The sequence below is a fragment of the Petromyzon marinus genome, chromosome 3, assembly GCF_048934315.1.
Source record: "Petromyzon marinus isolate PM22_M1 ecotype Great Lakes invasive population chromosome 3, UKy_Petmar_22M1.pri1.0, whole genome shotgun sequence".
Lineage (NCBI taxonomy): Eukaryota > Metazoa > Chordata > Hyperoartia > Petromyzontiformes > Petromyzontidae > Petromyzon > Petromyzon marinus.
This window is the reverse complement of record NC_133669.1, coordinates 2,139,829-2,211,917: the sequence shown is the minus strand read 5'-3', so window position 1 is coordinate 2,211,917 and position 72,089 is coordinate 2,139,829. Positions and strand designations below refer to the sequence as shown.

General features: G+C 47.1%; 2 protein-coding genes across 6 annotated transcripts; one reads left to right on the top strand and one right to left on the bottom strand.

Moving 5' to 3' along the window:
- The first annotated feature begins 20,392 nt into the window (after nt 1–20,392).
- Nucleotides 20,393–34,123, top strand: LOC116951344 (digestive cysteine proteinase 2-like). The gene is made up of 11 exons (XM_032969876.2): nt 20,393–20,534; nt 26,028–26,102; nt 26,593–26,685; nt 26,955–27,127; nt 27,553–27,796; nt 28,263–28,470; nt 28,832–29,025; nt 29,539–29,630; nt 31,258–31,419; nt 31,781–31,970; nt 32,789–34,123. The coding sequence occupies exons 1-11, from the start codon at nt 20,492–20,494 to the stop codon at nt 32,974–32,976; spliced, it is 1,662 nt and encodes a 553-aa protein (XP_032825767.1). The 5' UTR covers nt 20,393–20,491; the 3' UTR covers nt 32,977–34,123.
- A 2,093-nt stretch (nt 34,124–36,216) lies between these two features.
- Nucleotides 36,217–63,733, bottom strand: LOC116951311 (organic cation transporter protein-like). Of its 5 annotated transcripts, XM_032969858.2 has the most exons (10): nt 63,050–63,733; nt 60,681–60,784; nt 55,310–55,464; nt 51,760–51,928; nt 47,032–47,155; nt 46,472–46,578; nt 44,863–45,074; nt 43,864–43,972; nt 38,845–39,084; nt 36,217–37,539 (listed from the first exon to the last, which is right to left on the bottom strand). In XM_032969858.2, exons 1-10 carry the CDS (start codon nt 63,386–63,388, stop codon nt 37,521–37,523), a joined length of 1,578 nt encoding a protein of 525 aa, XP_032825749.2. In that variant the 5' UTR covers nt 63,389–63,733; the 3' UTR covers nt 36,217–37,520. The 5 variants fall into 5 exon arrangements, with proteins under 5 accessions (XP_032825749.2, XP_075928471.1, XP_032825763.2 ...); XM_076072356.1 differs by lacking the exon at nt 63,050–63,733 and having other exon boundaries at nt 60,681–62,993; XM_032969872.2 differs by lacking the exon at nt 63,050–63,733 and having other exon boundaries at nt 36,217–37,503; nt 60,681–62,993.
- Nucleotides 63,734–72,089: the final 8,356 nt, after the last annotated feature.

Below are 72,089 nucleotides of genomic sequence, written 5' to 3'. Positions count from 1 at the left end.
AACCTGTTTCAATTAATAAATGTCCCCACAAGACCCAACCTAAAAAATCCGGGATAGTCAACTCTGCTTGACGTCCTATTGACAAATGCCCCTCACAATTTCGCACTGACTGGTGTTCTAGGTAATAATCGTAGTGATCACTCCTTCATTTTTGGGGTGAGATCATCAGCCAGACCCAAAGCCCCCCCTAAAATTGTTGAGGAGCACTCTTTGAGGCACTTCAGCACTCAGGCATTTACAAATGATGTGCTTCACTCGGATATTGATAAGGTCTGTGATATCCCCAACCTGACTACGGCTTGGGAGACTTTCAGATACACGTTTCTCCAAATTCTTAACAAACATGCTCCGTTGGTTAGATTTAAAATAAAAGGCAACCGCCCACCATGGTATGATCCTTTGATTACAAAGCTCATGAAAACTAGGGACAAGGCTTGGGCATGTGCTCAGAAAAGTAATTTGGTAAATGACTGGCTAGAATACAGGATTTTAAGGAATAGATGCGTAAAAAAATACGGCATGCAAAAAATGCCTACTTTTCCTCCACTCTCCTGGAATCACATGGAAATGCCAGGATTTTTTGGAAAACAATCAAATCTATTGAAATTCATCCAAAACAAACAATCTGCCCGTTGAGTTTAACCGAAATGGGGAATATTTTTCAGATCCCCAAAAAACACTTGACAATTTTAACCTTCATTTTTCTGAAGCTGGTAATCTTTTTGATAATGTATTGGGAATCACCCCTGCTCCTGCAAATTCCTACACCCCTGTCCAAACATTAAACGAATTTAGTTTCCAACCAATCCACGAAAGTAATGTTCTGAAACAACTGTCCTATCTCAAAGGGTCCTCCTCTACCGGAGCAGATAGTTTTCCTGTCTTTGCTCTACTAACTGTTGGTCACCTAATATACAAAGCTATAGCCCATATTTTCAACCTGTCCATCAAAGAAGCATCAGTTCCATTAGAATGGAAACATTCCTATGTCCGTCCACTTCACAAAGGGGGCCCTAAAGATGATCCCAATAACTACCAACCTATCTCAATTTTGTCCCCATTGATGAAAATGTTTGCAAAATTATTGAACTACCAAATTAGCAGTTTCCTGTCCACCTACAATCTACTACATCTAAAACAATCTGCGTTCCGAAATAATACAGCACCACATCTGCTGCATTAGACTCTTTGAATCAAATTTACAATAGCCTTGATAATAAGCAGTACTGTGCCTGTCTTTTTCTTGACCTGTCCAAAGCTTTTGATACAGTAGACCACAACACCCTGCTTAGTAAACTAAGTTGCCTCGGTTTTTCTGAGAACACAGTACAATGGTTAAAAAATTACCTCTTTTCTCGCACCCAAACTGTATTCACAGATGGTTGGAGGTCAAACGGTGTTAAGATAACAAAAGGGGTTCCACAGGGTTCCATCCTCGACCCCCTCTTGTTCTCTCTTTATGTCAATGACTTGGGCACTGACCTGAATCATTCCAGGGTAAATCTTTTTGCAGATGACATGATACTGATTACTGCTGGCCGCTCTCCGGATGACGTGATTGCTAAGCTCCAGGGTGATTTCAACAAACTACAACATCAGCTAGTTTCTCTTAAACGAGTCTTGAATACCTCCAAAACCAAGGTGCTATGCTTCTCACCGGGACTAAAGCAGGAAGTTATTTTTCCCCAATTACATTCCTTGAATAATTATCAAATAGAGCAAGTTAAGATCTATAAGTGTCTTGGGGTCATCCTGGATTCAAAACTTAATTTTGAAGATCACATTGATTATATTGGTAAAAAGACAAAAATAAAAATTGGTTTTCTGTATCGACACAAGCATTGCTTCCCCCCAATGTTCCGTTTGTAATTGATGAAAGCAAACCATACTGCCTCTACTTGACTACTGTGACATCGTGTATAAATCAGCCCCAAGTACTGTACTGAAAAAGCTTGATTCCATCTATCACTCGGCCTTAAGATTTGCATTGAACTGCCCATATAGGACTCACCACTGTGATCTCTACATTGGGTCAAACTTAACATCTCTTAATGTTCGACGGCTTGTGCACCAGATCTTATTTATTCACGATGTACTTACAAAAAAATCCGCAGACTACCTGCTGGATCTCCTCTCTGTTTCAAAGAACAAATTTCACCTCAGGTCTTCGCTCATCTACCAGCTTCACATTCCCTATTGCCGTACAAAAACCGGAGGAAGGGCCTTTGCTATTGATGCCCCCAGGGTCTGGAATGCTATTGCCAATAAATTGCAACTTGAATCACTACCTATAAGATCTTCACTCAAAACCGCTCTAGAGGAGTTGTACACCCCTAGCTGCCACTGCTATTCAGTGGCCTAAAATATGGCTCTAGATTTTGGTATTATAATTTATTAATGTAGTTTATTGTTAAAAATTCGGTCACAGTTCCTATGATCACTGTTACATTGCATTTATGGCTTTTATTTTGGTGATTTCGAAAAGTTTTTTTGTTTTTGGCCATGTTTTTGTTTATTAGTTTAGCTTTTATTGGGCATTGTGGGTGGGAATACTGCCACCTCTTCTTCTTCTTCCAAGATGCCTCCTCCTGATGCTCCTGCTGTTGTGGAGTGACTCATGCAGCCAGCTATGGCTAACAGGGTTTGGTGGTACATGTTGTTTATTGTTAAATTTCGGTCACATTCCTATGATCGCTGTTGCGTTGCTTTTATGACTTTATTTTGGTGATTTCGAAAACGTTTTTTTTGTTTGGCCATGTTTGCTTGTTGTAGTACGGAGTTAGACTGATGGCCTTAATCTAAGTTGTCTTGTGGTTGTTGTTGTTATTTTGACTTGCATCCCACTGGGATTTTTTGCACACAGCGTTGGTGTACGGTGCTATTTCAGGAATATTTTTGATGTTTTTTTTCCTGGATTTTCTGTTTGCACAGTCACATAGTCACTTTAAGATGTTTTCTTGTTCATGTTTTTTTGTTTGTTGCGGTTGCACCCGATTCAAGAGCCGAATGGCTCACAGGGCAATACCAAATAAATGAACTATGAACTATGACAGATGTGACGTCACAGCTCACTTGCCGTGCAAAAAATAAATGCATTATTGCGCCCCCCCCCCTAAAAAAAATATACAAAAGTCTTTTAAAAATGTTTGCATGGTGTACAGTCTGGAAAGTACCCACATGGCAAATTTCAAGTTTGTTGCATGTCGGGAAGTACGCTAAACATTTTGAACAGACACACATTCACAAATTTCCCTTTTATATATAGATAACCGATCTTTGGGAAGAGCTTACTAAAGTAAGACCAAGCATCCATAACGACCTTGAAATCCGCCAGCATCTTTTTCTTCTCTACAAACATACCATTATTCTTCAGAGTTGGGGGTACATTGTAGTTTTCCATCATTCTAGTATGCTTCATGTCGCTCTCCTGCATTATTGTCGCCATTAACAGAAGCAAAAGTGGTAACAGCAACATTGTTCATACTGACATCCTCATCCATCAACAATACAAATAATCAACTTCATTATTTTACAAATAATCAACTTAATTATTTTACAAATAATAATATAAACATCATCATCATCATCATCGTATTCATTTTCATCACCACCGTTGTCTTCATGTGCGCTGACTCCCACCGTTTCGCGCAAAACGCCTCATTTACATTTTGTGCAGATATTCCACGAAATGGGAGCAATAATCACACGTGGGAATTAGGGCGGAATGGGTCGCCATGCCCTCTCGGCGCACAATGTGTGGCTAAGATGGTCTGCGGCGATAGTTGAATACCGTCGGTGGGTTCTTTCAAAGGGGTGGGTCTCGAGTGGCCGTCGGCTGTGTCCGGCACACCAGCCGTGGGTTCCCTGCCCTCACCTCATCAACCATGCACATCGCTTCTTCTCGTTTGACGGAGGCCCTCCTCCCCCTCCATTCCACGCTCACAACTAACCCATTGCGTGACGGAAGATCGTTAATAAACGCAATAAAGGGCGGGGGGTAAAAGAGGATCCTGACATACATCATTGTTCGTATGAAATGGGTCAAAGCACTATCAACACACAAATAATAATGTCGTTGTAAAATGTTGGTAATTCTGTCGATTTCTATCATGGCTCAATGGAGGTGCTTCCAAGCGCTCACTTTGGCATGGCGAAAATGTCTTTTGCCACCAACGGCAATTACATGGTAGTTGCATATGGTAAAAATGTAAGCAGATATCCAGAAGTGAAAATATTCAAAACCAAATTGAAACATTTCACCAGCATCGTATTGTGTGAGTCACATGTTCACGAAAATCCATGTAAAAATTGTCGGAGAGTGCTGTTTGGGCACAACTAAGCCAAAAACAAGCTTAGCAGAATAAATTGGGCTTTCATCCGCGAGACAATTGTAAGACCAATTCACGTATTGACATCCACTGGTGGAGGTCGACAGAGCCGCCGTTTTTGTGGTCTGCCAGTCATAGTGTGGCTAAGGGCGTGTCCACGTGAAAACCTGATTTAAATCGTGCAGATGCTTAAACATGTATTTCAGAAGTCGCCTTCCATTGGCAAAGAGATACAACTAAGTTTGGTCAAAACTCACTTCATGGTACAACTCGTGGTACAACAAGGTACAACTCTTGTATTGTGTAACAGTGATGGATTTAGAAGACTGAGAGAGAAGAGAGCACAACGATTAAAGGAGAAATGCAAATATATTGAGCGAACACGTGCAGAGTAGCATCAACGACAACAGTTCAACAGACTGACTCTGACCTCCATAGTTAAGTCCTTCAGAGACTTAGACACCGTTCATATTCATCCCTGTCTGTTTACATATTGGTACAATAGCTGTTTAATGTTTCTCTAACTGAATTTTGTAATTTTACTATGATTAGTTAAAAAATAATCTGCCCGAGCTGCCTGGCACTGGAGGGAATTTATTCTTTATAATTGAATTATGTTCATATTCTTGGTTCTTTCGGTAAAGTCACGTTGAAGGGAAACAATAAAATAATAAAATATATATAAAACAATTAAATTTTCACGACGTTTCGACTGCAACACAAGCAGTCATCATCAGGTGTGAAAACCAACGGCAAGAACACCTCGACCGTGGCAGATCACTGTTATAATTCAGTAGGCTCACATGACATTGGCTTCTCCAAGACAGAGGTTCTTTGCAAGCCATCTGGCTACCATGAGAGATTCGTTCATGAGGCTATCCACATATACAAACACAGAGACAATTTCAACCGAGAAGATGGATTCTGGCTTAGCAATCATTGGAAGGATTTGATAAACCATTTCGGGTCTTAATTGATTGTTCACACTTACGGTGGCTTTCAGACAGCATACATTAATTTTTCGTCTCCCCCCTCCTGTTTTCCGAACATAGATGGACTCCTCTTTCTAAACAAACTGTGAAATCGCTATCCGTGGTGCTAACGTTTAAAAATAAATAAATACAAACCGCCACTTCTTTCAAATGTTCTTGCCGTTGGTTTTCACACCTGATGATGACTGCTTGTGTTGCAGTCGAAACGTCGTGAGAATTTTATTGTTTTATATATTTTATTATTTTATTTTTTCCCTTCAACGTGACTTTACCGAAAGAACCAAGAATATGAATCACTGCAGTCACGAAAGCTTTAAATCAAAATTGAATTATGTTCGTGCAATATTTAGATTTCTCATGGCGCAATTGTTTGTGTCCTAATTTCTCTTTGCTTCATTGGCTGTACAGTTCTTTATTTGTTTTGCTTTTTTGTAATGTTGGTGACTCAGGTCACTCTTGCAAATGAGACTGCTATCCTGGTCTCTTGAGTTCTCATCAGAAAACACAACATAAACTTTGTTACAATAACTATTGAACGAGGCTGTGGTGGTTGGGCATTATAATGCCTTGTTTGACATATGCACCGCTGATGTCACGATCACATTGCTGTCCAGCCCATGGACCCTGATTGGTTGTAATCACTCTCCCGGATCTCCGACAGATACGCGAAATTGAGTTTAATACCGAGATGTGACTCAGATGTGAAAATTCCCGGGTTTGTGGTGCTTTCCAAATTAGGTGGGGGGGGGGGCGTGGTAACTCTCATAAAGGTTAGGGGCCGTCCATAAATGACGTCACGAGATTTTGAACGATTTTTTTACCCCCCTTCGTCACGGCGTCACAAAAAGTCAGACCCCCCCTCTCAAATATGACGTCACAAAGCTCTGCACCCCCCCCCCCCCCCAAAAAATATATGAAACATGCTTCAAATCGCTTTAAACTATTGTCATTGTAGTGCGTATTTAATGTGGCGCTGCACTCTCATGTTGTAGGAGAAAACATTTATTAAAAAGTATATTTAAATAAGTAGAACGTGTTGTCTATATTTATTTAAAGTTGCGCATTTTGATGTGACGTCACATTTCTCAAACCGCCCCCCCTCTCGTCACACAGCGTCACAAATGTCTGACCCCCCCCCAGGTGCGTGACGTCATTTATGGACGGCCCCTGACCAAATATAAAGGATACTTTTAAGTATAAATTTTGATTACAATTGGAGACTTATCCGAAAGAAAAGCAGCCACATTGGCCAAAGATCCATCTTCTTTGGTTCTTTCGGTAAAGTCACGTAGAATGAGAATAAATTAATAAATTAATAAAATAACACGATTAAATTCTCAATAAAATTGGCCAAAGAGTTAGCTATAACCTGGAGACGAAAAACCGGCGCTAAAAGTATCCGCCTTGGTGGTTGCACCCCTACTCTCCCTGACGCCATTACGTGCGGCATCTTCTCGTGACATCACACGTCTCGTGCAGTGTGACGCAATGTCGTCAGTATTGTGTTTGTCGTCACGAAGACTCCTTGCTACAGTATTCATAATTCCCTATAACACCAGCATCATCGGCCATGATCTAGGCACTGCTGGGTGAGGCCCTCCCCATTTCAATGCTATCCCTCACAGTATTGCTCTACCACTGGTGAGTCTGGCTATGACACAACTGGTGAGTCTGGCTATGACACCACAGGTGAGTCTGGCTATGCCACAACTGGTGAATCTGGCTATGACACAGCTAGTGAGTCTGGCTATGACACCACTGATGAGTCTGGCTATGACACCACTGGTGAATCTGGCTATGACACAGCTAGTGAGTCTGGCTATGACACAGCTAGTGAGTCTGGCTATGACACAACTGGTGAGTCTGGCTATGCCACGACGGTGAGTCTGGCTATGCCACCACTGGTGAGTCTGGCTATGACACAACTGGTGAGTCTGGCTATGACACAACTAGTGAGTCTGGCTCTGACACAGCTAGTGAGTCTGGCTATGACACAGCTAGTGAGTCTGGCTATGACACAGCTAGTGAGTCTAGCTATGCCACCACTGGTGAGTCTGGCTATGACACAACTGGTGAGTCTGGCTATGCCACCACTGGTGAGTCTGGCTATGCCACCACTGATGAGTCTGGCTATGACACAGCTAGTGAGTCTGGCTATGACACAACTGGTGAGTCTGGCTATGACACCACTGGTGAGTCTGGCTATGCCACAACTGGTGAGTCTGGCTATGACACCACTGGTGAGTCTGGCTATGACACCACTGGTGAGTCTGGCTATGACACAGCTAGTGAGTCTGGCTATGACACCACTGGTGAGTCTGGCTATGCCACAACTGGTGAGTCTGGCTATGACACCACTGGTGAGTCTGGCTATGCCACAACTGGTGAGTCTGGCTATGACACAGCTAGTGAGTCTGGCTATGTCACCACTGGTGAGTCAGGCTATGACACCACTGGTGAGTCTGGCTATGTCACCACTGGTGAGTCTGGCTATGACACTACTGGTGAGTCTGGCTATGACACTACTGGTGAGTCTGGCTATGACACAGCTGGTGAGTCTGGCTATGACACGACTGGTGAGTCTGGCTATGACACAACTGGTGAGTCTGGCTATGACACTACTGGTGAGTCTGGTTATGACACAGCTGGTGAGTCTGGCTATGACACAACTGGTGAGTCTGGCTATGCCACAACTGGTGAGTCTGGTTATGACACAGCTAGTGAGTATGGCTATGACACAACTGGTGAGTCTGGCTATGACACGACTGGTGAGTCTGGCTATGACACAGCTAGTGAGTCTGGCTATGACACAACTGGTGAGTCTGGCTATGACACAGCTAGTGATTCTGGCTATGACACAGCTAGTGAGTCTGGCTATGACACCACTGGTGAGTCTGGCTATGACACCACTGGTGAGTCTGGCTATGTCACCACTGGTGAGTCTGGCTATGACACAGCTAGTGAGTCTGGCTATGACACAGCTAGTGAGTCTGGCTATGACACAGCTAGTGAGTCTGGCTATGACACAGCTAGTGAGTCTGGCTATGACACCACTGGTGAGTCTGGCTATGACACCCCTGGTGAGTCTGGCTATGACACCACTGGTGAGTCTGGCTATGACACAGCTGGTGAGTCTGGCTATGACACAGCTGGTGAGTCTGGCTATGACACAACTGGTGAGTCTGGCTATGACACAACTAGTGAGTCTGGCTATGACACAGCTAGTGAGTCTGGCTATGACACAACTGGTGAGTCTGGCTATGCCACGACTGAATACTCTCGGCAACTGCTGTTCCCAGGTAAAGTATCGAGTCAATACCCTCCCGCCCTCCCACCCCTCAACTACGCAGCGCTGCCGTTCGAAGCGACCCTTGCCCGGCAGAGCCGCTATCCGAGCCCCGTTGCCTCACTGCGGCCTACTGGTCGTGACTGCCTCCTGGGAGCCTGGCGCGAAAGCTTCAATTGTTATCGCTAATTGAATACAATACCTGTAACAGTACCGCACTCACGTGGACCACCGCATGCGGGAAAGCAATACAGGCCATGCATATGCACGATTTGTCGTTATCGTCTTAATTACGAATTCTATTTTCAAATGCTGAGGCGTCCGAGGATATTGGAAGAAACTGCAAATGCAAGTAAATCACATCGAGTGTAATAGAGTTTGTGGGTGAGAGTGTAAGTAATATTTTACTGCACATATACAGCTGAGGCAGTTTGAAATCAATCACCATTCACGTGGTTAACTGGGTACTTATTCGTAAAAAAATACAAGAATACAGCATCAGCTTTGAAGAGGATGTTGAAATCATGTTTTGATTCACAACAGAAGTCTGTTATGTGGCAGTCATACAACCCAAACCTGACACTTAAACAGACAGCAGTTCACCTCGCATAAGCAAGCACTAGATGTAACTTTTACAAATATATGAATGCCACACTCATACAACTGCATTGATTTGGAATAGTGATACATTCAAATTTACAAGCACACTTTTTTTACATTTCACGCTTTAATTTCCTTCAGCTTAAATGTGCTTGTCGTTTTATTAGTTTCTTTAACACTTTTCAATGTCCATGAACGACCCTCCCCCCCCCAGTAACTTGATAGCCAATGCTTTCATCTGTACGTGCGTGCAAGTGTTACACACACACACAAACAGTGGTACACTCTCTATCCCGCACCGCATGCTAGGGGGTTTCTTAATGTATCTGACTGCGAACAGGTGCAGCTCTGCCCACGCAAATGCTGGCGCCTCTTCTGTCTGTCTGTGGATCATCCAAAGTCACGCACAGCCCCGTAAAGATTCAATGTGACGAATCCCAAAACCTCATCTGTAGGCCGTGTCTGCCCTGTGTGGCTGGCGGACGTCATGCCCTAGAGCACGGTGCCAGAAGGCATCTCTCAACAGAGAAGGGCAATGTCCATAAGTGAGCTCATTCAAATGATTCTTCGTTTAAATTGACTTTGTCTTTTTTTTTAACAAGCAACTCTTGCTCCCCACCCCACCCTCCCCTCGCCCGCCTGGCTCTCAAAGTAATCCATATTTACCTGCAAGATCCTTCGCACCGTGGACTTGCGATGCTGCGTCTATTAAAACGTATCTTCGTTGTTCATATATAACGTTCGCATAAATAACATTTTAGTTTTATGCTGAATTCCAAATTGGAAACGTTGTGCAATACGCCTCCAGATAACCACGTAATTTTACAATTAAGTATCTTGTTTTATTGGAACTGTGATATGACTATTGGGATATAGCAATGCCAAATATTAATTCGTTGATAGATTACATTTATAATTTCATTTGGATAACCACATAATAAATTAGTTTGTATGGACTACATAGCTACATACTGTAAATCATCTGGAATTGTATCAACTTGCTTGACATTTCTGATAAAAGGGAAATAACTCAGTAAGATCGTCGAGAAATTGGAACTAAATGGATAACAAAGTCCTCTTTATTTGGAAAAAAAAGTCAGCAGTTAATGTCCAAACATGTTACTCCTTTTCTAGAACATCTGAAACCTTGGGTGTCCTTGATTATGAACTCTCTTTACCCCTCATATTTTTCGGTGGCGAGATGTTAACTACCTCACCTGGTATACAGGAGGTCGTGGGTTCAATCCCGACGCTTGTATATTTGGATTTTGCATGTCTCTCTCTCCGTGGTCGCGTCGATTTTTCTCCGGGTCCTCCGGTTTTCCCCTCCACATTGAGAAACACGCCTTTAGAGTATTTGCCTGATAGAAATGCCCACATGGTAAGCCACTTGGTTGAGCTATCATTTGTGGCAGCTCGATTCTGAAAGAAAGCTATATAGCTCAGTGGGCCTTACCTGGTAAAATAATAAAGTTTAGTTTCAACACTGCAAGACCTCCTGCCTCCAACTGCGCAACGTCTCCCACATCCACGACTTCCCATAAATTGCCTTTGTCACCTATTGCCTTCACTGTCCCGTTCACCTTTCTACGACTTACCCAAATCACTAAGCCTTCAAACTCCAGATCATCCAATTTTACACCACTGTATTTCTCACCGTGCCTGTAATCAAGATCTCAATCCTACAGCACCATCAATGACTCTCAAATGCTGGGCAACTGCGAGTTGACTTTTACAATCGTAATTATTGTCCATACACTTACCTTCCTATCTCGTTTCCTCTCCTCCCAGCAGCCAAGGTATTTTGTCAATATTTCCAACCAATCAAAAAAAAATAACCATTCGCGTCATGGTGGAGAATGTTAGTCACAAAATATATAAGGAGACAGTGTCTCCATAATAATGAAAAGTATGTTTCTTCAAAACCCATCGGCCCCATGGCCTTCTGGGAATACAGGAGACCCTTTCAACAGCATTGATTCAGTACAAAGTAAATCTACACTGGCTTCGATAAACATTGTCTCATCAGCAGATACAGCCTTGTTTGAATCAATGCTGGTGAACTGTCAGATATAATCGGCAAGGATACTATCTTTAAAATATGGATCCAAATAATATGCTCTACTTACGCATTGACTCACTTATAGCCAACGCAACGACACACATTATTATTTAGCGTGACGTATATTACATATTTATTTATACTTATCGAATTAGGGAAATATTCCATTACAATAAAGCCCTGGCGAAGACCACCACAAACCTCACCGACTTTGTAGTCTGAACTTCCAAGTTGCTTACCATATTCAAAGCGGCAAGCTGAATTTGTGCGTCGGCTCAACTCCACCTCGGCCCTGCCCATGTTTGATGTTTCTGCGGAGAGGGTCTGAGACAGACTCCGCTGCCTTTCCGCCTGGCGGAACCCATTTAGTTGCACAGTGGGACATCAACCCGCCGACATCTTCTGTAGAATTGGCCATTGTAGCTCAAAAAACAAAAAATCAGCGGACAGAGGCAGCGTTGGCAATCGCGAGGATTGAACTTCACGTCGTCTTCCAGGGACACGAAACGCACGCTCCACACACGCACGCCTGTTAGTGCTGCCCAACAATTCTGGTCCGTAAATGCAATGCTGAGATGTGATGATGGTTTAGTCGGGATTGGTGATAGGTTAAAGGAGAGCTCCTGAAATGTGTGCAAATGTTCATATTTGATGTCCTAAATAAATAAATATCTAACCAAACCTGTCTTTTTGCTACATGTGCGGTGGTTACCACAGCCCATGGCATCACAAACGAGTAATATACATAATACATGGGGCACAGATAAACATTTTTTTACAACACTACAAAAATGGAGATTTTAAAAAATCATGCAACGATGAACGTACGACATCAAAATCCACATTAAAGCATTAACGCCTTCCAGTCGGTGCGGTTCCACAGGGGTACTTTTTTTTGCGATGCAATTAACGTAATTTTGCACATTTTCTTCTTCCTTCCTTCCTTGCGATTCTGCAAAGAATTCGACTGCAAATAACGCGGGTGGGGTGGTGGTGTTGGTGGTGGGGAGGGGAAGCCGCGCGCGCCTTTGCAGGGCGAGGAATTGGATCTTTCCGGAGCCCCTCTGATTGACAGTCAATGCCGATTTCTGGCGAGCATTATGTATGCGTATCGCACACAGCCTGCAGTCCCGCCCCGCTGAGTCCATCCTCCTCTATCCCCCCCCACCTTCGCACATGAGGTGTAATCAGCCACACGCAGGAAGCCAGTGATCTGTTTACCCGGGGGTAGAATTTTTTTTTTTACCAGGCTGTACTGCCCAAGGTAATATACGTGGGGTGCATTTTTAAGTTTCTTTATTCTCAGACAGTGTCTCATTAAATGTCTATCAAACTCCGGAATATCATACTTGTTTTTTCGTTTGACATCTCTTACGCGTGGATATATGGCACGCGTAAATCGCGTACCGCATATCCATGTGTGTTATATGTAAAGTGTTCGAACATGGAAATTGCTACTGCACATTAAGCTGTTTTTTTTTTAAATACATGCTCTGTATGCAGTCGTTAGACTTCACGGTGTTTGAGCAATTATAGTTTTTTTTTAAATATGATAATCACATTTTAAAAATCCGAAATATTTTCTAAATTATCCAGTAAAAATGCAAAAAAATATGAATATAACACCGCTGATGCAATACATTTTCCCAATGAACAACAAATGGACTCATGACATAAAATGTTCGTTTTGCTATGGTGAAATGTGAAACTTCGCTTCAGCAATGCTCATAATGAGCGACACTCTCATTGCGCATATTAATAATACTCCTCATTCAGTCACCATAGTGATGGTGGCAGAGACATTTTATCTTTCCCTGTCTTTCCCCCCCTTGTCATCATTATCTGCTGTGCCATCTGTTGGAGGGAATGAATTAGACCTAATTTGCATCAGTGATAAGTTAACCCCATAAGGAACAGCAAAGACATGCCATTAGAAGTGGCATTTTTACAGCAGTTTCGTCACGACATCTTCTTTGTACTGAACAACCAGACTTGTAATTTCCTAAATACTTTCCACAATATCGTCCTGCAAGGAAGAGTATGCTTTGTCATTATTTGTTAAGGTAGAGACCAGAAATAATGAATCTGCTGAAGTGGTAAACCACAAAACTAGAGTAAAATGGGCACAAAATGGCAGTCACGACTCAGGCATTTGCACCACTCAGAGTGTTTGAAGGATATCCCCCCATTAATTCTACAACAATGGTAATGTGGAGGGAGTTGGGGTGGTGGAATATGAATGTCCATACAAATAGATTTGGAAAATGAGTTTTGAATATTTATTAATTGATTGTGAGGCCATTTTGTGCTGCCCGTGATTTCCCCTCAACAATTCGTATACAGCCAGTATTGTGGGAGTTGCCATAACGTGCAGACGTTTTTGAAAATTACGGCACAGATTCATAACATTGGCAGAAAAAACAGAAATGTTTCTCCTAAGCGGTTCATATATGGTGGGTTTCCTCACTGACGCCTCCACCAACAATTTTTCAGAGACGTCTGTGATCGTCGCATATTTGGTGAGGCATGGCCAAATGCAACGACGTGGTTGGAACACCCATGGGCTTACTCGGCATTTACCCTGGATCTGTTGGCCTCAGAAGAGGTGAGCTACCTTTGATTACCGGGGTAAATTGAGGCAGACTGGTCTGAAAAAGAGACCTGGACGCTGGGTTCGATGTTTGCAAGACATTAACTGGACACTATCTTAGGTGCCCTCTTGTGGGTGGAACTCATAATTACACTTGCATTGCTTAACTTCCGTTTTGGCTTACATTGTATTGTGTAACCGAGTTTCAACATTCCTCACCAAAGGCTGATGTTTCTGGCAGTCGCCGTTCTTCAGAGACCGTTGCCTGAAATGTCAGCTTAATATATATATTTCCCATGTTCTCCAGATATTAATGCCCCAGAAAGTAATAAGCACCCCAACATTTGGGGTAATTTGAAAAAACAAAAGTTTTTTTGAGAAAAAACATCCCGGAAAAGCGGAAAACAAGGACATACAGTTATGAAATGTAGAATGGATGCTTGGAATTAAATAACATATAATCCGGAGAATACAGTATATGTTTTATATTGGAATAGATTTAATGATGAATGTGGTGAGGTGTTTTTGTGGGCATGTGTATTTCTGCCAATGTATTCTATTGGTATATTTGGACCCAGAAATTCTCATTAATTATTTTCTTTTCAGCAGTTAATGTAGCTTATTTTACTTATGAATGTGTGGAGTAATACAAGGTGAGATATGGATACCAGACATTGGATTATTGTTGAATTTTGTTCGGACTCAACATTGCACGCAGGTGCATTGTGTTTTTTTGTTTACCTAAAAGGTTAAATCATTCTGCTGCCCTTTTCCTGTGCAGATCAGAAGTCACTTGAAGCTACCTCAGAAGTACTTCTCTGGTATACACTTCCATGGACCCTTCTCTGCCCTGCGAGAGATCCGAATTGAAAATGCGTATCAAGACATGACACTGATTGCACATATGGGATAGAAAAAATTAAAATAGGTTAAAAAATTGCACATTGTGTCTGCACTGCACATCCATGTTCACCTCGTAAATGGACTCAATGCACAGTTGCACAAATGTCATGTGACGAGTCAACCCACACGGGTGATACAGCAGCAGACACAACTATGCCCCACCCATTAAAAGGATCAATAACTGTCCACTGTCATCGGTTGGCGAAGTGGGATTTATGTTCTTGGGTTAAAGTGTAGAATTTTTTTTACCAATTAATTGGGGGCATAAAAGGAGGCCAACACAGACACTTTTATGCATTATTTAACGTGTTCGCTGTATGCGCTTTGTCAAGGGTGCGGTCAGTGACAGGCGGCGCAGAGTGCTCGCGCGCGTGCAGAAGAGAGGGGCTGTGCAACCGTGCAAGGACTGGCTCAAGCAGCGGCAAGCCATCAGGCCACAGTGTAGAATAAAAACGGGACGCAAAGTTTGGAGCGTGAAATGTCCACCACTGCAATTGGTTGTGGCCACGAGAACAATGCAAGGGCAGAAAAAAGGTGTGCTTAAACACGTTAGGTTTGCTGGAGACGCCAGTTGAAAAGCATCCTTTGGCTCCTGCAAAAGCACTGTTCTACCCCAACCTGCAATATACGCCACGAATCGCAGAGCTTTACTGCCCTGTGATTACCAAAGGGAAGATATAAAAAAAAAGACTTGCATACAAGTGTAATGACAGGGTTACACCTGCTGACATGACAAAGTGACACCTGCTGGCCTGGGAAGGGTTTCACGGGTACAGCCAATCAGAGAAGGAGGCGTATCTGGGGCGAAGGTAACAGGTGGAGTTAGCCGAGATGCTCCGGGAACCTGCTAGAAGGTTCCACGAGAGGGCGTGGCTGGAGGCGGGGCTTAGCCACGCCTGGGGGGATATAAGGGGGAGCGGACCCGGAGCTCGTGTGGGGTCCTGGGTCCTGGCTGTGTCGCTGTTCACCGACACATCTCTCTCCGTCGTCCGGCCACGTGGAAGATCTCCTGCGTGGGTTCCATCGCTGTCATCGTCACGCCGCTAGCCAGCGGCGGAGACGAGTGAGGGCGAGGGGACCATGCCGAGTGATCGGCTGTGCATGTAGCCAGTAGAGGTGTTATTGCCTAGAGTTTTAGTCAGTGAGAGGAAGAACAAGTGTTGGCCTGTCTTGTGCCCAGTGTGAGAAATAAAGAAGTACCCTCTATACGACGTGTCGTGGAAGTCGCTCATTACACAAGTGCACGCACTGTGCACAATTGTGCAAAGCGATGACAGGCACTTGAGGTGGTCAGAGATTGGTCCTGAAGAGAGTAATTAGTCCAGGTTAGCTGGAAAATTAGGAAATGTTACTTCATGGGGCAATACAATAATATCCACAGTTCTTGTATGTGCTTTCCACGGCAGTGTGGCCCAGGCTGCTCAATAAAAGTCAAATGTCATCATTGCACTTTCACGATGTCACCCTCGTCAGTATTAATACATGCATGAAGTGATGTGACTAGAGCACTATTACAAAGTGCATCACCTTTACTTTAAAAAGGTGTTATTCTCATTGTAGGATAACAGCATGTCAGACAGCACTGGGTGCAATCATTATGTGTGTATCTACAAAACGCACGCATTTCAAGATGCTATTCGTGTTTTTGAATTGCATCCTCCTTCAAGTGGTATTGTAGTTTGACCATGAACTAGACGATTATGTGTTGAGTTGATTCAACAAGGGTTGACTTGCTTTGATAAAATGCGTGGATAGGATTTATTTTGAACTTATTGATGTCTAGAGAATGTCAGAGCAACGACATAAATGCAGGAAAGTCTCTCGGTAAGATGACCGTTGTTGACTTCCCACAAAGCGGGACTTATTTTATCTACCCAAAAATGATAGGCTGAGTTGACACCTGACCGTAACCTTTAGCTTGTGGATCTCTAGCGCTCTTCCACAATGCCATCCAGCCTGATCATTTGTAAAGCTAAAGGTACAGCCCCGCAATATCTTGCTCACGTCACTGCTGGCAGAGGGGTTTTCCGCTAGAATGAGCCCCTATAGAGAACATGTGACCTACTCTTCTACAATGAACATACGTCTTGAAAGATGTGGGAGTACACCAGCCGCCGCCATTCGCCACTAAGTGGCGGTGAGGTCACCACAGCACGCGTGCCAGGATGGGTGCACATTCAGGCCACGTGAAATGTCGAAGGCTTGCTGCTGGCATTACTTCACGGGACAGACCCAGGTACCATGCGTCGACTGACTGAGATGACTGGCAGATGCACCACCTGTGATCCCCACTGTGCAAACTTGCTGCATTTTATCCGCCGGCGCTCGCTTCGCTCGTTGTTGTGAGCGTCGCTCCTTCGCTGTTGTTGGAATGCGACTCCCTCCAACTGCCCAGTAGCAGCGTCCTTAACGAGCCTCCTCCACAGAGGCTGATTTTGACACCGCTGGTCCACTCAGCCCCCACATCCTCCTGTATCGCATCAGCTTCCATCTCTTCTCTAGCTCGTGCCACGCCGATTCTAACCCCCTCTATCCGGCCAAACAGAAGCTGCTTGGGCATGCGGGCTACGTGACCCAGCCAGCACAAAGACACCCCGTAAAATAACAGACTTTTGGGCTAAGTGCTGTTAGCCGGCACGGCACACAAGAGGGGTGGATGGCCAGCACCACGGCCGACCGTCTTTGTCATCCTCGTGGCAATGTCTGCACACCGCACCAGGAACTCATTTGAGGCTGAATCGACCTAGGGGAGGAGGCCCAGGACCGGTTCAGATAATCGTCACTGGTGTTGGCCGTGAACGCGAATCGAACTCGGGTCGCCGGGTATCGTAGCGTAGCGTTCACGACACCGCACTTGACCACATACAACCTTAAAATTTAGATTTAAAGCTTTCGTGACTGCAGGGATTCATATTCTTGGTTCTTTCGGTAAAGTCACGTAGAAGGGAAACAATAAAATAATAAAAATATAAAACAATAAAATTCTCACGACGTTTCGACTGCAACACAAGCAATCATCATCATGTGTGAAAAACCGCCACTTTTTCCAATTTTCTTGCTGTGAGTTTCACACCTGATGATGATTGCTTGTGTTGCAATCGAAACGTCGTGAGAATTGTATTGTTTTATATTTTTATTATTTTATTATTTCCCTTCTACGTGACTTTACCGAAAGAACCAAGAATACACATACAACCTGTCAATTGCCGTGTCTTGGTATATGCAATAGATTATATTTCAACAACAAAAAAATCAATGTGTGCATACATTATTTTAGTCAATCCTTTGCTGGATGAGCCATCGCCCATGGCTCTTGGGGATTAATATCCGGGCCCTTGCTTCACGGCGATGATGGTCAGCGGGGTGGTGGAGGTGGCGGGGGGGGTCGGTGGCACGGAGCACACACGTGGGAACCGGGCGATGTATTTTGCTACACTGCCCCCTGCTGACCGCAGAGCCCCACAAGGAAAAAAAGGCTTCAACAACAACAACCCGCCATTCGCTTACGAAGTGGCGGTGACATCTCCACGGCGCGCTTGTGCCAGGCTATGTGCACTTTAAGGCCGAGTGTTGAACGCCCGCTGGCAGGAGGTTACGGGACAGATCCTGTAGGTGCCGTGGGTCGACTGACTGAGATGACTGACCGATGCACCAACTGTACCCCCTACTGTGCCAACTTTGCTGTGTTTTATCTGCCCGACGCTCCGCTCGTTGTTGTGAGCGTCGCTCCTTTGCCTTCCGTTGTTGCTGGAGGGCGACTGCCTCCAACTGCCCAGCAGCAGCGTCCTTCACGAGCCTACTCCACAGAGGCCGATCTTGACACCGCTGGTACCAGTCATCGGCAAGTCCACTCAGCTCCACATTCTCCTGTACACAGGGCCGGATTAATATTTTGTAGACCCCTGGGCTACAGGTACTGAGGCCCCCAGTAATATTTTCAAAAGGAAAACAGAGTTAAAGAAAATTAAATTGTATTTTTTACAAGGCTGACAACAAATAAAGTTCAGCATTCACAAATGAAAAAACTTTCACTTAATCTTTGGAGGCCCTCCAGCAGGCGGAGGCCCCTGGGCTGCAGCTCCTAAAGTCCATGCGTTAATCCGGCTCTGCCTGTACCACATCACTCCAGCTCATCTCTAGCCCGTGCCGTGCCCGTTTAGCCCCCTCGATCCGACCTAACAAAAGCTATATTCTTGGTTCTTTCGGTAAAGTCACGTAGAAGGGAAACAATAAAATAATTAAAATATAAAACAATAAAATTCTCACGACGTTTCGACTGCAACACAAGCAATCATCATCAGGTGTGAAACCCACAGCAAAAAAATGGAAAAAAGTGGCGGTTTTTCACACCTGATGATGATTGCTTGTGTTGCAGTCGAAATGTCGTGAGAATTTTATTGTTTTATATTTTTATTATTTTATTGTTTCCCTTCTGCGTGACTTTACCGAAAGAACCAAGAATATGAATCCCTGCAGTCACGAAAGCTTTAAATCAAAATCGAACAAAAGCTGTTTAGGCATTCGGTGGCTGGGCATGCGGGCTACATGACCCAGCCAACGCAGCCTTGCCTGCCGGAGGAGCTCACCGATGGGACTTTGTCCACACACGCGCGTGAGTCGTTCACGAACACGTGGCATGAGTGGCACGGTGCCGTAATTTTATAAAACGCGCGTTGTGATGAAATATTTTGATGCCATACATGTCCACGTGATAAGCCACTTTGCTGAGCTGTCATTTGTGGCCATGGTCGCTTTTGAAAAATAAGGCAATTAGCTCAGTGGGGCTTTGCCTGGTAGGATGCGGATGGTTTAACAATATTTATATTTACGGGAACCTAAAAAAAACCTGTATTATGGATGAGATTGGTCGCGAAAGCCTACGTGTTAAACTGGATGGTTCAGTGTTGAATGTCTGTGTTTGGGTGATTTATTTGCCCCTTCCACGTGGCCACACGAAGTGGCTTGTCGTTGTTTCTGGAGGAGCCCCGAGGGTAGAGATTCAATCTCCTGGCTCCGCCAATTGGGGTTTGGCCAGGAGACGTCATAGACGCCTGTCCCCCCGGGGCCTCCGGCACAAGCTTATTAGTTACATATTTTATTCGTGGTTTCGTGGTAACATTATTGAAGGTGGAGGGGTTACCAGCCCCTCGCACCCGTCCAGAGCCCCCGTTTAGCCCCTGTGGTGGTCACAGACGCCATGAGAGGAGGGGGCAATCGGAATTGGCCCTCCCCACATAGCACTGTCCACGACAGAGTTGCCCGTCCGGCACCGCGAGGAGGTAGGGGGCGTTCGACACTTCACGTGGCCTCAAGGTGCACATGGCCTGGCACAAGCGTCGTGGTGACGTCACCGCCACTTAGTGGCGAATAGCGGTTGTTGTTATTTGCCCCTTTATTGTACTTTGCACTCCGTTCTGACCCCGTGCCCTCCTGGACATCTGTGCTAAAGGGCTTTGCAGCTCATCGGATTCCCCCTCCAGTTGCGGACAAACATTCCTGATTCTAAAGTAACACGTTGACGACAAGCGGCAGCTCCAGCGCGTGCGGCCCGTCACGTGGAGACCCAAACTCGCGAGTCACGTGACCACCCTCCTCCCCGGAGCGCGCGCCCGCGAGTCACGTGATAATCCGGGGTCGCGCGCGCCCGCGAGTCACGTGATAATCCGGGGTCGCTCGCGCCCACGAGTCACGTGACAGCCAGGATCACGTGGTTGTCGTCACACGCTCAGCATGGCTGGCTTGAGGATGGTGTCGCTGCTGCTCTTACTTCTGGGTGAGGACGGGTCCCGGGGGTCCGAGACTCCCCGTGTCCTCCAGTGTCTCCCCGTGTCCCTCAGTGTCTCCCCGTGTCCCCCAGTGTCTCCCCGTGTCCCCCAGTGACTCCCCGTATCCCCCAGTGTCTCCCCGTGTCCCCCAGTGTCTCCCCGTGTCCCTCAGTGTCTCCCCGTGTCCCCCAGTGTCTCCCCGTGTCCCCCAGTGACTCCCCGTATCCCCCAGTGTCTCCCCGTGTCCCCCAGTGTCTCCCCGTGTCCCTCAGTGTCTCCCCGTGTCCCCCAGTGTCTCCCCGTGTCCCCCAGTGACTCCCCGTATCCCCCAGTGTCTCCCCGTGTCCCCCAGTGTCTCCCCGTGTCCCTCAGTGTCTCCCCGTGTCCCCCAATGTCTCCCCGTGTCCCCCAGTGACTCCCCGTATCCCCCAGTGTCTCCCCGTGTCCCCCAGTGTCTCCCCGTGTCCCCCAGTGTCTCCCCGTGTCCCCCAGTGTCTCTCCGTGTCCCCCAGTGTCTCCCCGTGTCCCTCACCGTCTCCCCGTGTCCCCCAGTGTCTCCCCGTGTCCCTCAGTGTCTCCCCGTGTCCCTCACCGTCTCCCCGTGTCCCTCAGTGTCTCCCCGTGTCCCCCAGTGACTCCCCGTGTCCCCCAGTGTCTCCCCGTGTCCCCCAGTGTCTCCCCGTGTCCCTCACCGTCTCCCCGTGTCCCCCAGTGTCTCCCCGTGTCCCTCAGTGTCTCCCCGTGTCCCCCAGTGTCCCCCAGTGTCTCCCCGTGTCCCTCACCGTCTCCCCGTGTCCCCCAGTGTCCCCCAGTGTCTCCCCGTGTCCCTCAGTGTCTCCCCGTGTCCCCCAGTGTCCCCCAGTGTCTCCCCGTGTCCCTCAGTGTCTCCCCGTGTCCCCCAGTGTCTCCCCGTGTCCCCCAGTGTCTCCCCGTGTCCCCCAGTGTCTCCCCGTGTCCCTCAGTGTCTCCCCGTGTCCCCCAGTGTCTCCCCGTGTCCCCCAGTGTCTCCCCGTGTCCCTCAGTGTCTCCCCGTGTCCCTCAGTGTCTCCCCGTGTCCCCAGTGTCCCCCAGTGACTCCCCGTGTCCCCCAGTGTCTCCCCGTGTCCCCCAGTGTCTCCCCGTGTCCCCCAGTGTCTCCCCGTGTCCCTCACCGTGTCCCCCAGTGTATCCCCGTGTCCCCCAGTGACTCCCCGTGTCCCCCAGTGTCTCCCCGTGTCCCCCAGTGTCTCCCCGTGTCCCTCACCGTGTCCCCCAGTGACTCCCCGTGTCCCCCAGTGTCTCCCCGTGTCCCCCACCGTCTCCCCCAGTGTCTCCCCGTGTCCCCCAGTGTCTCCCCGTGTCTCCCCGTGTCTCATATCCCCCCCCCCCCAGCGTCTCCCCGTGTTTGCGTCTCCTTTGCCCGCGGTCTCCATCTGCCTCTGGTGTCTCCCTGTGGGGGCTGTGACCTGGGTCCAGCCCAGCGAGAACGCCTTTCGCCGCCCCTTGCAATCGGTTCACGATGCGAATCGAGTGGCCGCCCTGAATATTACTGTGAATGTAATAACCTTTGTGACCTAAAACTTTCGTGACTGCAGGAATTCATATTCTCGGTCTTCATTAGTCTCCACCTGATGAAGACCGAGAATATGAAGATGAAGACCGCTTGTGTTGCGATCGAAACGTCGTGGGTTTTTTGCTTTTATTTTAATTTTTATTTCATTTTATTTAAAAAAAAATTAACGTGACTTTACCGAAAGAACCAAGTATATAATGTACTAACCATTATACACTGCCTCGCAGTGGGCGTTAAATCTACGTAATTCGCAAGAGTTAGCCATTGTGTGCTGGCGTCGTGGTCGACTTTTGCCAGCATTCGGAAATTGGCCCGCAAATGACTCACTTTGGATGACACGTGGGAAGTAATGGTCACCTTGCTTGCAGGCCCGTGCCCGAATCGCGGGACAAGCGCGGAGTTCGCCCCCCAGCTGATACCGGGGGTGCCATTTCAAACGTTTGAGATGTGTGATGTGAAGCCCTGCGTTTTAAAACTAAACATCTCTCTCTCCCTGCGTCTCCCTGTGGTTCTCCATAGTCTTTTGTCTCCCTGTGGTTCTCCATAGTCTCTTGTCTCCATGTGGTTCTCCATAGTCTCTTGTCTCCCTGTGGTTCTCCATAGTCTCTTGTCTCCCTGTGGTTCTCCATAGTCTCTTGTCTCCCTGTGGTTCTCCATAGTCTCTTGTCTCCCTGTGGTTCTCGATAGTCTCTTGTCTCCCTGTGGTTCTCCATAGTCTCTTGTCTCCCTGTGGTTCTCCATAGTCTCTTGTCTCCCTGTGGTTCTCCATAGTCTCTTGTCTCCCTGTGGTTCTCCATAGTCTCTTGTCTCCCTGTGCTTCGTCATAGTCTCTTGTCTCCCTGTGGTTCTCCATAGTCTCTTGTCTCCCTGTAGTTCTCCATAGTCTCTTGTCTCCCTGTGGTTCTCCATAGTCTCTTGTCTCACTGTGGTTCTCCATAGTCTCTTGTCTCCCTGTGGTTCTCCATAGTCTCTTGTCTCCCTGTGGTTCTCCATAGTCTCTTGTCTCCCTGTGGTTCTCCATAGTCTCTTGTCTCCCTGTGGTTCTCCATAGTCTCTTGTCTCCCTGTGGTTCTCCATAGTCTCTTACCTCCCTGTGGTTCTCCATAGTCTCTTGTCTCCCTGTGGTTCTCCATAGTCTCTTGTCTCCCTGTGTCCCGTGGTCTCTGGAACTACATTCGGCTCTCGGTTCGTCTTGGCCGTCTGCTTTTGTGTGTGTCCCGTTTGTCTCTTATGTTCCAGTTATTGTGTTCCTCCTGTGTCTCTAATAACATTTTCCCTCGTGTTTTGTCGCCGGTCTATTGTGTTATACCTCAAATGTCGTGCCTCGTGTTCTCTCTCGAGTCGCGCGATTCTCGTCCTGTGTGTTGAAGTTCGGTTGTCGGTAAATGTTTATAACAGAGTGGTTATGAAAAAAACAAGAATAGGTTTTACACTTTCTGGCAATAAAACAGTTGCGTTAAGATGTTTAAACACCACATATAAACCTTTTGCAAGGCATCAAGTTCGCATTTAACCACACGTACTTGTGGTGAACCTGCAAACAAACATGCCCTGATGATTTAAAGCTTTCGTGACTGCAGGGATTCATATTCTTGGTTATTTCGGTAAAGTCACCATGTAGAAGGGAAACAATAAAATAATAAAAAAAATATATAAATTTTTATTGGTTTATATTTTTATAATGTTGTTTCCCTTCTACGTGACTTTACCGAAAGGACCAAGAACATGCTCTGATGATCTATGCATTGTTTTTAACCTGATTGTGTCTGTACCAGAGAGAGACAGCCTTCTTTAGGGCCTCGTCTCACCAGTGTCAGACCAGAGAACGATGAAACGCGAACAGTACAAAGACAATGCACCTATCAAGAGCGTTTATAGCTCGGGGTGAGCAGCCGTAAAATGGGACCTACTTTTAATAGTGGCAAGAATGTCCCAGAGAGTGGTTATTCACACGTTTGCCACAAGTTGGGACAAGTTAGGTGACGCAACTGCCCTCGGCGTTGGTGACAAGGTGGTGTCCTGCACTATGCCACTATATACAGTTTACGGTTTTTGTGATGTGAAGTCCATTTCCCCAAACTCGTATGCTCTACTGCACAGTAACCATTCGATCGACAGGCCGAGTGTGGTGGGCGTAAATTGTGGGTACAGTATTCCCAATTCTGTCGACGTATTTCCTTTTAGGGTGGAGACCGCTGCACCAGCGGTGGCGTGATTGCAAATTACAGCCTTTTAAAGATCCAAGCAAAAACGCCAAATTGTAACTGCAGGCAGTGGGTGTGTGGATGCCGTGTTTACTTGTGATAGTCGATGTGAAACTAGTCACTTCCCACTTGACTTTTCCTTGTCATTCCTCGCGAGTGGCAGGTACTGTACTGAACCGGACCGCTTGGAATCTACAAACATGAATCTGTCCGATCTGCGTTTCAGATGGGCACAAGTGTGTCTTTGAAAGCTGGTATAACACTCGTATTTGATTTAATCTCCATATATCATACTTTCCTAAGCTGTGCTGGTTAAACAGGTAAAATTGTATTTCATGACAACTGTATACATTGAATATATCTTAATGGGGGTTTTATTTTTCTATGAAAGCCTCAGGACTCTTTTTCAGGACTCTTGCTTTGGGATGTTTTGCCAATTCCATGAATGAGTGGCTTCATGGGGGAGACAACCGAGTTGCATAAGGCACTGAGCCCCACACGGATGGATTCAGTCCGTTCATGTTTTTCCAATCGTATGCTTTGTGATTGGGAAGGAAACTAAAAAAAAACCCCAGAGAAGAGACCCACACACATGGGAGGTTCGTAATATAGATGGGTTCGGAGTTTACTTTGCAGTTTTACCTCTTGGTCACTCTGAGCCCTTGCAGGTGGCTGTTCCAAATGCACGAATCTCTCTGATTCCCCAGCTCTGTCTCCCTGTGCAGCATTGCAGGCATGTGTCACTTCACAAGGAATACAAAATAAAATTGTACAGAGATTGTTTACCCTTCGATATGATCTATCCGCACGTGATGCCACGACATCGTTCGTCAGTCGCACGTTACCCAAGAACATGGGGACGTGAAAGGGAGATGTGGGCACAGTGATAGGAGTACAGTGAAAAAGAATGTTACATTGAAGTTGTTGCTCTGCATATATTTCGGCAATACGAAAAGTGCAAAAGAAATGTGAAGACAATGTGTGGATGGACCAATATCAAAGTTTCAACATAACTCGACTGAAAAGCAGCTGCTAACACCCCCATCCAAAAGCTCCCCGCTTTAGACTTTGGATACTTTCCCTTCGGTTTAACTTAGATTTGACTTGAACTGGTAACTGCAGTTGTGTGGCAGTTACTTTTCTGCAAATATTCTGAAATGTCCCATGTTAAACACTGCAACTCCCTTGTGTCTGCTTTACAGTTCGGTTGCAAATCACTGAACCTTTGTGGTGAGTCATATCCGATTGTGTTAATACTGGAAATCAGTATACATTTGGCAGTCTTGTACAATGGCACATTTTATTTGTTATTGTGTTTGTGTATCACTGCCACCACAGTATGACTAGATAATTTGTGTTTAATGCCTGCTTTACTGGAGGACCTGAGACCTGACCTTTCCACCCTATCCCTTACAGCCCAAGGAGCTTACTCAAAACGGACAGCGGATCTTGGCAAGGAAATGCGTATTCTTGGCCTATTTATAAAATAATAATAAGAGCATTTATCGACTCAGTAAAGTATCACAGAGTTTGAATACGGTTTCAGGAGTATCTCGCTAATTGTCGCAGTCGAGGGGTGTTTTACTGCGTGCGTTTCCGTCAGACTGTTGTAACATGCCAAATTAACCCTAGCCCCTCAGTTTTTAGCACACGTTCGCAGACGATTGTGTAATTCTCTCATGGCCCAGTCTGCATATACGCATCACCTTCCAGAAACGGATGTTCCTACTGTGTGCTGTCTGCAGCTTCGGCAGAGGCGAGGCCCTCGGTGGACTCGGTGGTGGATCCACCGAAGTTTGGAGATGTCTACCACATCTCGGGTAAGTGCCGCCCGTGAGTGGCTGTACATATGTTAAACTTTTTTTCGCACAGTACCCAGCCAACCGCGCTAATCGGAGCTGACATGAGGTGTCCTCACAAATGGCTGTGTGTGGCGTGGGACTCATGAGGGCGGCATGTGTTGTCTGTCTGTGTGCGCTCGACCTTCTGGTAGGGAGCAGTGGCACTCATTAGCGTATTGTGCTACACACTCGGTGACCCGAGGTATTGCCGCATCGGTGGTGATTGGCTGAACCGGCTCTGAGTCTCTAGGTCGAATTAGCCTTAAATAAGTACCTGGTGCAGTGTGTAAACATCAGCACTGGAGCGTCAAAGCTGGCTGGACTTTATGGTCGCCTTACCAACCCCTCGTGCGTGTGCCAGCCGTTATATGTGCTCGCTAACAGCACTTTCCCCCAAAAGTTTATACAGGCTACATAGGGGAATCCTTGTCCTTTGTGCTTATGCATGTGTGTGCAATTGTCCTCACAGGAGTGCTGCTGCTGCCCTACGCTGAGATCGAGGAGCCGTTCAAAGCCTGGTTCAACTTGACTGGCAAAGTCAGCAGGATCGATTACTATGGTGGTACGGAGCACTTTGGCAGTACAGGGCAGGGTCGAATACATCCACTGTATGGAGCAGGCTTGAAAATTAAAACCGTATGGAGCTGGGTTGCTTATTAACATCACAAAGAGCAGAGTTGGATATCGTGATGGTACAGACCTGGTTTGAATACTTTGGTATGGAGCAAGATCACAAACTACAGGCAGAACCTCACCTGTTTCATCATCTCATCTCAAGTCTTCTCTTGCCGAGGTTTCTCTATATCCGTCGGTGTGACCTTGGTTCTGTAGGTCAGGTGCTCACGTACCAGCACGCCTCGGAGAAGGAGTTTGGCATCGCATACAAGATCAGTCCTGAGACCACGGAGGATGTAGTGAATGTGAAGAAATGCTTCCATATCAATGGCACCAGCGCCAGTCCTGTAGCCACCCAGGCCGTCATTCCAGATCTCACTGGCTTCCAGGTGCGTCTTCCAACTTGTTGATATCATTAGCGTCACCATTATCGCCATCATCATCAGCCATGATCAATCCACTGCTGGGTTGAACGCCTCCTTAAACCATCGTCATCCTTCATGGTCTTGCAGTGCAGGATTTCATCCAGCGTTTCTGCACGAGGCGATTTCATCGCTACATCTGCCTGGTGGATGCACTCTCGAGCGTATACTCTCCCTTGAGTGTCACCTGTTGACATAATAACTCTTTATTTACACACAGATGATTCAAGTATCAATTTAACTGTCTTGACATCTTTTAGCCACCGCTCAGTCCAGCGTGTGCTTGGGAGTTCCGCGCCGCTTCGAACTCCGCGTGATCCACAAAATCCTTGCCTCCTAAATCACGGCACCCATGTGTGGGACGCGGCTCTGTTGTGTCTCGTCGCAAACAGCCGGCCGGCTCGGAGTTGCTCCGCGGCCGGCACTGCACGGTGTGGAGAAACGTGACGTACCAGGGGAAGAAGAAGGCGACGTACACGCTGTGGGTGGGCACCACCGCCTCCGGGGAGCCCGAGCCCGTGCGGTACGAGATGCGCGGCTTCAACACCCTGCTGGGCTCCCACGTTGACAAGTACAACGTGGACTACCACACCATCAGTCACAAGGTGGACCCTGCCGTCTTCCAGCTTCCCAAAGGTGACGGCCACTGCTGGCCCATTAAACGTCCCGGTGTTCCGTACGTCAGATGTGGCAATGCTGCTGTAATATCACTAATCCCACAGTCTTCACCCAAACCCAAGATACAACTTTTATATTAAAAAAATCATGATTTTCTTTTTTTATTTAGGCAACCTCATTCATGCATTGATGATGTTATCTGAGCTGAGGCGCACCGTTGGTCAGACTCGGTGGAGCAGCCGGGTAACATTTTGCCATCAGAAGTGAGATTGTTAAGTATCGCAGAGACCAAATGCACGATGTATATTCCACAACTCGATGAGCTTTGATTTCACCATCAAATGTGGTGGTGCCAGGTATTTTTGACTTCTTGCTCTTCAACCCATGAAGACCACACTTGGGAACAAGCGCTCGCTGACAGCGCAGCGTGAGCGATCAGCTGATGTAGCTCCGTCCTCTCTCCTCCTCGTCCCCGTGGACGCAGGCACCAAGTGCGTCGGGTTCCCAGGCCCTGGGGCCGAGCACTCGCTGCTCGCAAATCCCATGGCGCAGTACGTGCCCAGCGAACCGAGCGCCGTGGACGACACCCACCAGCGTCTCTTCGAACACTTCACGAGCAAGCACGGGCGGGAGTACCCGCCGGGCAGCCACGAGCACGAGCGCAGGAAGACCAACTTTGTCCACAATCTCCGGTTTGGCTACCCTGCTGTAACTTGCTGACCCACCCCTACTGGACTTGTGTGAAAAAGAGCTTCATCGGATTCCTCCAGTCTAAATAAATTTTCGTGATTTTGTCTCTGCACAGGCAAGTGCTGTGGTGGTGGACGCAAGATGTACTTGTGTTGTTACATTACTTGTGTTGTTACATATAATGCATTTGATTGAAGTAAATGCCTAAAGTCGTCTATTCGCGACCTCGTAACCCAGCAGATCGCTGGGTCGCAGGTGTGTGCCACTATGCCCCGCTCACAATGTTCCGACCGTGAGTCGAGCTTTCTGAATCAGCGGCACTTTGTTAGACGCCTTCGGCTCACGCTCGCGGTTACGCTTCAGGTTCGTCCACTCGGCGAATCGTGCCAACCGCACGTACACGCTGGCGCTGAACCACCTGGCTGACCGCTCGGTAGAGGAACTGGCGCTGATGCGGGGTCGCCAGAAACCCACGACCCCCAACAACGGCCGCCCCTTCCCGGCGCAGAACTACGTGAATGTGACACCGCCGGACACCATGGACTGGAGGCTCTACGGTGCGCGCGCCGCTTACACGCCGAGCGTTCGCGCCCTCGTCGCAACTCTGCGTCTTGCTCGGCGCCCACGTGCACTGCCTGCTGATGCGTGATTTGCATTCTCTATGCACACCTCCGATTAGCACGGTTGGCTACATACGGTGCGAAAGAAATTCAATAAACATGTGTGCTCTGTGTCTGTGCGCTGCGTGTGCGATGCACGTGCTGTGTGCGATGCACGTGCTGTGTTGCCTGCGCAGTGCACCTGTGCATGAGCTGTGTTCTCTGTGCTTGATGTTTCCTCTGTGTGTGCCAAATACGTGTTCTATATATATATAAATATCGGTGTGTGTGCGACGCATGCTGTGTGCCTGCGCTTGATTCATGTTCTCTGTGTGGCATGTGTTCTCTATGTTCTGCGCGTGCTGTGTGCCTGCGTGTTGCTATGCATGTGATGTCTTGGTTTCAAGCTTTCCAGTCCACGATATGTGTTCTCTATCCATACTTGTTTTGCATTTGTTCTCTGTCCCGCAGGGGCCGTGACCCCCGTGAAGGATCAGGCTTGCTGTGGCTCGTGCTGGAGTTTCGCCACCACTGGGACACTGGAGGGGTCCCTCTTCCTCAAGGCAAACCCTCCCATCCCCTAGTGCCTGAGCTGGGAGCAACGAGCACCGAGACCCCGTAGTCCATGGGCCGGAGCAAGAATCGTACCGATTTATTTATGCGGCTGATAAGAGTGAATTACTTGCTAACCCCCACTCATTTCAAATTGTTGTTACATAATACACTTATTTTTGGCCACGTGAAAAAATTGTAACCACTAAAGTTATGCCACCTCAGGTGGCCACCACCAAGGTAAAGTGTCTGGGTTCACGACCTATTAGCTCAGCCTAGAGGAAGAAGAGGGCATTGGGGTGTCTCGTGGGGTCACCAGTGCCACCCTAATTCCGCCGGCACCTTCCACCCAAACTCCCGCTTCTAAAAACGGATTCTTGTGTTCGCAATCTACGCATGGAACAACTGAGCATGAGAATAGATGATTCACAACGTATCCAAATGATACACTTGAGTGACACTTGGGCTAATTGACTGGATACATTGTTACACATGGAACAGAAAGAAACGAGAACACAGGAGAAGGCAACAATGATGAGAAATAAAACATCGAAGCGTGACCCTAAATTACTGGGGGTGGGGGGCTGAGGAATTGCCGAACAAAAGCCAAAGATTATCGACGACGGCAGGAAAACCAGCGCGGCAGCTCGATTCGCTACCTACGTAAAGTGCGCGTGTTCTGACCTCGTTGTTGGGTGAATGCAGCGGGACTGGTCAGCGAGTCTGGGAGGCCAAGCGTCTGTTCGTTTCGGGAGAGTGGCCATTCAGTCCCCTTAGCACCTGCGTGGGGAAACTGTCCGTGTGTGGCCAGCGGCCGCCTGAGGCCTACCACTTTTGAAACGGCCCCGCAAACGATATTTATCCATCGCTGCAAACATCTTCATTCGTCGCTGTTCCTAGAGGGTGGAATGTTTTCAACCTGGCACCAACACTGTGTTGATAATTTTAGCGCACCTGCTCACGTCTGTCAATGCATAGGCCTATTCCAGTGGCAGAAGTGACTGACGTGCGTGCGTGCGCGTTTTTGGTATTTGGCAGTGCTATTGGCCCACCTTTAGCAAAAACAGCAGGACACAGCGATGGACACAACCAGAACTTGGGTCAGTTCTAATTATACCTGCAGCAGTATTGTTAGTTGAAATTACAGTGATACACCAATTGCAAATCATTACGAATGACACAATTACATTTGTAATTGATCCCAGGTCTGCATAGTGTGCGTTTGGAGCTGTAACCTCATGCTGTAATGGAAGTGAAATAATACAATTCACGAACAGTGTGTTAAGTAAATATTTATCAATCCAGCCCACAGATGAAGGCCCCCCCTATGCCCGTGTCATTTACAATGAACTTTGTTATTTTGCGGTACTATTCATAATGGAAATTTTACATTAAAACAGCCGAATTACATGCATACGGCGTGTTTCCTACTGACTTTAAATGCGTATCTAGGTCTGCTTTTGTGCGTGCGCGTGTATAGGTACACCAGTGAACCTGGGTGTATGTCTCCATACCTCCCGCATGCATGCATCCGTATACTTGAGTGTGTGCGTGCACTTATATTTGCACGCGTGTGCGTGTGTTTACTTGTCTGTGCATGCGTGAGCTCGTGTGTGTGTGTGTGTGCGCGTGTGGCAGACAGGGCAGCTGATCCGCCTGTCGCAGCAGATGCTCGTCGACTGCACGTGGGGGTTCGGAAACAATGCGTGCGACGGTGGGGAGGAGTGGCGCGCCTTCGAGTGGATCATGAAGCACGGCGGCATCTCCACCGCGGACACCTATGGACCCTACAAGGGACAGGTGCGTGCGCCGTTTTGCTCTGCCGCTCGACCCAGCCAGGTTCATCATTGTCATCTGCCATTGTCCATCCACCGCTGGTTGAAGTTCCCCTCAGGCTGTCTCCATCCCATGTGGAACTGCGATGTTTCAATCCACCTAGAAACTGCATACCAGCCGATTTCATCGCTCCCATCTGGACAGTGAGATCAGTGTGGTTGTTTTCATCGTCCTTCTACTGCCTAAACTAACATGGTGCTCAGTTTTGACTCGTTTGAGTTGGTGGCATCTCAGATGTCTTACGAGTTGCCGTGTATCCACTGTCACAGTGGTGGCATTGAGAGTCTTGCTGCTGCTGCCGCTGCTGCCTTGTCACCCCACGCAGAACGGCTTCTGCCACTACAATGAGACGGAGCGCGTGGCGCGCATAGACCACTACGTGAACGTGACGTCGGGCGACGAACAGGCGCTCCGCTTGGCCATTTTCAAGAACGGCCCTGTGTCCGTGAGCATCGACGCCGGCCACCTCTCCTTCGCCTTCTACAGCAACGGCGTCTACTACGAGCCAAAGTGCCGTGAGTGACCCCCGCAAAATGTTCCGTGAGCTCCAACTCAAGCGTCGCGCTGCGTGGGGTGACCAGGTGACCAGGGTGAAGAAATTAATCCATTCATCGACTGCTGGCGATTCCTTAGCCTGCACGATACGTGCATAGGTTTGTGTGTTTTAAGAAATTATATTATTTGGGGGTAGCCAGGCGGCTCAAAGGTCAGAACTCTCAGCTGGCACTGCACAGATGTTGTGATTTTAACATGGGTTTCAACTACCTGTAATTAAATCGGGTTCTCTATTGCAGTGAGGTTCAGGTCTGAACCCCAATCACCAAATGTTTTATTAACTTAACTTGAATACATTCCAGCTCCTTAGAATTAAAATCGTCAGTTTGACTGTCATGCATTCAATATTAGTGTGTAGCAGGGTGGGTGCGAAAGGTGCCGGTGCCTACCACTGAAGGGTTCTCAGAGGTAGCTCTATGGTGCCTCCTTCTGTGGAACATTATTCTTTGCTTGGTGTAACGTTATTTCACCCAAGCATACCTTCAACCTTCTTAAAAGTTTCCAAAATGTTTCCGATCGCTTTCCTCTGGCCATAGAGGGAACGGAGGCAGAGAGGAGGTGGGCGGGGGGAGTGAGTCGGGGAGGGGAATGACGTGAGAGAGTATCCGGGCCCACGTTTCCTGCACGGCTCGCGACGAGCCGAGCTAAGAAAGGAGCCGCGCCGGGTCGTAATAAACAGCTGCCCGGTGGCCGTGGAAGCCGTAGCGCGTGTGTGTGTGTCCGTGTCCTCTGCCCCCGCTTGCACCTCCCCCCCCCCACCCCCTTCCCGCGCCTGCAGATAGCAAGGTGGACGACCTCAATCACGCGGTGCTGGGGGTGGGCTACGGCACGCTGGACGGGGAGCCCTATTGGCTCGTCAAGAACTCGTGGTCCACGTACTGGGGCAACGACGGCTACGTGCTCATGTCCACGCGCGACAACAACTGCGGCGTCACCACGGACGCCTCCTATGCCGTGCTCGCCTGAGTGCGCCGGCTTCGCCCCGATCGTGAGCAGAGCCACTCGCAGGAGATTTCAGGGTCTTGCCCCCAGCACGCCGGCCGCTCACCCCCCCCCCCCCCCGAGCCATTGGAATCGGCTTGAGAAGATGCGATTAATCTCGACGCCATTTTGCCGATCGCAGCTGCGCTACAGTTGCCGTTGAGTTTTTGGTCTGCCAAAGTATCGTTCAAAATACATTTCACTGATTTCGTGTGGTTTAGACTTGATTCGAAGCTTTCGTGACTGCAGGAATTACTCTTTGGTTTTTTTCGGTGAAGTCACGTATAAATGAGAAATAATAACGTCGTACGCTATTATGTTATTTTATTATTTCTTATTTATACATGACTTTACCGAAAAAAAAAGTAATTCGTGTGGTTTGTTTAATTTTCATGATCTTGGATGATTGTGATAGTTTTGTATTCTGAATTGGGTGTGGTTCTGGTGTAAAGGGGTTTGTTGTCTTTGGAATATTTTTTTATTAATTTGTGGGACATTTTCATGAAAATATGAAGTGCTGTTCTAATGAACGTGCATGATTTCGAAGGTATATTTGTTGTTAGCCTTTTACAATCTTGCACATGTTTTATTAACCTCATCAAATGTCCGAATATTAAAAAAATGAAAAGCGCAATGTCAAATCCGTTGAAAATACACAATCTTGTTTGCAAATCAAAGCATATTACATTTTAAAAGATTGCACATACAGCCATATGCTATATGCAGCATTGACACATTAAAGAGCATGGATAGTGATAATTGTAAAAGTATGAAACATATTGCCTGTGCTTCCATGGAAATATTCTCAGAAGTCTCATACAAGTGCTTCGGGGTTATTTAGTCGTAAATACATCCCAGCACTTGTCTGTAAAAAAGTAAGGATAGATCTATGCCGTTGTTCCCAAAAATGGAAAGTGGAATTTGTGCTCCTTGCGCACCGGTCAGTAGGTGGTGTTCATGCATTGAGAGAATGAGGTTACGTGTGCTAGATCATCGTATTTGGTGATTGGCCTCATTTCATATTCTCAAAAGTTTCTCAAAGTGTCGGAATATCCCGAGTTATCTTGAAATCAATGGCGAGGTGTGAATAATTTTTAAGATTTCAAAGCGAATAAAGGATTTTTGAAATATGTCGCGCTTGTAACCTAAATCTTCACCGGTGACTCTTGATGCGAGGGTGGATTCAAACTGGGTTTCTGGCTTGCGTTGCGTGAACGTCGCATGCTTTACTACGTTAAGCGAAACACCTTCACACGACTGCTGCTGTGCTTGACAAGACACAATGGGTCATCGTGCTTTTCTTGATGCCTCTGCAGCAGAGTTGGCCCTGTGTTTGTCTTTTGATGTGGCGTGGCCAGGTGCAGTGCAACTCGGGAGTTACGAGGCCGGCCTGCTCGGTGCTTCTCGTTGCCTTCGCAACGGCAAAACACGATGTTTGGCGTGCGTGGTGTGTCGTGCGTGTGTGACCACTGTGTCGGAGACCTTGCCTGCCAATTAATTTAACGTTCTTTAGTTGAACCTGGTTTTCCCAGGATCATCCTCTGGGGTTGTTGTCCCGGGAAATCTTTAAAGTTTTCCCAGGGCATCAAATGTTAGGTTTTTTTTGTCAGTCTCACAACAAGACACTGAAGACGATGCATTTACATGGAGTTCCCTCTTCTGGTATTGAGATTGAAAACTAATTGATTTAGAACTGCTTTTTGTTTTAAGTTGTCCCTCCCCCGCACTTCCGATGAGCACGGTTGGCTACGTATGGTGCGAAAGAAGTTCAACATTCTCTCCCCCTATGATGTCCCAGTTATTTTGTGCAACCCTTCTTACACCCCTGTTAACGTCAAAGTTTAAATGGCAAAACGGCTGTGCTTTCCACCCACCTCGATAAATTGTCACAATCCTCGGTCACGATTTGGTATCATCATCATGTGCATGCCCCTCGGGGCGTAGCAGTCCCCACGATCCGCCACCAGGCAATCCTCTCCCGCGCTAGCAGCCACGCTGAATGCGAGCCAAGGCCGTGGTGTCGAAGATCCAACCTCGGTCGTGCGTGTCCACGTCGGCCGTGGTGGTCTCCCCCGAGGGCGCCTCCAATCCCGACAATCACGCGCAGGCGTCTGTTGTGATCTGTTGATGCGTCCGCCCGGACGTGTCCCGAAAGCCCGAGTCTTCTGGCTCTGGCCGTTGCATGCACCGTCGGGCATCCCGTGCGAAGACGGACCTCGGTATTGGCGACGTTCACCGAAGTGGATGCGAAGTTTCCGTCGCTCGCGGGCACCACCGGTCGAAGGCATCCAGCATCTTGCTCAGGGACGCCGTCATTGACCACGTCTACTCTTGTACGGCTCAGTAGTACGGGGAGGATTGTATGCGTTGTATTGCCGAATCTTTATTGCTGTTGTAAAATTGGAGCGCCAGGTGTCTTGTCGAGCTGTCTCGCGTGCGATTGAGATTCGCCTTTCTGCCTCGATGCTTCCAGTGTGTCGCATAGTGCAGTCGCGATGTGAAAGCTTTTACCAATTCAATCAACATCGTCCGCTATTTCCACTTCAGGAAAGTTGTGCGGCTGCTCAGCAGTGGTCTGTGTTTTTTGTTTAGCCCAGTTTATTTCCAGACCAAATGGGAGGGCTTCACTATGCATGATCTCCAGGGCCAGGAGTAAAAAAAAAACTTCAAGCATTTCAGCTTAGCAAGGCAACATCATCTGCATAGTCCAGGATGGTGAGCGCCTCTTTGCTCAGGGTTACTCCTGGCAGGCCTTTGTGGACCGTGCCCTGCAGTATTCAGTCCAGAGGGGCAAGGGACATGATCGGGGCAACGGTGCAGCGTTGCCTTGCCGCCGCTTTGGATACTGCACCACCCGGAACAACTCTCCGTCTCCACGAACGCAACCGGGTTGTGTCTGTGTAGAGCTTCTTCAACAGATTCACGATCTTTTGCTGGCACTCCAATGCTTGTGAGAGGGGCAACCCAAAGAGCTTTAACGGGTCGACCGAGTCGCAAGGTAACCCTGAGATCTACATGGGCTACCGAGAACGGATGCCGAAACTCTCATTGTATGGGAGGTCAGTGTGGTGATGCGGGGTGTGTTCCATGCGGCGCACTTCTAAAAGTTTAATTTTTGACTTGCCAGCAAAATTCGGGCAAACAACTTGCTATTATTGGCACTGCAAGAGTCGGAGAGTATTTTTGTACGCCTGTGTAAATGAACACAAGCTTGTAGCTGCAAAGTCTGCAGATGTTGCGTTTTATTAGAAGAGACAAGATCCCAACCCTCATCCAGCAGTGGATTGACAAAAGCGCTGTCCATGTACAAGATTGCTGGAAAAGACATCATGGGTAAACGCTGATTTGGGGAAGAGTGAAAACGGGAAGTGTTTTGAAGTGACGGCACGATCCGGCTTGCAAACAGTAATCTTTGGGCGTTTGTAAGCTGGACGTTGTGTATGGGGAGTGGTGGTTGTGGTTAGCACGCCGCGCTACAAATCCGGCCACTCGAGTTCGATCCCCCCCCCCCCCCCACATTCGTAACAATCATCTGAACCGGTCCTGAGCCTCCCCTGGGTCGACTCGGCCTCAAATGAGTAACTGGTGCAACATGTAAACATCGCCAGTATGCAAACAAAAGGCGACCGGGCGTGGTGCTGGCCAACAACCCCCACGTGTGGCGTGTGGGGCCTTCATAGGTGCCCGCTAATGGAACTTACCGCAGAACAGAGGCGCTCACTTAACGGAATTTACCGCAGCACAGAGGTGGATTTGTAATAATTCATCCCTCCCTGCGAGTCCATGAATTGTCACAAATCAGAACCACAGATTGCATTGCTGCGTCTCTGTATTGCTGTGGCCCAGCGAGGTTCGTGAGGCTGATGTTGCATGAAAACGAACCGCTCCCTATCCCTGAACTTGTGGCAATTCGAAGAACCGTCGTGATTCAGGGTCACCATTAAACTGTGGTGAATATAGCGTCCTCTAGCGGCTACAGGGGTCACATTAACCCACGAATAATAAAAACAACGTTAATGGTTATACTGTACACGAAATTAGATAGGAATAGGTTTGACCCTTTCTGGCGATAAAACAGATGTACATTGTGTGTTCAGATGTACATTGTGTGTTCAGATGTACATTGACACTGGCGAAAAAGGTCCCATGATACGAAATTAGATGCATGCATCGTGAGCCGAGACGTAGACATAACTACATTGATGCATCTTTACACCCCCAGTGAAACCCACGTGGCATGGCAGTGACGAAACATCGATTCGAACTAATTGGTTTTTTTTGGGGGGGGGGGGGAAATATGGCGCCTCTGAAATCTTCTCAATGCCACGTGCACAAGTTACACTTCATATTGTTCAACTTCACGATCGTTTACATTTAAGGCCGGTCTTGGACACAACGCATCTTCCACGAGTGGCCAGACAGCAGACAGAACGTCTTGTCCCTGAAGGTCACTGAGCGGCCGTCAGGAGACACGTCTTGGGTGTCCTCTCTGTACAGGTCACGTGCTCTCACCTGCTCACACACACATATCACACTCTTCTTCCCCTACTGGGACACACACACACCCATTCTCTAGGCCATGTGCACGCGTATTAACAATACATAGTCTTATCCTTTTTTTATTCAACCAGGTGCCGCCGGCCCATTGATGAATAAATGTAAACATTTTCTAGGGGATCCATGCTCTTTGGTTCTATTCGGTAAAGTCACGTAAAAGTATAAAACAAAAAAAAATTCACGACGTTTCGGCCACAACACAAGTGGCCTTCATCAGGTGAAGGGACCAGACTGTCTCGAGGACAGCGCTGGAGTGAACACAGCCAAGCTCAGACCGTGACCTTTAAGCTGTGTGAGAGGAATTAAGGTGCCTTGACACGTAAAAGTTTTAAACCTTTACGTGACTTTAACGAACAGAACCAAAGAGTATGGATCCTTGCTGTCACGAAAGCTTGAAATCTAGAATTTTCTAGGGGAACCTGTGATTCAGAAGAGGCACAGAAACGTCCCTCTGTCTCTCGGTGTAATTCCAAGCGTGCGTCTCTCCCTGATGATTTACACACAATGCTGATTTCTGATTGTCCGTGTCAGTGTCCGTATTTATTATCCATGCAATGTACACCGATTTAATCTTTCTCAGGCGCAGTGCTTTTCGTTGTCAAACCACTGCAATTATTTTCCAAAAACCTCCACTCGCCCTCCTCTGCGTTGCGTTATTCTGATCCCGCTCCATCTTCAGGGGTTGCCCCAAGAGGTACTTGATGTGCCATATCCCTCCAATATAAACCCAAACCTTCAGTTGTGTCGCGGACCTGCTGTCCACGACGTTACGTTTACTCATTCCCGTGTCAAAGTATAACTGCCCCGTGTCCTGTCCCCTCGGCTACAAGCGCCACGGTGGCTATGAGATGTTAACGACCTCGCCCTGTATACAGGAGGTCGTGGGTTCGAGCCCGATCCCGACCCTGACGCGTGCTGCTGTATATTTGGAGTTTGTCTCTCTCCCCGTGGTCCCGTGGATTTTCCTCCGGGTCCTCCGTTTTTTCCCCTCCACATTTGGAATCAACATCGCGTGTTTCGGGTATTCGGCTGCTATAAATGTCCACACGATGATGATGAGCCACTTTGTTGAACAATCGTTTGTGCTCAGTGGGCCTTACTTGATAAAAGGGGTAAAACACGAAGAAAAAATAAGCTTAGTTTCACAACTCCTCCACGTACAAGATTTTATTTTCTTAATTAAATGTTTACGTCGTTGCCTCGGGGCCGTGCCCCCCCCCCCCTCCCAAACTCTCATCGTCCAAATCCGCCTCGAGCCCCCCTCGGCTCCCCTCCCCTCGCTCAGGGCCACCTCACCCCTCGCTCTGCCGCTGCTCCTCCTCCTCTCCGTCGTCCCTCTCGGTGTCGGCGATGGAGTCGGGCAGCGGGCGATTGGCCGTCTCGGGCAGCGCGAGCGTGAGTGCGGCGGCGAGCAGGGACATCGCCCCGAACATCGCCATCGGGCCCGCGTGGCCCGGGGGGAAGGCGAGGCTCACGAGGGGAGCGAGCACCCCGCCGAAGCGCGCGAACATCGACGACATCCCCACGCCCATCTGCCTGCACGCACACGCACGAGGCGCCGGCGGGGGCAGGTGACAGGAGGGAGTGAGGGGAGGAGGGAGGGAGAGGAAGGAGGAGGGGGGAAGGAGGGAGTGAGGGGGTAGAGAGAGAGGGGGGGGCAGAGAGGGGGGGGGCAGAGAGGGGGGGCAGAGAGGGGGTAAAAAGAGGGGGGGTAGAGAGAGAGGGAAGGGGTAAGGAGAGCAGAACAGGAAATATTTTGTGAAATCTTTCATCTAAAAGGGGGGGGGGGGTACATAAGGCAAAGCATTAAAAAAAACGAAACAAAACGAAATGATGAACGAAGCAAAGTCTGGAAAAATCCCGACGGCTTCAAAGCCTCGCCAGCTTCTAGGGCGGCGAAGACCGGACAGACACGTTTTTTGGTTATTTTAATAAACAGAAAGTCCAAAAACTCAGCAACAAGAATAAGTGAGCATCGTAGACCAACACACTCATTCCGATTTAAAACAAAGGCTACAATCTACAGTAGTGGGTTATCAACACTCATATACGAGTTTAATGCTAAAGTTATTCACAAATATTGGGAAACATAAACCAAATAATAATTATGAAGTATTAAACCGAGGGCCATCCAGGGGAGATGAGGCGTGGTGGGTCGATCACGTGACCAAGATAAATGTATTCCATAGAGAAAGAGCGTCTCCCAACCGCCTTTGTCTTCCAGCAGCACGTGATAGAAATTTGCATACGCGGGCAGAGGGCATCTCCTCTTAAAAATCAAACACCACGATGGAAGCACTGTAAACACTGCCACAAACATACCTTGAGTCACGTACAGAATCATAACTACATAGTGGTACGGTATCGAGCTATAGGAGGTAAAATAAAATGTTTAACTTCAAAAGCCTCAACACACCCCTTTGTGAGAGGCAAAAGAATGTCACACCAAGAGGGAAGAGGGAAAGAAAAAACCCCGCCAGAGAATTCTTGTGACCATAATCAACCGGGGAGTAGCAATGTGGGGCACCTGATGGTTCCACGGATGAAAAGATGGGCTTGAGGAGGGGGACAGGAATCAGGCCAGGGTGAGACTTAACAGGTGGCTTAATAAATCAGAACACACGGACACGGACACACGTACAACTCCTCCCCCCCCCCCCCACAACACAGAGCGAAATCAAAGGAAGTTCCGGTCCATGGTGAGTAGGCGAGCCGAGGTGGGTGAAATTCCACATAAAACCAGCGACACGACGCACACAGATCAGCTCTGCAAGGGATAGTTCTGCGAGCGACAGAAGAGGGCGGCGAGCGGCAAGCTCCGGGGTGGGCCCTGCGATTGACCAAGGATGGCGAGGCTTTGCCGAGTAGCGATGTGTCGTCAAGTGTGAGTTCAAAAAGTTTATTCGACATCGAGTGCCAGCTCCCACCAGCAACTACGACCATCGTACGACCAACTGCTACCATCGGCTCTGCAAGCCATCACAGCTACCAGCGGCAGAAGACGGCGATCGACTACCGAAGATGACCAACCACAGAAGATAACGGCCAGCCTCCGAGGGCCGATCAGTCACCGAAGAGTTCGGCAACGTCAAGCAATCAACGTCGAGAAAGGGCGGAAAGCGCCAAGCATCGACCAAGCCAGCAGAGAACCAGCTGCACGCGCAATCGACACCGCCAGAGAGACGGAGCAGGAGCGAGCACGCCGCGGCGTCGCCAGCGCCGCCGAGCAAGGGTGTCAGCTGCCAGCGGACGAGCTGCGGGCGCCACCTGACGACGGGATCATCGCGCACCGACGGCGAGCGTCGTGCCGACTCTTCTAACCGGCTGTGGACCGAACTCCGGCCGCCCGTGAGAAAGAAGGAGAGCCAAGCTGTCCGTATGATACGCACACCGCCACACATGACAACGCATCACCTAGCGTCTGCTTGACACGAAGAATTGATCAAGGACACATCCACACTCAACACATACCCGGACTAAGAAGAAGAAGAAGACTCGTGATAAGTGCGTCAAGTATCAACTGATAACGAAGAACACGGCTGCCATTGGGTTACGGGGAAACGGTCGTTTAGAAGTATTTTAGTAGTTATATTTCTTTTGATTTGCATAAATATCATCAGTTAATTCATCGATGAAAACTAAACGTTTAGAAACCTAAGTTACGAATCTACACACTCACAGGGAAAATATTGTGTTGAAATCTTTCTTTTGATCACAGAATCTGCCCGCGAATTGATTGAAGCCTTTGCCAATTTTTGATTTAAAGCTTTCGTGACTGCTGTGGTTTCACACCTGATGATGATTGCTTGTGTTGCAGTCGAAACGTCGTGAGAATTTTATTGTTTTATATTTTTATTATTTTATTGTTTCCCTTCTACGTGACTTTACCGAAAGAACCAAGAATATGAATCCTTAGCCAATTGATAAGTATTTGCTGAAGCAGGCATACTGCCGCACACCATTGTTCCAAACATTTCGTTAATTACATAATCTTTCCCATGAATTCACTGCCGTATACGTTTGCCTTCGGGACATGTTTCTTTATTGCCTTCATATGAATATCGTTGCATGAATGTTTAAGGACCTTTTCCTATCGCCGTATATGCTCGCGTTACTCTGAGGAATTAATCGATTGTTCTGCTACCCAGTTAACAAACGTGATAATTGAGGGTTAAATGTAGGGATCAATGAGGAGAACATCTCCAGGAGTACTGTGTTGACAATTCCAAGCATAAGAGTTCGCATATTAGAGTGTTATGTTTTTGTTTAGAAATTAAAATTGCTTAACACAGAAGTGTCTGCGTGGTGCCTTCCTAAGTTCATGCATAATAATCTTAATTATAAGAACTGTATCCTGCGGTGAGATTTGAATTTGGAGACCTGATATAAACACACTAAGATATAATCAGTAAATGTTAAAGCGAGAATAATTGTGTTATACCGATTGATAATACGAACCGAGACAACGAAGCCAAGCTTAATCTGGCATACTTACAGCACACCTGCACAACTTCATACAATAAATTGTACGATCCCGATTGATACTACCCTCGACAACGAGGCAGGGCTTAATTATCATAACCGTGTGCATCAGCATAATCGCATGCAATTGCATAACTTAACACGATGACGCCTCCCTAATTAGCATAATGTGTGCGCATAATTACATCAATGAACATAAATTCGGATAATTACGCATTTTGTAAAATTTCATTAAATTTTTATTATTTTTATTAAAATTTCAAGACCCGGCATATACAACAGAGGGAGGGAGGGGGGGGGGTTTACCATGAGTCGTGGATTTGGGGTGCGGCAAACCAAAACACAGAGAGGCAACAGCCGCGGGGGGAGATGACGTGGCCGAGGTGGTGCAGAATAAGTAATAATAATATACTGTACCCTGTAGTCTTGAGTGTGGCCACTCAAAGCCACCGTCGTTTGTGTTAAACAAGACCACCTCGTGGGCTACCCCCTCAGCTACAGCTACTCCTCACAGTTCAACGAGACCACCTCATGCCCTAACCCCTCAGCAACAGCTACTCCTCACAGTTCAACGAGACCACCTCGTGGGCTACCCCCTCAGCTACAGCTACTCCTCACAGTTAAACAAGACCACCTCGTGTGCTACCCCCTCAGCTACAGCTACTCCTCACAGTTCAACGAGACCACCTCATGCCCTAACCCCTCAGCAACAGCTCTTGCATGCAGGATATTATTTTTCTTCGTAAAAATCTACCGCACTGCTCTCCAGGCTATATTGCCCCATCCTCTTCATGCCTCTCCTCCCCAATTCAATCAGGGGTGAGACCTCCCTTTCTCAGCTCGATGCATTCAGATAGGCGTCAGACGCCTATCTGAATGTAGTATCAAGACTGTCACCATTAGATTTTGAATTTCACTTCTCAGACTGTCACCATTAGATGGTGACAGTCTGAGAAGTGAAATTCAAAATGTTAAAGCAGCGCTGCAAATAAACGGTTACAATGATGCACATATCAACAGGGCATTGAATGCCAAAACCAAATAAAATAATACGAGCATTGAAACTGCCCAAGTAATTAAAACGATCAAAATACCGTGCATTGCGGGAGTAACTGATAAACTAGCCAGATGTTTGGAAAAACAAAACATCCGAGTCAGATTTCGCACGGTACGCCTTAGTGCTGCATGGAAGCGAATCATCAAATAATGCATTATTGAAATGCATGCCTGCAAAGGGCAGCGTACTTTAATAGGGATTGCCATCGGTAAGGCTATTTTAATAAACACAAAAGACAGGAAGGACAAGTTTAAAGGGCTCTCATAATGCACATGCGTCATGTATGTTGCTTCAGTAATCCCCCCCCCCCCCACTCACTTTGTGCAAGACCGCAGAAGGGTGGTCACCACATCTACGCCTCTATATAAGGAACGAAACAGGAGGACTTCTCCACAAATCTGGCTGTCGCCTGATGAAGGTAGTTGTAATTATTGGCGAAACGTCGTACTCAGTTTGTAAATGTTGTGGCTTGGCTCTCCAACACACCGGTGTAGTGCTGTACTAGTGACGAATTGGCACGTTCTGGTTACGTGACAAACCTTATTAGTTGGCTGTGTCGGGTGGTGGCGGGTTTAACGACACATTTATATATTTACGCGATCTAAACCATGAAAAAACCCTCTTATGGATGATATTGGTCGTGAAAGCCTCCTACGTGTTAAACTCCAAACATACAGACATCAGGGTCAGGCTCGAACCCACGACCACCTTGCATATCAGGCGAGCGCCACTGCTCCCCAAACCTCCCCCCCCCTCCCCAATGTCCAGTAACAAACCTGATGACCGTCGGATAGATCTCTGCCGTGTAGATGAAGATGACGACGAAGGAAGCAGTGACGCCGAACTTCCCGAGCATCGCGAGCCCCGTCCGAACGGTGGACATGTCTGTGTGAGTGGAGAGACACGCGGTGGGGGGGTGATACGGTCTAGGGTCTGCTCTGTCAAGCGAAGACACAAAAGGGTCGGACAGTCTGAGCTCGGGTTCGTCTGGGGCAAGTTTGTAACCATCGGGGTAGCTTGCGTGCAGCGTCACGAGACTTACTGCATCACAACTGGCGTGCACGTCCGGGGAAGGGGGGGGGGGGATACAGGCATGACACAGTGTAACTGGACATCTGTGAAATTAGAACTTTATAGCTCTTGGGATTCCTCCAGTAAATAAAGATTCCGAGTCCGAATTTTAAACAAGCTTCAAACAAACGTTGGCCACTAAAGAGAATGAGCGGCAATGCGATCTCTGCTTGTCTGCCGTGTGTTCTGCTCTAGCTGCCACAGCCTGCTAAATTCTCCTGTTTGATATGTAAACTCCTTTGTCAAGGCGCTCTGCTCCTCCCACCGAGCTTAAAAGACGCTGCGAATCTTAGCGGCGTTCATTGAAGTGCTGTCGTCCCGACAGTTCTGTGCCTTAACCTGAAGAAGGCCACTTGTGTTGTGGCCGAAACGTCGTGTTTTATTTTTTTCTTTTCTTTTAAATCTGTTTTTACCTACGTGACTTTACCGAATAAAACCAAAGAGTATGAATTCTTGCAGCCACGAAAGCTTAAAATCTAGAATTAACAGCCTTGCGTCGTCGAGGAAAGGCTGTGGCGGTGCGACGCCCATTGCCCAGTCGTGCCGAAGGAATTTAACAAGGGGAGCTCGGCCTTTAGCGGGGAGAGTGAGCCCCCTTCAGTCCTCCCCAACTCCATGGAGCTCTATCGGACAACCGTGGAGGATGGTGACGGCTTGGAGAGGCACCCGGATGATGATGACAACGACGATCGCAAGGCTCGTACCGCTTGGCACGGTCACGGTGAGGATGCAGAAGAGGCCCCCGAAGGCCAGGAAGCCGACCTGGGACATCCTGCGGCTCTTGGGGAGCGTGGCGAGCAAGAGGAAGCGCGCGGGGATCTCCACGGCGCCAAAGATGAACTGCGTGAGGAAGATGTCCAGCCCCAGGTCGGAGATTCCCAGCGAGAGGCCGTAGTAGACCAGAGTGATCGCGAACCTGCGGCAAGCGACGTCTCCTCTCACTCGCCATTTGAGTGGCAACTAATTCAGCCACTCATGATGATAAAGACAAAGATCCCCCATATAGCCTTAACAGACTGTAGGGGCAAGTGCTGTTAGCGAGCACCTATGAAGGCCGGAACGGTACACGAGGGGGTGGGTGGCCAGCACCACGCCCGACCACGCTTAGATCACGACCTTTAAGTTGTGTGAGAAGAAAAAGACCAAGCGCCTTGACAAAGGAATTAGCATATAATTTAGCATTGAAATGGCTCATTGAAATAGCTAAGTTAAAGTATACACATCCGCAGAGGTACCCCTTGACAAAGGAATTAGCATCGAATTTAGCATTGAAATAGGTCGTGATCTAAGCGTGGCTTCTTCCACTCCAGCGCTGTCCTCCAGACAGTCTCGTCCCTTCACCTGATGAAGGCCGCTTGTGTTGTGGCCGAAACGTCGTGTTTTTTTGTTATTTTATTTTCACCGACATGACTTTACCCAATAAAACCAAAGAGTATGGATCCTAGCAGTCACGAAAGCTTTAAATCTAGAGCTGTTACCAGTAGACCGAGCTGTTACCACTAGACCGGGCTGTTACCACTAATTCTATTGTCTACCAATCTTGCCCACAGGTGGTAGAACGGGCTGTTACCACTAATTCTATTGTCTACCAATCTTGCCCACAGGTGGTAGAACGGGCTGTTACCACTAATTCTATTGTCTATCAATCTTGCCCACAGGTGGTAGAACGGGCTGTTACCACTAATTCTATTGTCTACCAATCTTGCCCACAGGTGGTAGACCGGGCTGTTACCACTAATTCTATTGTCTACCAATCTTGCCCACAGGTGGTAGAACGGGCTGTTACCACTAATTCTATTGTCTACCAATCTTGCCCACGGGTGGTAGAACGGGCTGTTACCACTAATTCTATTGTCTACCAATCTCCCAGCGGCATGCGCTCCAGTGACTCATTCCACGTCACTACACAGAGATCGATTTATGGCCACGGCTAACATCGGTGTTGACTGGGCCATCCCGCTTTACCAACCCGCGCTAAACCAGCGTGGTGAAATATGGTCAAACAACATTCACGGCCGGCATGGTGTTGGGAGACCTTAACTCAGCTGTGACTGAGAAAGGTTTGAACATTGATGTGTTTATTTATGATTTACTGTCAAGGTATAAACCCCCGGCACATACAAGTATTAGCATTAATACACACCTCCAATTAATCTTGTCGGCTACATACGGTGCGAAAGAAGTTCAACGCACATCCACAAAAACATTTTATGTTCAGCCTGCACTCACGTTTTTCTGTTTGACAAGTTTACCACCGTAAAGTGCTCAAATTGGTTTAAACTTGTTTTGCTCTTCTGCGCAAGTGACGCTCACCAAGAGTAGAAGAGAATGAGGGACTGTTTCCTCAGCCGCGGCGTGCGAAAGAGGTCCAGGACGGAGTGGGCCTGCTGAGGACTCGCGGCCAGTTTCTGCTTCACCATCTGTGGCACGGGGGGGAGGAGGAGGAGAGAAGCGACATGACCGGCCTGAAACCACAGCTTCTCACCTCGGCCGCTGGTAATCCGAGTGCGGGCTTCGCCGGGAGTTGAATTTCAATTGTAGTGAATTCAACCTGTTGAACTGAAAGTTTGAGTGAATGCATTGTACATGCTCAACGGAGAATGCATGCTCAACATGCACACCAAACATGAAGAATATCCTCATGGGTAGGCATTGCGATGATTCATCCCCGAACAATTCAATTAGAAATTTGGTTCCGTATTTCTCGTTTTTGCCTCCTCGTTTGTGCGGTTTTATTCAGCACGATGTGGCAATTAATCCCCCTGGGAATGATTCGATTTCATAATCAGTTCGATAATTGTTTGCGCAATTTGATGACAGTAGCGGCAGTGAAGTGAGTGCGGAGCTCCAGTGTGCAAGTTCCCAGCCCGAACCTCCGACTTCAGGAGGTCATCAGGAAGGCTCATGCCGTTGATCTCCGCTGCTCTGCGCACCAGACTCTCCGCCTTGTCGTGCTGATTGTTTGCCAGGAGCCACCGGGCGGAGCGGGGTAGCAGCCTGGGGGCACAGAACTCAATACATTCACTATCACATTCACTATCACATTCACTACCACATTCACTATCACATTCACTACCACATTCACTACCACATTCACTACCACAGTCACTACCACATTCACTATCTATCACATTCACTACCTACCACATTCACTACCACGTTCACTACCACGTTCACTATCACATTCACTACCTATCACATTCACTATCTATCACATTCACTATCACGTTCACTATCTATCACATTCACTATCTATCACATTCACTATCACATTCACTATCACATTCACTACCACGTTCACTATCACATTCACTACCACGTTCACTATCACATTCACTACCACATTCACTACCACGTTCACTACCACATTCACTATCATATTCACTATCACATTCACTATCACGTTCACTATCACATTCATTATCACATTCACTTTCTATCACATTCACTATCTATCACGTTCACTACCACATTCACTATCACGTTCACTACCGCGTTCACTACCACGTTCACTATCTGCCACATTCACTACCACATTCACTATCTATCACGTTCACTTCCACATTCACTATCTACCACATTCACTTCCAGATTCACTATCTACCACATTCACTTCCACATTCACTATCTACCACATTCACTACCATGTTCATTATATATCACGTTCACTTCCACATTCACTATCTACCACGTTCACTACCGCATTCACTATCTACCACGTTCACTTCCACATTCACTATCAACCACATTCACTTCCACATTCACTATCTACCACATTCACTACTACATTCACTATCTATCACATTCACTATCTATCACATTCACTATCTATCACATTCACTATCTACCACATTCACTATCTATCACATTCACTATCACGTTCACTACCAAGTTCACTATCACATTCACTACCACATTCACTATCACATTCACTACCTATCACATTCACTACCTATCAAATTCACTATCTATCACATTCACTATCTATCACATTCACTACCACGTTCACTACCGCGTTCACTACCACATTCACTATCACGCTCACTATCACGTTCACTACCACGTTCACTATCTATCACATTCACTACCACATTCACTATCTATCACGTTCACTTCCACATTCACTATCTAACACATTCACTATCACGTTCACTTCCACATTCACTACCACGTTCACTATCACGTTCACTACCACGTTCACTATCACGTTCACTACCACGTTCACTACCACATTCACTATCTATCACGTTCACTTCCACATTCACTATCTACCACATTCACTATCACGTTCACTTCCACATTCACTACCACGTTCACTATCACGTTCACTTCCACATTCACTACCACGTTCACTATCACATTCACTACCACGTTCACTACCACGTTCACGATCACATTCACTATCTATCACATTCACCATCACGTTCACTATCACATTCACTATCACATTCACTACCACATTCACAATCACATTCACTATCTATCACGTTCACTACCACGTTCACTACCACATTCACTACCACGTTCACTACCACATTCACTACCACATTCACTATCACGTTCACTACCACGTTCACTACCACATTCACTACCACATTCACTATCTATCACATTCACTATCACGTTCACTATCAATCACATTCACTACCACGTTCACTACCACATTCACTACCACGTTCACTTCCACATTCACTATCACATTTACTACCACAATCACTATCTATCACATTCACTATCACATTCAATATCACATTCACTACCACATTCACTATCACATTCACTATCTATCACGTTCACTACCACGTTCACTACCACGTTCACTATCTATCACATTCACTACCACGTTCACTACCACGTTCACTTCCACATTCACTATCACATTCACTACCACGTTCACTACCGCGTTCACTAACGCGTTCACTATCACGTTCACTATCACATTCACTACCGCGTTCACTACCGCGTTCACTATCACGTTCACTATCACATTCACTACCACGTTCACTATCACGTTCACTATCACATTCACTATCACATTCACTACCACGTTCACTATCACATTCACTATCACGTTCACTATCACGTTCACTACCACGTTCACTACTACGTTCACTACCACGTTCACTACCACATTCACTACCACATTCACTATCTATCACGTTCACTACCACATTCACTATCTATCATTCATTATCACGTTCACTATCTATCACATTCACTATCACGTTCACTATCTATCACATTCACTTCCACATTCACTACCACATTCACTATCTATCACGTTCACTACCACGTTCACTACCACGTTCACTATCACGTTCACTACCGCGTTCACTACCACATTCACTATCTATCACATTCACTTCCACATTCACTACCACGTTCACTACCACGTTCACTATCACGTTCACTACCGCGTTCATTACCACATTCACTATCTATCACATTCACTACCACATTCACTACCACATTCACTACCGCATTCACTATCACATTCACTACCACATTCACTACCGCGTTCACTACCGCGTTCACTACCGCGTTCACTTCCACGTTCACTACCGCGTTCACTACCGCGTTCACTATCACATTCACTACCACGTTCACTATCTATCACATTCACTATCTATCACATTCACTTCCACGTTCACTACCACGTTCACTACCGCGTTCACTACCACGTTCACTATCACGTTCACTACCACGTTCACTATCACGTTCACTATCACGTTCACTACCACGTTCACTTCCACGTTCACTATCACGTTCACTACCACGTTCACTACCGCATTCACTACCACGTTCACTATCACGTTCACTACCACATTCACTACCACATTCACTACCGCATTCACTATCGCATTCACTACCACATTTACTACCACGTTCACTATCACGTTCACTACCACATTCACTTCCACATTCACTACCACATTCACTATCACATTCACTACCACAGTAACTATCACGTTCACTACCACGTTCACTATCACATTCACTACCACGTTCACTACCGCGTTCACTACCGCGTTCACTACCACGTTCACTTCCACGTTCACTTCCACGTTCACTACCACATTCACTACCGCATTCACTATCACATTCACTATCACATTCACTATCACATTCACTATCACGTTCACTTCCACATTCACTACCACATTCACTACCACATGCACTACCACGTTCACTACCACATTCACTACCACATTCACTATCACGTTCACTATCACGTTCACTACCACATTCACTACCACATTCACTATCACGTTCACTACCACGTTCACTACCACATTCACTACCACATTCACTATTACGTTCACTACCACGTTCACTACCACATTCACTTCCACATTCACTGGTACCACTCGCGCCTCGCAGCAATGCCCTGGGTTCGACACCCGACTTGGGCGCCTGTGGTTGTAGAGTTTGTATATTCTCACCCCCCCCCTGCTCTGGATGGGTTTCCTCTCATAGCTGAATAGACAGAATGAAACTGGTATTGACCAAATATCCCGATGTTGCTTTTTGTGTTTAGTTTGTGGACATTCCCCCAGCATCTCCAATTAGCACGGTTAGCTACAAACGGTGCGAAAGAAGTTCAACATACGTACACGCTTAAAAATGACCTGCAAATTATTAAACAGGGATTCCACACATCAGCCACATTGCCCTCCGACTGTCAAAATATGGCAGGACCCTCTTGAAGACCAAGACGTTTCTTTACTATTTGACAACATCCCTTCAAAATGCCTGCAAACTGTTGCTTTACTTTCCAAAGATCTACATTCGTAATGAGTAAACCAGAGAGCGGCACGCACTTCGGAAGCTTTTGCGAGTTCCAATCCTGGTGTTGAGAGTTGACACAGCACATCATTCCTCCGGGGTTGAAAACATTCAGTACCATTCTGTGGCGACGCCAACAGTGAATGTGCTATAGACAGAGTTGCCGACACCAGAGAAAGGTGCAGCAGGGGACGGGCACTGCTCCAATGCTCAGTCGAGCAGAAAATCACTCGACTCCCGAACAGTGTTTAGTTTGAAATGAATGGATGCTCGATCGAGCATACAAATTGCTGTCCTGCGTTGACAAGCTCTCATTCACGGCCGTTATCTGACCAGTCTCCTTACACCGCGGACTGCGGAGAGTCGCGGGGCCACGATGGAGCTCGTCACAAGAGGCTGCTCGCTGCCCCCAGAACCATGACCGTCTTAGGCGAGTGGCGTTCCTCTGCTTGCTGCTGCACCTGTTGCCTGAAACTCCATCCCTCTGCAAATAGACAGCAGCGACGCTCCCTCCGTTCCTAAGCAGCAGCGGCGAGGCTCGTCTCTTTTGACGAGAGCATGGGGGAACTCTGAGCTCAGCTCCGCACCCACGTAGTTACGTGTGCGCATTATGCGCGTGTTACGAATTGCGGGTTGTAATTACCACGCGAGCAAATGTCATTTCGCGCAACGAGGATCGACCGAGGTCACGGCGCACGCGACCACACGATTCAAAGTTCAGCGCGACAGCCGCCGCCGTTTTCCCTGCCGGGGTCATCGTCGCCGTGACAAGCACGGGCCTCGCCGCCGCCGCCGGTGCCGCCGTTGCTCCTCACCAGATGTAGGCGATGAAGAGGATCTCGGGGATGGAGATGGCGAGCTGCAGTTGGCGCCAGTCGCGGATGAAGTAGGCGACGGGTGCGAGCAGCATGTAGCCCACGCCGAACGCCTGCTGAGTGGCGATTCCGGCCAGCATGCGCTCGCCGATGCCCGTCCACTCCGTGGCTGGCAGCGGTGGCAGCAGCAGCAGCAGCAGCGGGTAGCGATCAGGCGTTGACTCGAGAAGCATGTTTCGCTTGTTGTCGTCAATTTTAAATTGCGTGCCAATGTTACGCGTGGATGTGCCAACGAGGCAGACAAAAGCGAAGAGCGATAGAACAATATAAATGAGTTCATCGAGTCGTTGGGGTCAACTGCTGCATACACAGTCGTTGAAGGTGGTGCTCATGAATGATGGCGATGTTGATTGTAGTGGTGGTGATAATGAAGGTGAGAGTGATGATGTTGGTGGTTGTGATTATTGTGGTGGCAGTGTCGATAATGGTGGTAGTTAAGATTGTGGTGGATTCGATAGGCACGTATGACCTGACTTCCTTGAATCATCTCCCGAGTACAATTAAGCAATGTCCCATTTACCCAGGCATTCATTATCAACAATTGTATATCAACTGCTGAATAAGGGCTTTCCCATGCCCTGGCCAACCCATACAGTCCTACAATGCCACAATCCATTTCATTCTTCTACGTAACTCAATCTCATTGCTCCATCTTCGCAGTAGTTGCCCTCAAGTGCACATTTACCCCTTTGACTTCTCTTCCATCACCGCCATGTCCATCGGCCAATATCACTTCTAGCTATTCCGATGGCTCACCTTTCTTAACCATCAATTTGATGTCTCTGTATTCTTGGGTCTTTCGGTAAAGTCACGTAGATAGGTTCAAAGAAAATAACAAAAAACTACAACGTTTCTATCGCAACACAAGCGGTCATCTGCAGGAAAAGGGGGGTTAGCTACCAAGGCAAACTGTTTATGAGGGTTTGAAATGGGCGTAGCCCAAATGTTAGCAGCCAATGATAATGTAAGTGGTGGGCAGCCAACCCGACGGTGGTTGGTTTTCCACCAATCAAAGGGCTGCCAGGTGAAAATTAGCATGTTAAAGAGAGATTAGCAAGTTGATGGTAGATCGTAGAGCCGCAACCAAGGGGTCGGCGGGCAAAGCGGCTGTGAAAGCGCAAGTTTAAAATTGGCGTAAAGCACAACTAACATCGGAAGGTGGAAGGATGGGAACATGGGAACATTATAGCCAATTATGACTTAAACTCGTTAATAACGTCCTTCCAGTGATTTCTCAGTTTGTACCCATCTTCTCTATTGAAGTTGTGTCTGTGTCTGTATATGTGGATGGCTTCATGAACGAATCTTTGTTGATAGCCAGTGGGCTTGCAAAGTACCTTCGTCTTAGAGAAATCAATTTCGTGTGAGCCCACCGCATTCAAACAATGATCAGCCATGGCCGAGGTATTGGTCCTACCGTGTTTCAGATCTGCCTTATGTTCACCAACGCGGTCCGAGATATGTAATTTCGTTTCCCCAATGTAACTACTGCCGCAGACACAGCTTAGTTTGTAGACGCCGGGTATTGCATGTCAGAGATCACATCCTTCACAGATGGGATCAGATCCCAAATTGTATGTACTGTGTTAAATCAAACCCGGATGTTGTGTTTGCTCATGATATTGGAAATCTTTTTAGTGACCCCTGCTATGTATGGGAAGGTGATGGTTTTTATTGGGTCTTCAGATGGTTCTTTCCCAATGGTTGGGGTGATAGCTTTACGGATTGTGGAGTCTGAATATCCATTCACCTTGAGAACTTGATGTACGTGTTCCAGTTCACTGGCTAGGTGATGATGGTCGGAAATTCATCGAGCTCTATGGTGTAGAGTCTTCATGAGGGAATTCTTCTGTGATGGATGGTGGTGGCAGTCAGGTTTTAGGTAGGCATCCATATGGGTGGCTTTCCTGTAGACAGCGTGTCCCTTTGAGACATCTGGTCTCTTTTCGATTAAAACATCCAAGAATGGTAACTTTCCATCCTTTTCCACCTCCATGGTGAATTTGATGGCTGGGTGTATGGAATTGATGTGGTTGAGGAATTGGTTCAGAGCTGGTCGGCCATGTGGCCAGATGACGAACATGTCATCCACGTACCTCTTCTGGATAGCATCTGTCTAAAAAATTTCCATGAAGACATTGGCTACAACTGGAGATAAGAAAGAACCCATTGGGGTACCTTCAACTTGTTTGTAGAATGTCCCATTCCAGGTGAAGTCAGTGTTGGTGAGGCAGTGTCTCACCAGGGCCGGTACATCAGCATTCAGTCCTTGTTGGACCAAATCTTCAATGATTGCAATGGTGTCAGGCACAGGAACTTTGGTAAACAAAGAGACCACATCGAAACTAACGAGCAAATCACCTGGAGATAGTGAGATGTCCTTAATTAAAGATATCAAGTGAGCTGAGTTGAGTACAGCTGAGGTGGTCTTACCAGTGAATGTTTGGAAGGTCTCAGACAGAAATCGGGCCAGTTTGTAGGTGGGTGAGTCAATGGTGGAGATGATAAGACGAAGGGGTGTCCCTAATTTATGGATTTTTGGTAAGCCGTAAAATATGGGTGGTCTAGCAGCAGAGGGTTTTAAGGAAAACCGCTTGGTTGGTTTGATCAAAGATGTCGAATCAGTGATGATATTGTTGGTTTTCGTAAAGAGGCCGTTGGTGGAATCTTTTAATTTTGGTGTAGCTACCATCATTAAGTAGGTCCTTAATTTTGTTTTTGTATGTGGGTTTGTTCATGATAACTGTGGCATTGCCCTTGTCGGCTGAGCGGATGACGATGTTATCTCTGATGTAATCTCTGTCTCCGATTTTACATTTCTTCCCCGATCAATGTGCTTATTATTTTTTTCAGTGTAATTCCAAGCATTAATCTCTACATGCTTCTTTCGAAGGATTTATTTATATTTTCCCATTATATTTTGTCAGCGTCCATGTTCCTGGCCCATGTGTTACTAAGCTCCCAATGTGTTACTAAGTCTAGCATCTCTGGGTGATTTAAGACTCTGGTTAAAGGAACCAAACCTGAGGTCTGCAGTCATATTTTCTGACCGTTGTTAAAAATAGGTGTTCCATTAATGTCTCTACATTAATCTGGCACGAACTTAAGGCCGCCACAGTGGCGAGATGTGAACTACCTTGCCTGGAATTTACATGTTCTCCGTGTAGATACGTGGATTTGTCTCCGCATCCTCCGGTTTTTCCCTCCACCTTTAGATACATGCGTTTATATTATTTGGCTGCTACTATAAATGTCCACATGATATGCCACTTTGTTGGGCTATCACTTGTGGCCAGGTCGATACTGAACAAGAGTTTTCTATCGCAATGGGCCTTACCTGCTAAAAAAAATGTTTGTTTAGTTTATATCTGCTTCCAGACACCTGACCATGGCTTAATGTCGGCCATGTATTTTGTAAAGTTTAGGAGCGGGTCTGCTCCCCCCACTGCCGCCCATTAACGACGCCCCTCCTTCCCCAAGCGAGGCTCACCCAACACGAAGGCGTTCATGATGACGCCCGAGATGGCGACTCCGACCATGAAACGGGCCAAGGCGTACATCACGAAGTTGGGCGCGAACGCCGCCCCGAGGCCGAAGGCCGTCTGAATTGCCATCGAGACGAGGATGACGGACTTACGGCCGTACCTGCAACGATACATCACAGTTTTAAGTCGATTAGCACCACTAGCTACGTACGGTGTGAAAGAAGTTCTACGTACAAGTGATCAAGTCAACCACCGCCGTTTCAGGTCTTTGTGGTAACCCAAACTCCAGCCGGGGCACTGCACAAACAGTGTCGCATATTGTTGATGGCCGGTTCACGGAGTTTTGCGGAAGTCTCTACGAGAACCGACGAGAGCACGATTGGATGCCTCGGAGATTAAGCACTTGCTAAACGAATGATTCTCGAGCTCGCGCGAATCACGCATCGAACCTCGTGCGTGAGAATGGCTTAATTTGATCCCTGCGTTTTATGGGAGGGTGGAACAGTGGCACGGCGGATAGCGCGCTGCACTGTGAACTCGGCACCTGTGGAGCAGGCTTATTTAATTCGCTCCTTATATTCTCCACAGCTACGGTCAATGATTATCGTGCGTGTTTTGGACCGTGCATTGTTAATTTGCAAACCATGTCTCTCCAAAAAGAGACCTGTCTCAGGGTGTTCCTACCTGACAATACATGTCACACGTGTAGAAGTTAAAACTATTGTCTCAGAGAATGTATACAACGGTGCACACGTTCATTCAAAATAATATATTGATTTTTTTTCAGCTTTTTCCTGTCAGCCAGAGGTTAGATATAATAATGTTAATAATAATATTATATTACGTAACATCGTTCATGCAAGTTGCCCCCTAAAAACGCTGAACTTTGCAAACCACGTTCTACAACAAATATGGATGGGACCACCACAGAGAAACAAAACAAACAAGAGCTGGGGTATGGGGTAAACATAACACGAACGAGCGAGTCCACTCCAGAGAAACACAACAAGAGCAAGGGTATGAGGCGAACATAACACGAGCTATGCCAGGCGACAGTAAACACTGGAGGAATGTCCAGCCAGGTGTCCATGCACGAACCCTGGAGGATTTGTCAGGGTCTCAGAGCCAGAGTCACTGGCCAGGAGGCAGCGATATAAACACAATCTACACTTTGCTGTGGACAATAAAGTCATCTCACTCATTCTCGATCTGTTAATGCCCGACCAAAACATTTGGAACTTGATCGCTCAAAGAATGCCCTTTCTTCCTCTCCGATCTAAAGAAGAATCTGATGCTAAAACTGTTGACTTCGAATAACGACAGGTTCACTTGCAATTGCATTTGACTTTTATATCGTTGTCGGATTACATTTTCGTGCAATAACCCTATAACTGTTTACGGTTTTGTAACCTAATTGTAATGGTACTAGAATGCGAGTATAAAACTTATCCGCCTAAACCGACCTACGCTACAGGGAATTAATGTTTTCACATCGATTTAGCTAGACTACGTCGCCAGGGAAAGGGAGGTCTGGATCGCCACTACTCAACAAGCTGCCACCGCTACCTTCACCAGGACAAGCAGACCGAGAAACGAGCGAGCACTGATTTATGTTGATTTCTGTTCGTGCAGTATTCTCTATTTCCCGTGTGATAGTTGTGTTTGTGCTGCTTTCTATTTGGTTTCTTGCTGCTGTACATTGTTTTACTTTTTACATTTTGGCCACTTTTGCAAAGGCGACTATCCTTGATTTCTTGAGCTCTCACCTGAATAGAGGTTTTGGGGTTAGATTGAGTAAATATAAATGTGTCGTTAAACCCGCCACCATCTGACAGCCAATTAGTAAGGGTTGTCACGTAAACAAAACATGACAATTCGTTGCTAATACAGCATACCGATGAGTTGGAGAGTAAACCCACAGCATTTACAATTCTAGTACGACCTTTCGCCAGTAATTACAACCAGCATCATCAGGCAATATCAAGAGTTGTGGAGAAATCTTCCTGTTTCGGTCTTACATAGTGGGATTAATCTGATGTCACTTGTGAGCCAATCAGGTGCAAAGGCCGGGGGGAGGGGCTGGGGTTAATGTGTGCATATAAATTACAATGCATATCCATTACCGATTTCATTATTCATAGAATAATCAACATACATTATGCATGCATATTATGCATGCACACCATGCATATACAGCCTACCGTTTTTGGGTGCAATAAATCGCAATAGCTGTTAATGTCTGTTTACAGTTTATTACCATCGACGTATCGTGATCTGTATAGGCATGCAGTTAAGCAGTGTATACTTGATAATTCGCTTCCAAGCAGCACTAAGCCTGTAACTATCAGAACGGTTAAAATTATTAACATTTCTCTCAATTTCGATATTCTCTAATTAGTCTTGGCCAGTCCTAACACAGAACTCCAACATAAGAATCAAATGAGTGTCCTTGTTGGCACGCGTGTTCTGCCACTGCCAACAGTTGTATTTTGGAGTATTTAATATTCCTTTGGTGTTCTTTTAGTCTCAAGCTGATTATTCGTCCTGTCTGACCAACATAGCATTTGCCACAGGAGCAATTTATCCGGTACACACCTTCTATTGATCGCTTTGGTAATTCATCTTTCGTACCAGATATTCGTTTTTTGTGTTCCGTGCCAAATCTCACTCGGATGTTTTGTTTTTCCAAACATCTGGCCAGTTAATCAGTTACTCCCACAATGTATGGTATTTTAATAAAAGTAATTGCTTGATCAGTTCAACGCTTGTGCTATTTTATTTGGTTTTGACATTCAGTCCCCTTTTGATTTGTGCATCATTGTAGCCCATTCAATTGCAGCGCTTGTTTAACATGTTTAATCTCACTCCTCAGACTTTCACCATCTGACACTTTCTTAGGCTGATGTATGAGCGCCGTGATGAGAAAGGTTTTCTGTGCGCGGTGGTGGTGTGACTGCATTCAGATAGGCGTCAGCGTGCGTTTTCCTTCGGTAAGCACTGATATTTTACCGTTTCGGTTGCACCCGAGTAGAATATCCACAAATGGTTTATGGGAGAGTTCTATCAGACACCAATTCCACGGTGAAATCTATGGATGGATTTTGCTAATTGAAATTATTTAGAAATGATTTAAGTGTATCTTTACCGTGTGGCCAGACCACCAATGTGTCATCCACATATCTAAACCAAACAGAGGGTTTTAGTGTGCTTGAAGCTATTGCTTTTGCTTCAAAGTCTTCCATATACAAACCTTACTAATTGGCTTTGTCGGGTGGTGGCTGGTTTAACGACACATTTATATTTACGCGATCTAAACCAAATCCTATATTATGGATATTGGTCGCGAAAGCCTACGTCTTCAGCTCTCACCTAGTTCAATAAAATAAACCGGGCTTGACCATGGCCAGCGTCACAGCACCCCAACACACTGTGGCTGACCGAGCACCTTCACATTTCCTTCCATACTCGACCACCCTGTAATCACCTCGTGCATCTCCTCTCAACAGGAGAAACCAAACGCCATATCTCGGACCGCATTCGTGAACATAAAGCAGACCTTAAACACGGTAGGACCAACACCTCGGCCGTAGCAGATCATTGTTCTAATTCAGTAGGCTCACATGCCATTGACTTTTCCAAGACGGAGGTTCTTTGTAAGCCATCTGGCTTCCATGAGAGATTCGTTCATGAGGCTATCCACATATACAAACACAGAGACAATTTCAACCGAGAAGATGGATTCTATCTTAGCAATCATTGGAAAGATTTGATAAATCATTTCAGTTCTTGATTGATTGTTCACGCTTACAGTGGCTTTCAGACAGCATACATAAAAACAAATTTCGTCTCCCCCCTCCTCTTTTCAAAAAATAGATGGACTAGTCCTGGCAAACAGCCAATCGTTGCGCGTGACGCAAACGTTATTTTTATATATATAAATAAATAAATATGCCGTTTTCAAAATAAATTTATGCAAACCGACACACCTGATGATGACCGTTTGAGTTATGGTCGAAACGTCGTGAGAATTTTTTATTGTTTTATATATATTTTGTTATTTTGTTGTTTCTCTTCAACGTGACTTTACCGAAAAAACTAAGAATATAATAATAGAACCATCTCCGTTACCCTAATCCAGCTGCTCCACACCTCGCACACTGCACTGTAAGTAAGCACACGTGATTAGCGACGTTGATAAATTAACATGCTTCATCGATGGATCAGAGTCCACCCATGGTAGTAAAACCTGAATGGTAGTGATTTCTGCATATCTCCATATATATAAATGGCAAAGTTGTGAATATGTGTGTCTGTTCAAAATGTTTAGCATACTTCCCGACATGCAACAAACTGGAAATTTGCCATGTGGGTACTTTCCAGACGGTACACCATGCAAACATTATAAAAATACACTTTTTGGGGGGGAGGAAGCTCAATAATGCATATATTTTTTGCACAGCAAGTGAGCTGTGACGTCAAATCTGTCACGTGACCCGCGCATGTGGAGGCGTAACGCATTGTAGTGTAGTGGTTAGCGCGTCGCGCTATGAACCCGACTCCCCGAGTTCGATTCCCGCTCACGGCCACCACCAGTGACGTTTATTTCAACCGCTCCTGGGCCTCCCCTAGGTCGACTCAGCCTCAAACGAGTAACTGCTATGGTGTGTGAACATCGCCACTGGGGAGATAAAGGCGGCCGGGCGTGGTGGATCCAAGTCCCGGGCGAAGCCGGGTAGTACAGCTAGTAGTATATAAAAGTTAATTTGTGATATTATCGTTGGTTATCACGAAACGGCAAACCCCAGCGACTATGGCCATGCAACCCAACACTATGGACCTCATAGTAAACCACTGTATGCTGTGTTCCTTCAATGGAGGAACAGCCAAAACGACACAAACTCCTGAAGACCTCCCGTCGTGGCGCGCAGACCTTGACGTTGGCATTTAGTCCACGAACACTGCCATACGCAAGAGTAGAATCACACAAAAATGCTTTGCAATCAACAAACATTTGTCCACGGGTTTGGCACAAACCCATTTGTCCATGACATTGATGAAATCTGTTTGGCCTGTCTGTGACAGTTAATTATTGACATTGTCACTGTGGAGTTATGTTGCTGAGGTTCCTAATCAAAGCCCCATTGAGGGCCCGAACACAGCTCTGCATGGCTTTGATCGATCCACCAAGAAAGAAAACAGTGGTGGCTCCATCAACCGCTTCGGAACGGCGACCGCTCGCTGCTGTGTGCACCACTTCCACACGCGGGACCCGAGAAATGACCCCAGAAGAAGATTACCTTTGACCCGTGTGTGCGTGCGTGCGCTGTGTGTCTGCGACTCGTTGTGAGTGCGCGGTTCTGGCCACGTGAGACACACTTGTCAGCCATGGTCCCAAGCACGGGAGCCCCCACCATCAGGCCCAGCATGAAGATGGACGAGCCCACGTTATTGAGGTAACTTCTCGTGCAGACCAGGTCCCACTGCCAGCGACACGGGTGACAGGGACACACACGCGCACGCACGCGCACGTGCAGGGGGGCATCGAGGCAACGGGAGGCACACGCGGGGAACACAGAGATGGATGCACACGCACACACACATGATCGACACTGCATGGGGAGACATTGATCCAGGAGTGGATTGACGCCATAAAGGCTGCGAAGAGCGTTGAATTTTGGTCTCGATGTACGTCCCTGCGAATACCATGGAAAAATCCGCCTTAGATTTACTCCCATCACCTTCCACTTATTTAGTGTAGAGTTTGATCGCAGTTGTTTCTCATTATTCTTCGGTGACAATAGTATTGCTTGCATCCGCGTGTGTATTTGTGTACCGTTGGGTTTCCGAGGAATATCCGTAACCCGAATGATCCGTATGTCGGAAACTGAACAAATTTCCCCCCAAATCAACATCAAATGCCATAGTTGTGAATAGCTGTCTCTCCCCTACCGTTTTCTCTCAGTACTGTATCGTGCTGCCGTCTGTTTTCTACCACTATCGCTGTGCATATGCTCTGCAATTCCTACGATTCTTTCATTTGATCGAATATCTACCCAAACTCTACCCATGCCGCAACTAATGGAACCCATACTGTACTGTGTCCAATTGTTTATGAATATCACGAACAATAGAAAACAAACAATGACGTAATGCTGCAAAAGGAAAAGAGACGACGTGGCGGGGAGAAGAGTCTACTGGGGGTAACAATGTAACAGTGGTCTACACTCTACAGGACACCACCCCATTCGGGAATACGCAGCTGTTCCACCTTACGCCTCGCTCCGCTGCATTCTTCCGCAACCTCACCGCGCTGAACTATTTGCGCTTACGTAACTAATGCAAACATTTACGCATACGGTATTTAAATTATTATTTGTACATGATTTATGGGAGCATTCCCGTAAAGGCGGGTTTCCGTAAGTCTGATTTCCGTAAGCCGGGTGTCCGTAAGTCGGGTCTTCTGTAACCCGGGGACGGCCAGTATTTGCGATGTGCCATCCGCAGTTTTGGTTTCTCCTGTGCGAGCCAGGGCAGTTGCGTTTATCGCTGACGCGTGACTAAGTTCCTCGCAGTAAGTGCGAACACGTATGTTTTGTATGTTGTACTGCTGTCAGGTGCAGTGAGGGAGGAACTGGGTGCTCCACCACAGATTTTGACAACAGTTGGATTCCAAATTGCGCTGAATGTGTGCTTTGTATGGTAGTAAACACAGGAGTATACAACCCAAAATAATATAAACTCGCTTTTTTTGCCCATCCAAGGACGGGTGTATATTGCAGTAAATCTGAAATATTCAATATAGAAAAAGTGTTCAGCTCATGATTATTAATGAGGGGGGAGGGGTTTGCCCCATGTGGAGTGACGTCACCCGTATATGGTTATTGTGGAGGGGTGCGGCATGTGGAGTGCGCGACCTCCTTGTGCGTCAGTGTAAATTTCCACGCGTGCATGAATATTAATGTTTCAGTTTCATGAACAAGAAAATATCTTAAAGTGACTTCGCGCAAACAGAAAAATCCAGGATAAATGAAGGGGGGGCTCTTTTGCAGTGACGTCACGCACGAATGTAGCACTGTTGCTGCGTAGATGCCTTTTTTACCGTCACTTTCTGTAAAGAAACGTCACTTTTGGAGCGGCTTTGCGTAATAAATTATTTAATTCAGCTCGACCTTCCTCTGCATGAGTGTAAAAATCCACCCACTCATGAATATTAATGAGGGAGGGTGGGACTCATGAATATTAATGAGGGAGGGTGGGCCTCATGTGGAGTGACGTCACGCGCGGGACGGACAGACATTTCTGGGTGATTATAGTTGGTAAATAGCGAAATAAATAACCAACGTCTCCACTTAAAGTTTTTTTCACAAGCATTGATTTTAAAAATGCAACATTCTGGAGCGCTTTCGACACAAAGTGGGGGAGTTGGTTCTTTTATTTTTAATTTATTTTATTTTCTATCTACGTGACTTTACCGAAAGAACCAAGAATATGAATTCCTGCAGTCAAGAAAGTTATAAGTGATTGACCTATTGCGTGCGCCCCCCCCCCCCCCTCCATAGCAATGTGAAATTCCCGTCACTGACTCGAAGGGGCATTAAACAGAAGACGATTACCGCCTCAATGTTCCTTTGAGCAGGAAGCCACACTTTCGAGTCTTTTACCTTATCGTATTACAACAGCAGGTGCTGCTGCAGATGACAGTGATGCTCATGGAGCTCCGGGAGGCTCCCTGCGTGCCGACTCACCTCGGTGACCACGGTGCTGGTGAAGACGCTGCGGTCGTAATCCCACCCCGTGGCGCATGGCTGCCACCCGCTCTCGTTCAGGCGGCTGCCGCACCGCGGCCGCTCCGTCCCGTTGGCAGCTGCCGACTCCCCGGCCGTGGGGGGAGCGGTGGTGGCCGAGGGCACCGGAGCGTGGCCCCCGGGGGGGTCGCGGCAGAAGTGTGCCGGGGTGGCGCCCGCGAACACCGACACGAGCATGTGCATCGCGATGGAGATATGCGGCAGGCAGATCCACGTGTACAAAATCATCTGGAACTTTCCGAAGCCTCCGATCTTCTTGAGAACGTCGTCGAAATTCATCGCTGCCGAACGCGACGGGTGGCGCACGTGTGCGCTGCCTGTGTATATCTTTGGAACTTATCGCGAACCCGTACGTAAGCCGACCGTGCTAATCGGAGCAAGTCGTGAAATGTTGCCTCTCTGTGTGTGTGTCTAGATATTCATGACGATGCGAAACAGATTCGTTAGGTCGCTCTAAATCAGTGTTCATCGAATGTCCTGCGTGTCAACACGCCCCGCGTCCAACCAACGCCGCCCATAACAAGCAACAACTCTGACGAATCGCCAGCCTTTTTTTTTCCTTCCTTCCACCGAAGCGTCTTTCACGGCTCACTGCTGACGCGCGAATGAATGATTGTGTAGAACGGTGGTATTATATGCGATGACCATTAGTTGCGTAATACCTCTCCCCCCCCCCGCCCGGCCGTCAGTGTCACGCTTATTCCCGGTGAGACGCGTGTGCTTGTCCATGCGAACGCTACACACCATGTCCCTGACATCAAGATCTTTGCCAAGCATGCTTTAGTTTCTACCACCTGTGGCCCTTAATTCAGGGGGCAATGCCAATGGAGGTGATGGAAGAAGACATTTGTGTGTGTTGTGAGGGGAGATGTCGAGTTGATGCCGACGTCGCCACGACCGTATTGAGAGAGTCATTTTTAACAGAACCATGACACGTGCGTGTTTTTTTTTTTAAAACAGGAACCAGGGATTTGTTAAAGTGTGCAATAATTCTTCGCTGAGTTGAACGTGGCAAAGCATTGCATTTGGGGTAGTTTTTTTTTGGTCCTGGGGGGATCCTATGAAAAATTAAATCAAATCGTGTATATTCACGCCATCCTTCGAGAGCAAACGTTATCACGAAGACGTAATCTGCAGTAGTTTCGCAGCAGGGGGTGATGTTGCTGTGTATTCTCCCAATTGAGTAATTAACGAGTAATCTTTATAATAGAGCAAAATTTGGGGCGTGACGTCGGGCATACATTCTGGCAGGAAGCCACGGGGACATCTGATGTTTTTTGTTTAAACCACAGTGGCTAAGCACAGGCACAAAACAGCAATTTAACAGGTTCATTGAGTTGAGCAAGGTTATTTATTGTATTTTAAACACTTGTGGAAAAGATCAAATGCTGGGAGGGAATTCCAAAGTCGAACTATGCGAGAGAAGAAGCGGAACGTGTTCTAACTTCAAGCAAGTAAGTTTAGTTTTAGTTTATTTTATGTTTATCCGGGCGAGAACTCGAGAACAGGATATCGTCACTTTTTCAAAAGTGACGTTAGTCTGCTCGTAGGGGGTGGTGGTTACTGGTGTATGTGTATACTGTAATTCAAATTGATTAATTTGCGGTGCACATTTTGAATGCCGGTACACAATCACCTTGTCTCGGGAATTACGTCAAGGGATCTTTAACGTCCCTCCGTGAAACATACGATGCATATTCATGGTAATTTACACCGCAGCTGAATTCGAACCGTGAACCTCTACAACAAGCAGGGAAACGCGCTACCATATGGCAACGAGACCAAAGAGTCGGAAGTAGCGATGGAAGAGCGATAAGGAGGCGACTGGCCACCGGTGACTTACTGTGAGGTAGGACTATGTGCTCCGTGTATAGCGACAGTCGTAATCGCTGAGGCTTTGTCACAGAAAATAAAACCACGCGTCTTTGCTTCTGTGGGGGCTAATGCCCCCCCCCCACTCCCCACTATGTGGGGGCAGATACCCCCTCCCCCACCACGAGCGGGGGTGGGGGCGCCACGTCTACTTGGTGGGGGCTAATGCCCTCCCCCCCACCCGCCATTTGGGGGGGGGGTCACTCACCTCCTCCCCCTCCTCGCGCGGTGGTGGGGGGGCGTTTGCCTCCTCCCCCCCCCCGTCCCCTCCGCGTTTGTGTCGCTCGTGCCCCCCACCCCACCGATCGGGTGACCCCCCCCCCCGCCCCAGGGTCCTCTCGGACCGACATAGCCAGCGGCTGCCGACACCGCCTAGGGGCTGATTACGCGCCGCGTGCCCCCCCCCCCCCACTGATGCTTCCCAACCGCGTGGATTACGTAATTGTTTGACTCGCCGCTCTGTGGGGTTTAATTAATAATTTCCATATTCTTAGCTCTTTCGGTAAAGTCACGTTGAAGGGAAACAATAAAAGATATATTTTATTATTTTAGTTTCCCTTCAACGTGACTTTACCGAAAGAGCTAAGAATATGAATTACTGCAGTCACGAAAGCTTTAAATAAAAATTTAATAATTTCCACTTAGCCGTTGTGTCGCGCGTGTCTCACCGTTAACACTGCGGTGCGCCCATAGACACTAGTGACACTCACACGTGACACTCACGTGTGTCTCACCATTAACACTGTGGTGCACACACAGACACTAGTGACACTCTTGTGTCTCACCGTTAACACTGCGGTGTGACACACACAGACACTAGTGACACGTGTGTCTCACCGTTAACACTGTGGTGCACGCACAGACACTAGTGACACCCACGTGTGTCTCACCGTTAACACTGTGGTGCACACACAGACACACGTGACACTCGCGTGTGTCTCACCGTTAACACTGTGGTGCACACAGACACACTAGTGACACTCACGTGTGTCTCACCGTTAACACTGTGGTGCACGCACAGACACACGTGACACTCACGTGTGTCTGTGTGTGTCTCACCGTTAACACCGCGGTGTGCACACAGACACACGTGACACTCACGTGTGTCTCACCGTTAACACTGCGGTGAGACACACAGACACACGTGACACTCACGTGTGTCTCACCGTTAACACTGCGGTGAGACACACCGTTAACACTGCGGTGAGACACACAGACACTAGTGACACCCACGTATGTCTCACCGTTAACACTGTGGTGCACACATAGACACACGAGACACTCGCGTGTGTCTCACCGTTAACACGGCAGTGCACGCACAGACACGCGCCGGCGCGGGCCACCGTTGATATTTTAATATGCGCGTGCGTCACACCCACACTGATTTATAGTCGTCCACACACCGCCGTACGCCGATCGCTGTCCCACCGCTCTTCACACGCACACATGTACCATGCGTCAAACGTCAGTCTATGCTAAGATTTATTTCCCGGAGCGGATAGGGAAACCTTTTTATGGCCGCCTCCAACCAGCACCCTTCGGACAGTGCCTAACCTCCTATCACCTGGCCGTCGCAGAGTGCGTCTATCCTGCAAGCTCGAGCTGACTGCGAGCTGGGCTGAATTGCCCCCCCCCCCCGTACTGACCCACCTTTACAGCTGCACGATGGGGGTTGGGGAAGATGCCCGCCTCGGAGACTTTGCCTGGGCAATCGTTTTCAGCTGCACCGTGCAGGCGTCCCACGGACGCTGAGGGCGGCTGGTATTCTCCGCCACTCCAGAAGAACTCTGATTCAATCCGCCCCTCCGGTCCCCTTATGTCTCCAAAGCCCCTTAACCCTCGGGTCATATGACGTCATCCTGCGCATCCAATCGAATCCTCTTTTACGGCTGTTTTGAGCGCTCTGGCCGTTGGGGGGGGGGGGGGTCGCGTCATCCCCCCCTTCCCATTGTCTCTGTACCTGCGTTCCTCGCCGTTGACTCACCGATAATCCCCTCCAACTTAAATCAACTCCAGCGCTGTCCTACCAGACAGTCTCGCCCCCTTCACCTGATGAAGGCCGCTTGTGTTGTGGCCGAAACGTCGTGAGAATATTATTGTGTTATTTTATTTTATCAATTTATTATTTTATTCTCATTCTACGTGACTTTACCGAAAGAACCAAAGAAGGTTAAATCAACTCTTATCTGCCTAGGGGCTTTTCCCTCCCACCCCACTGTTTACCCTGCCGCTGGGTGCTGGCTGAAGGTCCCATCCCCCCGTGTTGTGAATGCTTCATCGCGGCCGGTCTGTAAAGCTCTATGTCCCCTTTTTGGGGGGGCCGCCATGTAATCCGGTCTGGGGGGCTCAGCCAATTTCCTGGTCTGGGGAAATTTGTGGAACGTCCCTGCTAGTGGGGTCCTCGGGTGAAAACCCATCGTACCACGTGATCCCTCCTCGAGACCCTACGGGGGTGCATGTGAGTGTTTAGTGGGGCGTGCGTGGTGGGGAGGGGGGGTGCGAGGAGAGGGTAGCGCCGGCGGTGATACCACACTTCCTCCTGAGTCAGATTAGTAACATAGCCATTCCATTACAGCTCAGATGACATTGTTGTGCCAATCAAATAGTTTTACTATCGATAACAATATCGTTCAATACAACGCGGGGAACAACGTGATATTGTCACTTATTTGGTTGTTGTTTTTAGTCGAGATTGAACGTGCTTTTGTCACCCCAATCAGAAATTGTTTGCAATCCAGCGATGATGGATATAGTAAGTGAGGTAGCTGCGCTTTGGGTGTGTTAGCAAACCTGTAACCCACGTGCCCTTGTATATCTTGACGGAGTGAGGTGAAGCAACATCTATTGCAGAACAACTGACAATTGAACAAACTTGCTGTCGGGTCTATTCAAAACCTGCATTGCACGTGGTGCAAGTCGAACCCAGTACACAATCTACTTTTCAGAAACGTTACGCAACGTTTATATAATCCGTGACCTTAGGTGTCATATCACAAAATTTCGTCGCCAATTGCGTAACCCAGACATGTCGCTTGATTTCAGCCGGATATGTCCGCAGGACCTGGCCTACACAGCAGAGGGCAGCATTTTCCTACTTTACCTGATATATTATACTGGTAGGAACGAAGTTGTAAACTGAGTGTACCAGCCTGCAATAGATTAATGTGTCCGTCCGTCCGTCCCCTTTCAATACTTTAACGAAGTGAAATCTCGTGCTGTTGTGTGTAAAATCAGCAATAGACAGCGCAGAGACTTGTCCTACCAGCCCACCCTGCAGGGACCTGTTTGAGATCATATTACCAGGGCTTAACTTGGAACGCGAACGGTTTGGAATGCTGTATCGGGAATTCGTTTGGCACACCACGACCATCTCGCCTTATTTTGTCCTTATCAAATTGTGCTATCGTAGAATCAGAGTGGCACAGTGTACAATAATAAATGGTTATTATGAATCGGTGGTACTTTCCACTTTATTTGTAACAATTCCGGAGGCTGATCATTCATAATTCCAAGCCAACGCAGCAGAGTTATAGAAAATATCGAGTGAGAAATTAAAACGCCGAATATTTTTAACATGGCAGTCAATCTGACATTTGTAATTCTCATAGCTGGAATTGAGGTTCTGTACGTACAGAACCAATGTAAGTAGGTGTATATGTTTGTGTCCAGTCATTGGTGATCAGACTGAGACCATCAACTCACGACACTTGAGAGCCCGATTAAACCATGGGCAGCTACATGACCTTGAACCCAGGATCTCAGCGGTACCAGCCCAGCGCCCTGTCCTTGCCGAGCGCCCTGACTCCGGTCACCTTTAAAACTGAGAAGGGGGTTCCTTATCAATAATTAAATTAAGAAATGTAAAAAAATATCATAATTATCTCTTCGTTATTATGTGCATGCATTATCAAAAAGCAACATCAGCATCTCATATGCATGTGACTCGCACGGTTTACGGATGGTGTGGGAGTTAGAGATGGGCCTACACATCCACGCTAGCAGGGCAATCATCTTAATCATCATCTGCCATGATCTATTCACTGCTAGATAAAGGCCTCCATCGGGTCCATCAAGCACCTGCAAATGAGCTTATCTCATGGTTCTAATCTCTGGGCGTGGGCTCTGCATTTGACTGCCACTCAATCATTAGTCTCGACCACCACCGGTCATCGTCCCTTCTAGCCATGGCGTGTCCTGCTCAAGCCCACACTTACTACAACAATCAATATACTCTTTACCGAAAGAACCAAAGAGTATGGATTCCTGCAGTCACGAAAGCTTCAAATCAAGAACAATCAATAAGTTATTCTTAGTTTTTTCGGTAAAGTCTCTTCAACGTGACTTTACCGAAAAAACTAAGAATATGAATTACTGCAGTCACGAAAGCTTTAAATCAAAATTTAATCAATAAGTTGTCCCTAACCTGCCCAAGCCCAAACCTACCACAACAATCAATAAATTGTCCCTAACCTGCCCAACCCCAAACTTACCACAACAATCAATATGTTGCCCCTAACCTGCCCAAGCCCAAACTTACCACAACAATCAATATGTTGCCCCTAACGTGCATTCGCCCAGATGCGGATGTCATTTATAATTATTTGGTGACATTGCGTAGGCAGTGAAGCACAAACAACAAATGATAGCGGGTGATATGGAATTCTTAAAAACTAGTTTATTTTTCAGGCACGAGTGTACTGGGATTTTCATGATCAAATTCAGTTTACCAAAATGCCCTCCATCCTGCCGTCTTTTGCCGCTTTAATAATTTCGATCCCTAACCCCCTTTAACACTTGCCATAGGAGTGCATATTCTGCTGTTTTTTCCCATTTGCGATTCTTCAAGAATAATTTCCTTTCATTCAGCGAACTTGTACGTGATTTGCTTTGTTCACTGTTAGCTTATTACTCCGTCGTAATACAATATTTGGATTTCCAATTTGCTTTTTCACTCGAATAATTGTTATTTATTGACCTCCATCCAACAGTGGGAAAAAAAAGTCTCGATAAAGCTGACACTTGAGCGTCACAGTCATGAATGGCATTTTTTTTATCGGCGCTGGCCTCACGGCACCTGCTGGTCACTCTCACAAACTATCCACGTTCGTTAATGACGAAAACTAAACTTTTTATTTTACCAGGTAAGGGCCCACTAGAGCTATGTAGCTCTTTTTCAGAATCGACCTGGCCACAAATAATAGCAAACTCAAAAATACAGCAGGCGTCAGGGTCGGAATCGCATTCACGATCACCTGTATTAGTCTCGACCACCACCGGTCACAAGATGTTTTCTTGTTTATGTTTTTGTTTGTTGCGTTTGCACCCGAGTCAAGAGCCGCATGGCTCACAGGGTTATACCAAATCAATGAAATGAACCTGTATACCGGGCGAGATTTCTCGCCACCATCACACTCAATGACAGCCCCTCTCGTCACAACCTCTCAATAAGGAGAGATCAAATCGCTAGGAACGCGCGCCCGAAAACTCAGAAGACCACTCTGAGCCTGGATAGTGAAGGGGGTGATGGGTGACCCACCATGCAATAATAAACAACAGCCTTATGGGGGTTATTTGACCCGTACGTGACCAAGCCGGTAAGTGCGTGATTGACGAAGGTGGGGGAGCATTGACCTGGGAGCATAGTTTTAATGGTGCGGTACTGTGCAACAATTAACCCTGCGCTGCACTGCCCACTGCTGTTGTCACTTCGCGTTGCTCATCGACTTCAAATGTCCCCGTTTTAATTTTTGATTTAAAGCTTTCGTGACTGCAGGGATTCATATTCTTGTTTCTTTCGGTAAAGTCACCACGTAGAAGGGAAACAATAAAATAATAAAAATATAAAACAATAAAATTATCATGACGTTTCGACTGCAACACAAGCAATCATCATCAGGTGTGAAAACCACAGCAAGAAAGTTTGAAAAAAGTGGCGGTTTTTTAACGTTAGCACCACGGGGAGCGATTCGCTCATGAGGCTATCCACATATACAAACACAGAGACAATTTCAACCGAGAAGATGGATTCTGGCTTACCAATCATTGGAAGAATTTGATAAACCATTTCGGGTCTTGATTGATCACGCTTAAGGTGGCTTTCAGACCGCATCCATTATTTTCGTCTCCCCCCTCCTCTTTTCCGAACATAGATGGACTCGTCCACCTGAATAACTGCCAAATCGCTCTCCGTGGTACCAACGTTAAAAAACCGCCACTTTTTTCAAATTTTCTTGTTGTGGTTTTCACACCTGATGATGATTGCTTGTGTTGCAGTCGAAACGTCGTGAGAATTTTATTGTTTTATATTTTTATTATTTTATTGTTTCCCTTCTACGTGACTTTACCGAAAGAACCAAGAATGTCCCCGTTTATATTCTTAGCTCTTTCGGTAAAGTCACGTTGAAGGGAAACAATAAAATAATAAAAAATATATATAAAAACAATAAAAATTCTCACGACGTTTCGACCATAACACAAACGGTTGTCATCAGGTGTATCGGTTTGCATAAATTTATTTATTTTTAAACGGTGTATTTATGTATAAAAAAAACGTCAGCGCCGCGCACAGCGATTTGTCAGTTTATTTAGAAGGACTAGTCCATCTATGTTCTGAAAAGAGGAGGGGGGAGACGAAAAATTTAATGTATGCTGTCTGAAAGCCACTGTAAGCGTGAACAATCAATTAAGACCTGAAATGGTTTATCAAATCTTTCCAATGATTGCTAAGCCAGAATCCATCTTCTCGGTTGAAATTGTCTTTGTGCTTGTATATGTGGATAGCCTCATGAACGAATCTCTCATGGTAGCCAGATGGCTTACAAAGAACCTCTGTCTTGGAAAAGTCAATGTCATGTGAGCCTACTGAATTATAACGATGATCTGCCACGGCCGAGGTGTTGGTCCTACCGTGTTTAAGGTCTGCTTTGTGTTCACGAATGCGGTCCGAGACATGGCGTTTGGTTTCTCCAATGTAACTACTACCACAGAGGCAACTTAGTTTGTAGACACCAGGGTATTGTATGTCCGGAATCACATCCTTTACAGACGGAACCAGATCACGGATTTTATGTAATGTGTTGAAACGGACCTCGATCTTGTGTTTATTCAA

Excerpts from the sequence above, each read along its gene's own strand:
- LOC116951344 (XM_032969876.2), top strand. The coding sequence starts at position 20,492 with ATGGCTGGCTTGAGGATGGTGTCGCTGCTGCTCTTACTTCTGG. Across the intron at positions 26,103-26,592 it reads AGATGTCTACCACATCTCGG|GAGTGCTGCTGCTGCCCTAC; the intron begins GTAAGTGCCGCC and ends TTGTCCTCACAG. Across the intron at positions 29,026-29,538 it reads CATGGACTGGAGGCTCTACG|GGGCCGTGACCCCCGTGAAG; the intron begins GTGCGCGCGCCG and ends TCTGTCCCGCAG.
- LOC116951311 (XM_076072356.1), bottom strand. The coding sequence starts at position 61,216 with ATGTTGATTTGGGGGGAAATTTGTTCAGTTTCCGACATACGGATCATT. Across the intron at positions 51,929-55,309 it reads CATGAACGCCTTCGTGTTGG|CCACGGAGTGGACGGGCATC; the intron begins GTGAGCCTCGCT and ends CACCGCTGCCAG. Across the intron at positions 46,579-47,031 it reads ATGACCTCCTGAAGTCGGAG|ATGGTGAAGCAGAAACTGGC; the intron begins GTTCGGGCTGGG and ends CCCGTGCCACAG.